This window comes from Convolutriloba macropyga, chromosome 9 (genome assembly GCF_964194025.1).
Source record: "Convolutriloba macropyga chromosome 9, txConMacr16.3, whole genome shotgun sequence".
Lineage (NCBI taxonomy): Eukaryota > Metazoa > Xenacoelomorpha > Acoela > Convolutidae > Convolutriloba > Convolutriloba macropyga.
This window is the reverse complement of record NC_134476.1, coordinates 52,105,651-52,166,598: the sequence shown is the minus strand read 5'-3', so window position 1 is coordinate 52,166,598 and position 60,948 is coordinate 52,105,651. Positions and strand designations below refer to the sequence as shown.

General features: G+C 36.6%; 1 protein-coding gene across 2 annotated transcripts; it reads right to left on the bottom strand.

The window, feature by feature from the left end:
* Window positions 1-10,943: 10,943 nt before the first annotated feature.
* On the bottom strand, window positions 10,944-36,366 carry LOC142345445 (dihydroxy-acid dehydratase-like). 2 transcript variants are annotated; one of them, XM_075397500.1, is made up of 10 exons: window positions 36,054-36,366; window positions 35,209-35,334; window positions 26,747-26,907; window positions 26,219-26,382; window positions 25,791-25,871; window positions 25,193-25,360; window positions 21,774-21,903; window positions 14,225-14,741; window positions 11,590-11,746; window positions 10,944-11,288 (listed from the first exon to the last, which is right to left on the bottom strand). In XM_075397500.1, the coding sequence occupies exons 2-10, from the start codon at window positions 35,302-35,304 to the stop codon at window positions 11,035-11,037; spliced, it is 1,728 nt and encodes a 575-aa protein (XP_075253615.1). In that variant the 5' UTR covers window positions 35,305-35,334; window positions 36,054-36,366; the 3' UTR covers window positions 10,944-11,034. The 2 variants fall into 2 exon arrangements, with proteins under 2 accessions (XP_075253615.1, XP_075253616.1); XM_075397501.1 differs by having other exon boundaries at window positions 36,076-36,366.
* Window positions 36,367-60,948: the final 24,582 nt, after the last annotated feature.

Below are 60,948 nucleotides of genomic sequence, written 5' to 3'. Positions count from 1 at the left end.
CAGCTTGCGTTGGATGTTTCGACAGGACGCGGATGGGATGACTTTCCGGATGATTCAGAAGCTTCAGGAATTTGACTTCATGTTTGTGCACAGAGCAGGCAATCAACATGGCAATGCTGACGGTTTATCAAGACGCACGTGGGAAGAACCAGACTGGGCTCCCGGGGAGAGAGAAGAATTGACTGGTAGTTGTCCTGAGCCTGTTTCCCTAGAAGTGGCTTTGGCAAGAACCCGAGAATCCTGTGGAATGATCCGAGAAGAAGTGGGAGGAGGCGCCGACTCGGAGGAAGATGCACTGGATGGTCAAGCAATAGTTTGGAGTAGAGAGACGCCTGATGTAGAGAAAATGCAGCAGGAGGACGAAGCTATTAGCAGAGTTTTCCTGTGGCTCCCCTATAATCCGGGAGGAGATCTTGAGAGTTTTGGTTCCAACTTAGTGACGCGAGAAGAAGCAGTGCAGCATGGGCCCGAAGTATTGGCATATTGGTCTAGATGGAACGAACTCACCGTGAGGAAAGGCATCCTCTACCGGCGATGGTATTGCTGGGACGGAAAACCCCCAATACTTCAAATCGTTGTTCCCGTAGTGGGCCGGAAGGAAATTCTTGATCAGTTGCACGCATCCCCAGTCAGTGGGGGGCACTTTGCTGTAGAGAAGACGTTAAGGAGAATCCGCCAACGTTTCTGGTGGCCATACATGAGACAAGATGTTGAAAAGAAGCTAGCTTGGTGTCTGCCGTGTGCAGCTAGGACTACAGCTGGGAGAAAGAGGATTGGAGGACTTGTGCCATTTAAAGTTGGGATACGATTCCACACGGTTGCAGCAGATATCTTGGGTCCAGTTACGATGGCCAACGAAACGCGAGCCAAGCACATATTAGTCATGACAGATTTGTTCACGAAGTATGTGGTCAGTGTCCCATTGAAGGGTACTGAAGCACCCGATGTAGCAAAAGAGATTGTGGAAAATTGGATTTTGCGATTTGGTGTACCCGACGTACTTCACACGGATCAGGGAAAGAACTTTGGGAGTGAGCTCATGCTGGAGGTCCGCAGGCTGTTGAAAATTGATAAAACTAGGACCTCACCATATCACCCTCAAGGCAACGGGCAAGTGGAGAGGCACAATCGGGTGATTGCCGATGTCATCTCGAAGTATTGTGCGGACAACCCGCGAACATGGGATAAACTGTTACCCTATTTAAGTTTTATTTACAACACCACAATTCACAGGACTACACAAGCAACTCCTTACAGCCTTGTGTATGGACAGGAGTGCCAGTACCCCATAGACTTATTCTATCCAAAGCCCCACGACGAAGAACTTACAAGAGACAGCTTTGCGGAGGATTTGTCACGCTTATTCAGAGAGGCTCATGCATCCGCTAGGGAATCTCTAGGAGTAAACCAGAGGAGGCAGAAGGATCAATACCACAAGAAAGTCTATGGGAAACCATATGAAAAGCAGGACAAAGTGTGGGTTTACTCAAAGCATAAAGCAAAATCTCTGAAGTTCTTCCTACCGTGGGAGGGTCCTTATGTAGTTTTAGAACGAACATCGGAGGTTAATTACAAAGTAGCGAAACCAAGTCAAATGGCAAAATGGAGGATACTACACTACAATATGCTCAAACCGTACCTGGAGGAAGGCGATGCTTGGAGCCCAAAGGGAAAGAAGAGGACTACGGCTCCCAGGTCCGAAGGGTTTCTTGAACATCCAGGCGTAGATCAAGACGAGTGGGAAGAGGAGGGATTCGATCTACGCCCAACAGAGCAGAATGCCAGGATGCGACGCCTTGTACAGATAAGGGAACGAAATGAAGGGGTTGAGGAGGACGTGCCGAATTTGGAGGAACTGTTTCACGAGCAAGTTGTAACGGAACCAGCCAGGGTACCGGAGGAAATTCCAACTGATGGGGGCAGGCTGGAAGCGCCAGTAACTGCTGACGATGCACGAGTAGAGTCACCTCTTCGTGAACCAGGGCAACTAGCCCAAGCCCAGCCATCGGGTGTTCCTGAACCTAGGGAGGTAACAGTAGTTTCTCAAGATACGGGACCTGCAAGACGACCCAGACGAGAGATCCGCCCAGTCATTCGGCTGGGTATTGACGAATAACTAATAGCAATGGGAGGAGGCACTACCACCTACTAACAACTTAACGCAACACTTTTTAGTTATCGACCCCAACTAACGACAGGCTGTTTAGGATTCATTCAACTGGACAATGCTGACTTTCAACCTCATTCTGATTTCAATTGCGGTGATGGGACCGATGGAAGCAATGAAGTTGGACGGTATCTCTTTCAATCATACGGCAGGAGCGGCTTTCACCACGGAGACGCCAGTAATCATAGCTAGTGCCATGGAGTCGACTTGGGTGTACATCCCTTTTCCTATTCTTCCGGCTATCAACAAGACCCACCTAGACGTTGCCTTTCAAGAATTTCAATTCAAGTTTGCGAAACGCTGGAACGGTTACTACAAACAACGAATCTGTGGAAACACGGAACTGACGCAGAGCTATATCAATGTCACTTACATAGCACTCAAGGGTATAGAATACGAAGTGGACGACATTGCTCGAGTGCTAGCAGAAATGAAGATACGGGCCGAAACGTTCATCAATGGTTCTTTACACATTCACAGTAGGGAGCGACGATGGGTGAAACCACTGTTGATTGGAGCCGCGGCCGCCATCGTTCTGGCTCCGGTCCTCAAGCAGGGATTCTGTCACTACTTCTCATTCTTTGGATTTTGTGGAGGAAGGCAAGCAATTGACGAGTTAGGACGGGAGGCAGAGTTTCTTGACAAAGCTGTCAGGACGATAACTTTGGAAACCGGGGAGCGGATTCATTTGCTTGGGCATTCACTTAACAAGACCCAGAACCAGTTGAAAATGGTTTCTCACGATGCGAATGCGAACTTCCAAATGATCCGGGATGCGATGAATCGGTTGTTGGAGGAAACCGACGGAGCTTTGGATGGCCAGCGGCTATGCGTCAGTTCGAAACATCACGATGTCTACCAGGAGGCTTCACGATTTTCAACGGCCATGCTAAATTACTCGCAAGCTTTGAACGCACTGCGGGAGGAACTTATTGCTTTCAAAATCGGGTTGCACAACTTTGGATACATTTTGGATGATGCGTTGTCTTCATTGACAAGGGGACTAATTCCAGCTACACTAATTCCCCCAGAAGTATTGCAGAAGGTCCTTGATGGTTTGAAACTAGACAGGATGCGGGAAGCCATACCTCGATCCGAGCTGATGACCTACTACGGATTTGAGCTAGTGGATTCTACAGTGATAACGACCACGGGGATTATCGTACTCGTAAATATCCCTCTTCATCACACTAGCGGATTGTACCATGTCTATCGAGCTGTGGCGTTGCCCCAACCTATTGACGATGGAGTTACGGCAACCCAATATTTGTTCCGAAAGTCTCACCTTTTAGTTTCGGAGAGAAGAGACCATTTCGCTGAAGTGTCGGAAGAGAAAATTAATTCGCACTGTGTAGGAACTAACCGTCTGAAGTTGTGTCTGAAACCATTCTCAATGTCCCGAACGAGTGAAGCCACTTGTCTATCCAGCTTGTTTTTTGACTTACCTGCCGCCGCCCTGAAGCTGTGCCCGCAGGAAGTTGTTGTACTACCAGAGGAGCCAACAGCGGACTACTTAGACGATTCGACTTACTTGGTTACAGCGAGGTCTTCTGCCTACAAGTTCTTCAATTTTACTCATGGGTTGAAGCAAACTGGTTACCCAGTTCCTGGATGTCGTAGCTGTTTGCTCCGGCCACCTTGCGATGGACGATTTGAGAACCCCAGTGGAACTCTAATTCTGTACCTGGACCCCAGGACATGTCAGTACAGCAGCGGAATGATGATCAATATCCAGCAACATCCTTTGCTGCGCACCCTATTTGCTACGCTAAGGAAAGTGGAATCCGAAAGAGTGGGAGCAGAGATCCCCAATGCTTTTCGTGATCAGGCTCATGGAGAAATGCTAGAGGTTCTAAGACTTAACCTGATCGAATTGCCCGAAGAGACTGTGGACGAGGAAAGTATGGAGCGGATCTCTCGTCCTTTTGCCGAAGGAATTATTAACCAACACATGCCTTTTCATTGGAGTGCATATCATAGCCGACCAGCCAATGTTGTGGTGTGGTTCTTATTAGCCATAGTCCTGTTCTTCATGGCATACCTTTTCTATCGATCTTGTATGAAGAACCCCGCCCCGCTGTATAAGAGACTTTTCCGACAACAAAGGAACCGCTTTCCGTGGTCGAGGATACCCCGAGATGACAGTACTGACTTTTCATCGAGACCTGGCACCGGTCAACCTGGCTTTTCACCACCTCTTGGAGCTCCACCCAGCTTCAACTCGATTTTCGAACTGAATGAGGCGGCTATCTCGCCGGCGTCGATGTCGGAGACCCCAAGACGTGACACAAGCACGGGAATGGGCATGAGAGTGAAGAGAGTGTCGCTACCCCAGGAGAGGTCTTTCTCACCTGGTGAACAATTGCGTGGTGGGGAGTTATGAGAAGCAACCGGTTCCTGTACTAGTGGATAATACTCAGACTTAAGCTTGTATACTTTGACCTTGATCACTCTGACTTCGACTTCTTATGTGGTAGGCCTTAATCACCCTTTCATTCTAGTGTTTAATTAGAGTATTACTTGTTACTTTCATTGTATATAGATAAAAAGAATTGAAGCGCCAGACTAGAACAACCCCCCCACCAATGCAGTAATTGATATCAATTGTTTTAGGGAGTATGCAGGGTAACTCCAATGGGTTTTTACAACCCCCCCTTTAACTTCTAGGCGGAATGGGTATAAGACTGCGCTTCATTGTAAATATTTTTTTTTATGTAGTGTTACTTGTATATACGAGATCTATATGATCTTATTTGAAAATCCCAAACTCTCGAAAACTGATCGATGGATAAAAGGGAGAAAAACTAAAATATTTTAAGTATATAAGATACGTAAGCATCGGTAAGGCTACAAGAGTAAAGGAAGAAGTAAGTATGGATTAGAGGGTTGAAATATAGGGGGAGGCGAGCAAGGATTATTCCTTTCTGCGGTTGGGGAACACAACTCGTGGTCTCAGATCATCTAGTAAGCTTATGACATCCCACGAGCTATTCAACTGACCCGAATTAAATAGGCCTTCGACCAAGCTGAGAAATTCGTAAGTCTCGTATGTGCTGAACATTAAGCTATCAATTGAGTCAGGGTCAATGACAATAGTAAACTCGTAATAATTTGTGGGACTTTCCTGAATTTGAATATTAGAAAATCCCTCCCCAACCAAAGTCTCTAACGCCGGAATGTAATAGTTGGTGTCGGTCATTTGTTTTTGTTTTGCTGTGATAAGATATAAGGTGTTGTTTACAATGAAAGCTTTGGAACAATGAGATATTTAAACAGTAGAAGTCAAAATAAGCACGCGTTGGTTGTACAAAGAAGTGATTTCTGTTCATTTTTTTGCTGTTGAAAACTAATGAGCTCTATTCAGCTTTGAGTTGATTGTTCTGCAAGCAATTACTAAAGACTAATGAGATTCAAGAAGAACGAAACTGGTGTAAGTGACCGAGGAGAGGATAAACTGTGTGGAGAATGAGAAAATCAGAAAGTAGACAATTCATTTTGGTTCTCTTTATCGTAACGCTAAGTTCAGTAACTTAGGCTTCAGAAAGTTGAAGAGTGAAATTATAACAGCCAACGCCCGTTCGTGATGGATCTAACAATGTACCCGGTGATCCCCGAATACCATCCGGATGAGTTCGAGGATGAGGAGAAATGGGTGTGGGAGTCCTTTATGTTGGGACTGAGGTTACGAATCAAAATGATCCGTGTGTCCTTCCACTATCTGATAGTGGAGTTGAGGGAAGACGGTGGATTTGTCCTTCTGGAGGAGGGGAGTGGCCCATGGCACGAGCTGAGGGGCTTCCTATCGAAGGATTGGTCGGCCAATTCCGGTGAGATTGCAGAGGAGGGCGATGGAGCTAGTTCCTTCCATCCAAGTGTTGGCTCAGAGAGTATCGATTCGCTGAGGGTGGGGTCTACCGACAGGCTTACCAGCTACTCCTCCTACTTCGAAGAGCTATCGACGGAGTCGGAGAGTGGAGGAGTTTTTGAACTAGAGTCTATTTCCAGCGAAGATGACTGCGTTTTTGTCAGCTAAAGTTTCACGATTGGTGGAAATGAGGCTGATTTGATCCTAAATTCTATAGTATATTATTATTAAAATCAAATTAAAGCGAATGGGACAGGGGGTCAAGGTAGTATGAGTATAGTGAGTAGTCTTTTTCTAAGTTTAGCAATTATTCGGGAGAATAATAGTCTAGAAGGGAGGAGTGTAAAATTTGTGAAAACCTACTTTTTCTCGCAAAATGTCGCAATAAAAATGGATACAACTTGAAATTCAAAAATCGGTCCTAAACAAGTTGTTAGCATCTATAATGGCTTGCATTTGAACACCATTTGGTGAATCGAATGTTGGTGGGACAAATTAAGGTGGATTTGAAAGTTGAGTAGGTAAAATAGTGATTTTCTGGGGGTGACCGAATTTATAAAAGTTAGTTATGATTCGGAATTTACCTCAACATGCTCAAACTTGATAGGGAGTTAGTGCATACCTTGAGGCAAGTTCCGCTGTTGTCAATTCCAGGGAATTTGTTTTAGAGATACCATGGGGGGAACTTTAGACTTCCAAATAAGGCTTAGATTCTTGAGTTCATAGTTTGACCGGTTGATTAATTGGTAGCGTCATGAGTCTGATACGGCTTTTGTGTTAGTTTGAATAGCTTAAGTAGAAGTCAGCAATGTATAAAGAAGGCGTTCAGGTCATTCAATTGTTCTTTTAAAGTCATAACGAACTCTACGTAAGTGAGGACCATTTGTTGTCCATAGCAGCGGTTTGAACAAAGTTGTTGTTCACGCGTTGTAATACGTCGTGATTCGAGTAGTTGCCAAGAGGGAGTAAACCAACATGGTTGTTGTTGTGGCAGCAGAGCTATAGAAGGCTCCAAATAACTCTGACATCGTAGAGGAGTTCAACTTAAGTAATAAAAAAGAGAGAGAGAAGAGCTGTTGTGAAGTGAAGTTGGTCTTTCTTGATAGAAGAAAGACTTTTGTAAAGAATATCGAGAGCCAAGAACGAGAGATTCGTGAGGCTGATATCAGAGCAGATAACTTTACTTACTCAGTTTGATTTAGAGAGTTTGGGATCTTGTGATAAATTCCATTATCTTAATTTGAATTAATTTCTGTTGCTTAAAACCCAAATTGATTTATTCTTGATTCTGTTGATTTATACTATCAAATTATATCAATTTATCTTTGAGCAACCGAGTTGATTCTGAGCCGGAGACAGAACAAGCCGGGGACACCGTGAGTAAACTTTGTAGAAAACCTTTCCACCAAAATAAACCTTTCAAGTTAGGATTTCGGGTGGTAGTGTCTCCCCGCCTATTAACCTAGTCTAAATACGAAATTCTACACCACTTATTATTAAAAATCGCTGCTGATTACTTGATGTTTTTTTTCCTTGGACGTTTTGTTTAGACTTATTCAACAATTCTATTCAATTGTGATACTATTGAGATCATTGGTTCAGGAAAAAAGCCAGTTCTCCTTTTCTCTGTTTTTGTTTGGTTTTCTTTGTTTAGTTTGGCGTCTGTATGGTCATATGCCACGTTGATTCTCAAAGGTTCTTGTAATGCTGAAAATGTTGACATTTAAGTCATCAATTTAGTCACTTCTAATAATTAATCAGGATTTGTTCTGTTTTCTTTTTTGATTTCGTCGTCTTGCTTGCTTTCTGTTATGGCCATCTGATCACGCTTCACAGTGCGATTTTTTGGTGAATTCTACAGCTCAGCAGCTCTGTCTGTTAGCGTCAGCTCATCTGTTTCTGCGTTCTCTATGGGCCTGCATTACTAATTAAAATGACATCTGAATTCATTTATACATTCGAATTCGGATGGAAATTGGATGGAAATTGGAGGTCAGTGGTATGTAACGTCAATATACAACAGCAACGGGCCGTCTCAAGAGTCGTTAAGCTCGTTAAAAAACTATAAGTGTTCCCTAATGAATTGTTTGTTGTTTATCTGTGTGAACCAGATTTGATAACCAAGCTGATTTAAATTTTTTATTCGAGTGTGTAACTGAAGTCAAGTAGAGGTTACCCACGATGACTAATTGTTACTAAAAAGGTTACTTGAAAAAATTTAGTATATTGAACTGAAAATAGGATAGATTTTAGATTCAAAATCTCATTTTTCTTGTTTGGCAAAGTTATGTTTAACAAAATTTTTAAAGCAATTGATAATCAAATTTTTATTAACAAAAATATTGCTCAGTTCCATTTTTCCTTGTTCTAGTTGAATAAAAAATAATAATATCTCTGGTTGTTATATCAATGGTGTACATGTCTGGTAGACAAGTGAGCCAAGAATGTGGATCAGCAGGATTGGAACAATATATGTCAATTTACAATACGAAACATCCTTCTCATTAAAGCAGGTACCAAAATCTTGGGGAAATCGGAGCGCAGTTACTTCAATTTTGGTGCAAATACCATTTTCAATATCCTCTTGTCGATTGTGCTCGATTTTGAAGAACAGATTAGCAGTCTTAGGTGGGGGAAGATTCAAATCTAACGACACGCGCATAGACGCTTCAGCGGACCCATGACTTAAGAAACTATATTCAAACCCTCGTGAGATGAAATTAACTTGATGAGTTAAGAATGACGATGATGGCGATAAGTTTAATGAAAATATGCTTCCAATACGCAACTTTGTGATGTGTAAATTTTTTGAGTCGATTGCCGGGTCGAGTTTGAATGGTTAACTTTTAAGCCTTGCAAGATTTTTTTTACAAAAACTTGCAAGTTCTTACATGTTAACCATACAAGGCTCTTGGAAATTAATCGTGCAACTTACAAGGTTGCAATGAGTAAAACATTGGAGTTAAAACGTATGTTCATACATCAGCTCTTAGAACAAATGCTCTTACAAGATAACCATTCTGGTTATAAGGGTTAATTCTGCCAAAAGTGTATAAAGTTTTATGAACACTCTTAAAAAATCAATCGGGCTCCATATATTTTCGATACAGCAGAATATTGGCCTTGAAATGTAATTCATGAATTGAATTTCAAAAGGACCTCTTGAGTTGATAACATTGAAAACAACCGTTTTGTCAGCTTAGGTCACATTTTATTATGTTATAGACACTGAGCATTTAATTCCCATGCACTTTATACTGCAAATGATAGATTGTTAAATTGGATTATCCAAATATAGATGAGCTTGACCGGAACGAACTCACAAGAATTGCAAGCTAACCATTCGACTTGCAAACTCTTACAAGGTAAAAGTCTTTTTGCAAGAAAATTGCGATTTCCTAAAAGTTAATCATCCGGTCTCGACTCAAGCTATTTGCTCTAAGGATCTTCCCCATTTCTTAGAACATCTTTTTGCACGGATTAAAATAAAATGAGGTATTAAATTTTTTTAATGGACAATGCAAATTATCACAAAATTGAGAATCCTTGATTAACGCATATTAAAATTGCTTTTCATTCCAATTTGTTCGTTTTTGGCGGTTTTCATCTTACAACAAATTTTGCCTGGAGCTTCAGCTTCAAAAGACAAAGTTTTTGTTCTATTACAATATGTTGATCCCCGAAATTTTTCGTATTACCCTATTTTCTTTTCGAAAATTGAATTCATTTACTGATTTTCATCTTCTAGTTGTTTAGCTGGGAACTTTCGGTATAATTGGTTTTAAAACACAAAAAACCCGCGGTACGATTAACTTCAAACCAGAGAAAGTCCTTAGAAAATGACTCATGTACTTGATTTTTCATGATCAAATCAAAACTGGGTGAGTGTCATTTTATGAACAGAAACCCCCTCAATTTTAAAAGGTCTTAAACTTCTAACTTAAAAAATAAGCAAAAACTTCACACCTGTTCCCGTAGTTTTATCACTGAGCTATAGGAGAAAGTCAATCAATTTGACCAAGAGGTCCGGTTGAAACTATTCAAAAGCTTTCATATGATTTGACATTATAAGCAAAGAAATCAATTTTTTGTAAGATACAAAACGACTAATTCTTTGCTTCAAATCGATTATACCGAATCTAACAACCGAACATACTGAGGAAGTCTTACGTTCTAAAACTGAACATACCGAACATTTTATACGTTTGAAACCAAGCACGCTGATTTTAAAGATACCGAATATACTGACGATTTATTTTGTTTCCAAAAGAACAGCAAACATTTCTCAAGTTTAAATACCGAACATACTAAATCTAACAAACAAAACAAACCGATGCTTTTTATATGTCCTCAGGCCAAACATCTCAACGATTTCTTACGTTTTAAGCCGAGCATACCGAACAAACCGACGATTTCTTTCGTGGATAACCGAAATTGCCGAAAATTTTTCACGTTGTTTTTGTTCGGTCTTCTGGACTGGGGAAACACTCGGCCCTGATTGTGTTGTGTGATTACAAAGTTTCTCATGAAGGCATTGGTTTTAATTCTGAAAATGAAGTCGAATAGAACAACTTCAGCTGGCTATTGATTTGATTTCTGTTGTGAAACCGACGCCAATTAGTAGAGGGTGCACTCAACTGTTTAAAACTTTAAAAGACAGCGATTTGCATTAAAGATTGGTATATGATTGGTATTAACAATCGAACTTCAAAAAAGTCACTTTTGAAAGGCAAGTTGAAAATCAAATTTGACCGCAATATTTGCCATTATCTCTCAGTTTGAGAGCAATTAGAACCATAACCAAATGGACGGAGAGTGACCAAAAGAACATGAAGCAATCCAGTGAACCATTTTTTGTCAAGCAGTTTGAAGGTAATAGTTTTTAAGAGCAGGTGCGCACCTAATGGTCAGTCAAACCAGAAATATTCTTTTGAATGACTAGAAATTTATTAATTCCAATAAAAGCTATAATTCTACCCAATTTGTAAAGCTTAAAGTTTGTTTAATCTGTCACTTCGTAGCAACTATAATCCGTGATGCATCCTTTCGAAGCACTTTGAACAACTCGAGCAAACTTTCTGAGAGACCCGTGCTTACACTTCAGAGGAGGCATTACCCAATTTGCCCTTCTGGCCTCCATCTCCTCTTCAGATAGATCAACGTGAAGGAGTAGTGTGTTCACATCTATTGTGATCACATCTCCTGATTGTACAAGAGCGATTGGACCACCACTGAAGGCCTCAGGGCTCACGTGACCTGAACAAAAAAGGATTGTTTAGAAATCAGTTTTGTATAATTTTAAGTTATTGTGGCTCATATGCATTCTGTAAAGGAATTTACATTTAGAAAAATTAAATGCTAAAAATGAAAATTTTCCTTTGATATCAAAAGAAAAGTGTCAATTTATTAAAATTTTGACTAAGCCGAGAAAACCTCAAAACGAAGTTAAATTGGTCCGATGAAAATACTGCACGAAACCGGACTGAAACGCGGCTCTAAATAATTGCAACAATTTTGTTTGAATTAAAATAACGAGTTAATAAGTTAATTACATAACCTATTATGAATCCGTGTGATGCCCCGCTGAACCTCCCATCTGTGACTAATGCACAATGCTGGCTAAGATTGGCTCCTACTAAAGCACCAGTGGGGTATAACATCTCTGGCATGCCGTTCTTGGGACCCTCGTATCGAATCACAACCACCATTCCTTTCTAAAAAAACAAAAAGGGCACTGATTGATGCTCGAAACACTTATCCATGTCAATTTCTTAGACGAATGAGACCTCTGACCGGAACAGCTTCGAGCGAACACCCATTATCAGCTCGAAATATATAGTCTGGGAAAAAAAATATTCGAGTTCACGATGGTCTGCACAATGATTCGAAGATGCTCCAATCAATGGTTATTTTTAGTCTGGTATGATCTAAGCAGAGGCTATTTTGGTCTAACTTGGTCTGATCAGAAGCGGATTTGAGCGCACAATAGTCTGATCAGAGACCATTTTGATGGAATGGAGATCTAATCAGAGGTGATTTCAAACATATAGACATCTGACCAGAAGTTTTTTCACGCACGAAGGATAGATCAAGGCATTCTATGAGCGCACAAACTTTTTGATCTCATCCAATGACCTTTATGTTGATGTGTAGCGATATAATTAGACTCAGCAGTGAACGAAAACAGAAAACTAAGCACCCGAACTTTCAAGTGAATTTAGTTAAAGTTCATTGACAGACTTTTCACACATTTGCATAAGATTTATCATTTCGTTTGAAAACCACATTTGCTGAAAGCAGTGACAAAGCGATCAATGTAGACAAAATGTAAAGAAATCGAAACAAAATTCTCTAAATCCTTGACGCTAATTGTGGTGACAGTAGAAATGCGTAATATGGCGCTTGATCCCCCCCCCCCACAAATCGCGCAAATCGCGTCCCTAATTTTCGCACACGGATTTGCACCATTCATTTGTATTACATCAAAAGCCGACATCAAAAGTGTGGAAAAGAGGGATGAATTCAAGGATTATAGTCAATAAATTTGCCACCATTTTACGAACACTTGAAATGCGAAAACTACCGACCTAAATGTCAGCGTTTGAGCGTGTCACCGTTTTTCGCACTCGCTTATATTCCTGATCTCAATACGTATATGTGGAAAACAACAACCATGCTGAGTATATATATATATATATATATATAATCAGTACGATGTGATTTTAGTTTTGTACTGACCTGCAAAATAGAGCAAACCTAGATATTTAGCAATCATTTCTAAAATGTATGGAAAATCTAAAATTTCGTATGCAAAATCCATGGGCTCATTATCAACCCTAATTCGCAAATTTGTCTTGGGTTCTCACTGCGAAGTTCATGACACTCACCTTGCCTTATTCCAACCAAAATGGACTATTAAAAAAAATTGATTGTGAATAAGTGTCTATTAATGCATTGATTTTATAAGACATTCCAAATTATTATTTGTAAGATTCTGAAAATTAAGTTTGTGAACCATTTCTAAAATTTATCCGGATTTTGCAAATGTTAATTTTCAAATTCTTAAACACAATTTGTAACATCTTGTTAAAATAATAGACAATATTCAATAAGAGACAATTATCATAATCATTTTTATAATTTTTTAAATAAAAATTCTGTTATGATTTGGCTACGGCGGGGCTTTAGTTTGTAATGAAGTAGTAGTAAGTTCATGCTACGCATATGCAACTCCGCAATCTCCTTTTCAGGTCGGTAATTAACAAACTATAAAAACGCGATAATAGTCACGCAATAGTGTAACAAAATTTTTAAAAAGTTCGGTAAAGGTTAGACTTTAACGCGTTTACGATAAATATTTTCCCAGACAGGATTAAACCTCGATCAACTTTTAGACGTAAAAACATTGAACAAAACATGATAAACTTAAAAGACTTTGATTTAAAAAAAGATTTTGGAGGTAGATTCTAAGGGCTGCTCAACCATATATTAAAAACGCACTTGACCACCTGAGCAATTTTGTTTTTCCGATCAACACACACACATACACACACACACACACACACACACACACCTCATCGTGGTTGGTTTTCCCTATCTGATCGCTTTGAGCGATTAACGATTGAAAATTTCGACTGCGCGAAATTCTCATTGCAGTTTTAGTCTGCGATATATATACTTAATAATAATAATAATAGTTTTGGTGCCTGCGTAATCGCAGCGGAACAGCATTAGGCTACTGCGGCATGTTCTCAGCTGCCCTTTCTTATCATTCCCCACATTTCAGACTGTTCTTTTTATGAGCAGCATTGCTCTTTTTTGGTGACTATGGGCACTTTTTTTGCGTCTGAAACTTTGACGTGGTACCATCAATGCAGCCAACATTGGTCAGGCTATGGTCAACCTGAAGCTATGGTTAAGTAAGAGCTCATCCTTACACAGACAGCTTCACGGAGGCAGGGGAATGAACTCTCAATCATTGGCGGGTGAATCACACACCTTACCTCTCGTCTATCACTTGGAAACTCATTCAGTTGTACAAAAATTGGTTACTTCCAGCATAGCTGAAGGCCATATTAATGCATCTCAACTTAAAAGTTTTCAACTTAAATTTTCAGTTCAAACCGATATCATTCAATTGATTCAATCAATTTTCCTTAGCTATCATAAGTGCGTTGAACAGATATACATACCTGCACTTTGTTGTGTTTGAAGCTCTCCAACATTTCCTGTTCGCTGTCAAACACAATCGCGGGTCCTTTGAAAAAATGGCCCTCCTTGCCCGAAATCTTTGCCACTGATCCCTCGGGAGCCAAATTTCCATGTAGCAACTTCAAGTTTGACGTTGTCTTTTTAGGCATTTTGCAACTGAATATCACATCTTGTCTCAAACTCTCCAAACTTGGAACATGAGCCAAGTTTTCTATCAACGTTTTCCCAGTCACAGTTAAGCAATCTCCGTGAAGGAATCCATTATCCAAAAGGTGCTTCAGGAAAATACACGTGCCTCCAACTTCGTGCAAGTCCTGCATGAAATATTTCCCACTCGGCTTCAGATTCCCAATGTATGGAACTCTGTCACTGATTGGCTGGAAGTCCTTGATCTCCAATTGGATGTTTCCAGTGTGTGCGATAGCCAATATGTGCAGAACAGCGTTAGTTGATCCTCCAATCGCACATACTGCAGTTATGGCATTTTCCAAAGATTTCCTAAGCAAATTGGGAAATGTTGGGACTTGAAATGGATACATGACCAAAATTATCTAGCTGTAAAATTTCATCTCCAATTTTAGGTTATATAGAACTGATATTCCTCGGTCACAGCGTTATTTTCGACAGATAGGTCAATTTTGTGAATAACTCGATCGGCGATTGTTAACACGGAACAACCGCCTTGGAAGTTTTGTAAATTACGAAATCTCATTCCACTTTTTAAATCACAGTTCCATAGTTACTCAAAATAATTGATTTACCGCGCCAATAGCTGTGTTTTTCATGAAACTGAATGTTTTTCTATGATGTCTGATACCTCCATCGCTCGGTATTATGAGGCGTGTAAAGCAAACTTATTTTTCGGTATACTTCGCTTCATTTTGAAGCAGTTAGAAATGATTTCTTCTTTGAAAATAATTGTTTTCGTGACGTTTGAGTTATTCTGTGGTACAAAAGAAAGTAAAACAAACACATCAACATTTATGTCGGGATATTAACTTGAGTTGTCTCACTTTATTTAGTCTTTTTTTTTCAAAAAAAGAAGGTGACACTAGTCAAAATCGCATGTAATTTTGTTCAATTTCCATTCACCAGTTGCTGTATTACAGGAAGCTCATAAAACTTACTGATCAAAACAATAATTAAAAATTTGTGGTACTAATAATAAGTTGAATTCTAAGCGCCTTTATTGCAAAATTGCTGTTAAAAATTTCAAATGTTTCATACGAAGCTCTGTTGTTTTGCATATCAAAAATTCAATACGTGGCCAATCCTCAAAAAATTGAGTGTACATACTCGATTTTGTGGATCTTCTTTGAGACCCAGGTTTCAAGATAAGAGTTAGTTCAAATTTGCTTCAAAATTAGATGTTCTCTCATTCTTAACTAAGCGTGCTTTTGAGGCTAGCTTGAAAATTTGAAACAATACTTTGTCACTCATTTACACGCCATGATTCCCTTGTTTCCACACTTTAACTTACTCTTTCCAAATGCCTAAGATATTGTCATCATAGCGAAAAGAAAAAACCCATTTGGTGAATAATTTCAAAAAATTCCCTGTTGATACTCATTGCGGATTTTGAGGACAAATAGAAGTTTTGCGATTACACATATGATTAGTCATAAGAACAATTAAGTCTTTGAATCTCAAGTAATAATAAATAAATTTTGCGCAATAAAGATTTAAAGTAATTACACGTTCAAAGTTGTGCAGATGTGTTACGGTACTGGGTACGTGGATACTCATGAAAAATTCCAAGCCCTTTCCTTGATATAATAAACTTATTTTCACGTTTAACGTAACTAAATATTAGATAACCCATCGTGCTAGAGAACAGTTTCGAAAAAAAAACGTTACAACTTTCTGGCATCTGTAAGATTGTTTCATATACTATATTGTTATTTCACAATCTTAGTTAAAATATCAAAGATTTGTGGTCATTATCTTTTCATGAAGTGCATCAATGTGCAATAAAATTCCAAGTCTCCAGAATTTGATTTTTCTCGTGCATGCAAATATTACGTGAGAGAAATAAAGTTGTTGTAGAACAAAAAAAAAGTATTTGATAAATTGTGGCAACAAGAACAAAAACTCTGGCAACGAACAATGCATTTATGGAGAGACGTGGCTATTTATCTAAATGAAATATATCTTAACAAACATGGTCAACCGTGAATGCGACCGTGATTTCTTCCATGAAATTTGCGGTCAATAAAAAAACATATTTGAATGATTGATTTTGAGCCAGCAGCATCCCAAAAGTAAGATAAAAATGGTTTCCCATTACGAAGAAAACGTCAGAATGAAGTGAACTCTTTTCAAAAATAGAACAAAGTGGCTTGTGTGAGCATATTCGTGGTTCGTGTTCTATCTCAATCAAAAGAACTGGCGGCTTCTTCCGAGTTTTTAAAAAAGCCCTGTTTATACTGTTTGAACTTTCTGACTAAAATTATTAAAGAAGATGTTGCATGTCTTACTTTTAAATCCATCAACACGACAACTGTTTCCTTACAAACTTTCATATGCTACAAACGTTTCAAATAAAGACTCCGGCAGTTTCTTAGGCTTCAAATAATATATCTCATTTCTGACTAGTTTTGGTGAACATTTTGATGCAACTCAATTTTTTTAAACAGAAGTTCTGCTTGTCATCACTTGCGAAACATTTCACCTGATCTCCATTAGCCGAAGAAAAAAAAATTGGTTCTAGGAATGTTGGCGAATATGGGTAGCATGGCTGCGCGGACAGAAATTTAAGACGACTTCGAAATTTGGTCTAAATATTATTCACTTTCAAATTAACTATCTATTATTAACTGTTTGTTTTTAATGAACCAAAAAATGCAAATTTCGGGTTTCCTGTTTCTTCAAGTTAATGTTTTCTTAAACAATTAAATAATCATTTTATAATAACTCAGCCTTACATGAAAAATATTTGACCATATTTTGAGCCAAAACGTCGAGATAAAATTTGAAATTTTATTAGATCCAAAGCTAGAAAGTTTTAATCATCTAGAAAAACCATCTTTCTAAGTGAAATCAGTTTTCACTGAGATTTTTTAAATTCCAAATCGTTTTTAACTGGTTTTTAACTCATTTGTTAACTCATTTTTTATGGTTTTTAACTCATTTGTCTTTAACACGACTCCAATAGATGTTACAGCACTCAGTTTGTTTGAACTTGTAACTTGTTTTTTACAAAAACTGAATCAAACTGGAAAACAAAGACTCGAAGGCTTCTATTTTTCACAAAGCTAATCATCAATTACCTAATAATATTTTCGATTGTCTAACTCCCAAAAAACTGAATCAGTGGAACGGTTTAACTTGTCATTGATTAGATATCAAGAGGCGAGAGAGAGAGAGAGAGAGAGAGAGAGAGAGAGAGAGAGAGAGAGACTTGTTGAAGATGCTGTCTTACTTCCTCGTTTCGCATTTAAAAATTTTAACGTTTACATTTTTTGCGGATCAACATTCTTGAATTCTTTCCGTTTTTATTTTTGTAGAACTTCAAAAAATGGTCGAAGGTTATTTCGAACATAGTGAACAACGATAGTGTAAAAGAACTGCCCCTTTGATTTTTCATTCTCCTAATTAATGCATCTCATTTGAGTTTCGAATCTTGGGAATCCAAGGATATGCTAATTCCTTAAATAATATATCAATATAAATTATGCTTGTCGTTTATTCATTTTTTGAACCATGTTTGGCAAAATCACATTGAAATGACAAATTAGTCACACAGAAACTATTTTTGAAAATTTTTCGATAGCTCCAGATTTTTGCAAATTGTTTTTGCTGCGTCTTGATTTTTTTGATTTTGCTTTTCTTCTTTTTTAAACCTCCATTGCCTGCAATCTACGGTATATTAAAATAATCGTCGGCCAAAAAAATCTGGCAAAAGATAGTTTGAAATGTAATTTATGACATCCAAACTTATAAAATACGTTGTTATTTTTAAAGATCGTACTCCTTTTTATTGAACAACACACTTTTGGATTAGATAATAAAAATATAATTCGACCATAGAGATGCAAGGTATATTGTTAGAAGTAACAGATTAAATGATTTTTTCAATTTTTCCGTCAACAAAAATTTTTCTTAGGTATGAAAGTGAAATAAAAATGAGTGTTCATATGCAAAAGTGTTATTTAAATTGTAAACTGTATGTTTGTTTTTCGAGCTCTAATACACTGTGACTGTTATTCTATGGATGTTTCATTGGATTACTGAATTCCCATTTTTTTTGTTTTTAAAGTTTGACCTTTTATCATTGTGTTGAAAAGTTCAAATAGACTTTAATAGATCAGAACTCGGCTGTGCGAGCTACTAGAAGACTTTCCTCTATTTTTCTGCAATTTTTAAACACAACGTGATAATTTAACTGAAAGCGAATTAAATTATTGCCTCGTATATGATACCCGTTTTGGAAAAAAAATTGGAAAAAGTCAATTTCTTGAGAATTAAGTTCAAATAAAAGCAGCTTTATCAACGATAATATACCCGAATATTTCCAAAACTCTTCAAACGAAAAACATGCAATTCTCCTTAATGCGAGGAGTTTAATTTTACTAATTATCAGAATTCCAGATTGTTCTTCAAGTTTTCACTGAAGTATTTCAAACAACTTAAGATAAGTGTTTGCCGAGCTAAAATTGTTCCTAATGTGTATCTTTTGTTTTTGAACACTAACTCACAGTTTTTGGGATGATTTTACCTTGATTATCCAATAAAAACTCGGTTGCTGTTTTTACACTTAATTTTGAGTTTACCCGAATTCCAAAACGTTCTGAAAATAACAGTTTGGGAGTCTTGTATTAAATAAGGGCATTCTTATGAAATTTTTCAATTCTTCAAAAAGACTATAAAGTAATCTCTCATAAACTGCTTCAATATTTCTGTTTTTTAACACAAATTTTTCAGGTTTGTTGAATTTAAAAAAAAAATTAATCGGAATTTTTTTTTCAGAAATTTTTTACGACAAAAGTAGACAAAGCTGACAATATTAAATAAATTCCATTATTTTTGATTTTCTATGAAATTTTAAAAATTGTTTGAAATTGCATTAATTCTGATAGTTTTTTGATGTTTTACTGAATGCTTTTCTCTTACGTTCATATTTTTTTGCTACCTGCCTCAAAAGAATTTCAAAAATTAGTAATTTTTTTCTGGACCAGAAATGGGGGAGTTGATTCAGGCACATTTCACGTTCATTTCATTGTTTTATACTATATGTGTAGATTTCAATCACGCTGCTGTTTTTTATTCAAGCAAGGTGAATTCTGTTCATTTCTGGGGCTATTTCAAGCCTTTTTTCAAGTTTAGCGATACTAGCTTTTTGGTGCATGCACACTCAAGGACAAAATTATTTGCCCGGATTTGTCAGACGAACTAATTGATTCTTTCCGTTTTTATTTTTGTAGAACTTCAAAAAATGGTCAAAGGTTATTTCGAACATAGTGAACAACGATGGTGTAAAAGAACTGCCCCTTTGATTTTTCATTCTCCTAATTAATGCATCTCATTTGAGTTTTGAATCTTGGGAATCCAAGGATATGCTAATTCCTTAAATAATATATCAATATAAATTATGCTTGTCGTTTATTCATTTTTTGAACCATGTTTGGCAAAATCACATTGAAATGAGAAATTAGTCACACAGAAACTATTTTTGAAAATTTTTCGATAGCTCCAGATTTTTGCAAATTGTTTTTGCTGCGTCTTGATTTTTTTGACTTTGCTTTTCTTCTTTTTTAAACCTCCATTGCCTGCAATCTACGGTATATTAAAATAATCGTCGGCCAAAAAAATCTGGCAAAAGATAGTTTGAAATGTAATTTATGACATCCAAACTTATAAAATACGTTGTTATTTTTAAAGATCGTACTCCTTTTTATTGAACATCACACTTTTGGATTAGATAATAAAAATATAATTCGACCATAGAGATGCAAGGTATTTTGTTAGAGGTAACAGATTAAATGATTTTTTCAATTTTTCCGTCAACCAAAATTTTTCTTAGGAATGAAAGTGAAATAAAAATGAGTGTTCATATGCAAAAGTGTTATTTAAATTGTACACTGTATGTTTGTTTTTCGAGCTCTAATACACTGTGACTGTTATTCTATGGATGTTTTATTGGATTACTGAATTCCCATTTTTTTTGTTTTTAAAGTTTGACCTTTTATCATTGTGTTGAAAAGTTCAAATAGACTTTAATAGATCAGAACTCGGCTGTGCGAGCTACTAGAAGACTTTCCTCTATTTTTCTGCAATTTTTAAACACAACGTGATAATTTAACTGAAAGGGAATTAAATTATTGCCTCGTATATGATACCCGTTTTGGAAAAAAAATTGGAAAAAGTCAATTTCTTGAGAATTAAGTTCAAATAAAAGCAGCTTTATCAACGATAATATACCCGAATATTTCCAAAACTCTTCAAGTGAAAAACATGCAATTCTCCTTAATGCGAGGAGTTTAATTTTACTAATTATCAGAATTCCAGATTGTTCTTCAAGTTTTCACTGAAGTATTTCAAACAACTTAAGATAAGTGTTTGCCGAGCTAAAATTGTTCCTAATGTGTATCTTTTGTTTTTGAACACTAACTCACAGTTTTTGGGATGATTTTACCTTGATTCTCTAATAAAAACTCGGTTGCTGTTTTTACACTTAATTTTGAGTTTACCCGAATTCCAAAACGTTTCGAAAATAACAGTTTGGGAGTCTTGTATTAAATAAGGGCATTCTTATGTAATTTTTCAATTCTTCAAAAAGACTATAAAGTAATCTTTCATAAACTGCTTCAATATTTCTGTTTTTTAACACAAATTTTTCAGGTTTGTTGAATTTAAAAAAAAAATTAATCGGAATTTTTTTTTCAGAAATTTTTTACGACAAAAGTAGACAAAGCTGACAATATTAAATAAATTCCATTATTTTTGATTTTCTATGAAATTTTAAAAATTGTTTGAAATTGCATTAATTCTGATAGTTTTTTGATGTTTTACTGAATGCTTTTCTCTTACGTTCATATTTTTTTGCTACCTGCCTCAAAAGAATTTCAAAATTTAAATTTTTTTCTGGACCAGAAATGGGGGAGTTGATTCAGGCACATTTCACGTTCATTTCATTGTTTTATACTATATGTGTAGATTTCAATCACGCTGCTGTTTTTTATTCAAGCAAGGTGAATTCTGTTCATTTCTGGGGCTATTTCAAGCCTTTTTTCAAGTTTAGCGATACTAGCTTTTTGGTGCATGCACACTCAAGGACAAAATTATTTGCCCGGATTTGTCAGACGAACTAATTGATTCGAGTAAAAAATGAGCACTGTGAGATATGCGATGAAACCGAATCTCGTCTATGATTGTTCTTGCACCCTTAAATTGGCTTGTATCGTCGACTACATCACCTATTTTTATGTTCGGTATAAACAATGAAATCCTTTACTTTCAGTGTAAAGGAAAAAGATATCAACTGTTTACTGTTCACGTTACGATAAAAATTGTTCAGTTGAAACTGGTAACCTAGTGATGATATCGAGTGGCTTTATGTTCCTCACTAATAGTCTCTTCATAGCTGGACCAATTTTATAACACTCTTTTTGTTTGTCCTCGTGCAGTGCTGGAGTTGATGAACTGTTGGGCAGAGACATTCCTGAAGCACAACACAAGCATGAATCTGATTTTTTGCCCAAGTTAAAATTGTGAACATAAAAGTTGTTAATTGTGTTAGAGATGCATTTCCAGCATCAACTGACCGGTCCGACACTATTTAAAATTATATGCGATGAGACACCATTCTGACACAAACAGATCCGAAATATTTAATCCAGATATGATTTAGGTTAATCCTGTATAATCAGTAACCAGTTTTCTTAATTGTTCCGACCCCTCTTGAGGGGGGGGGGGGGAGGAACTATATACTCAAATGGGTTTTTTTTGTTCAGTCAATTTTGGCCGATCGATATATTCATCGTAGAGAGTTGAGACTGGTATCATTGGAAAGTTTGTCCAGCGTAGAATATAGAATAAAAAAGATTTTTTTGATATTCGTTTTTGATAGGGAGATATCGAGGTTTAAACTTTCGAGAAAATAGAGTGAAATCCGTTGATTTCATTCACCTTTTTTCGGAATTTTTGACAAAAACTTCGCCAATTTTGATAAAATTTAATAAAATTTTTCAAGAAAATGTTGTTGATTTTACGTTTAAAGACAAAATATATTGCCGGCTATTTTCATTGAAATTTTTTGTCACAACTTCCGGCTAAAAATTTCACAAAATTCAGACTTATTCATCAAAAACAGCTTGAAATGAGTTTCTTTAGTCCACTCTGATTAAATTTGCAGGAAGTGCACACCCAAAAACCACTAACACAATCTTTGAAGACTGAAAAGGGGTCTAATTCCACATCAATTTCCGTTGAGAGTGCTCTGTAAACAAAATTTTGCCGTTTTTTGCTAAATTTATTCGTTGATTATCAAAAACGCAGCATTTATTTTGGATTTTTTAACTAACAAAAAATCTATATCATTGATATTCCAAAAATTAAATATTATTAATGGACAATCAACATTAGCAGGACTAGTTCTGTACCAATCTTGGACCATTACAATCCAAAAATAATTCGGATCGTCGTCAGTCGGTTTTTTATAAAAAAAATTCAATCTCTTTTATATTAATTAAACAATAGAACATTTCAAATCAAAGCTCTCTACTGATAGGTCCTATTGGCTTCCTAATTAGCTCAAAATTAATTTGTCTAGCTGATTGCTTGAAAGCTTATGGTCGCTTTGACTTTTAAAAGATTTGATTTTTTAATAAAAAATGTCTTATTGAACTTTATCTCCATTTTTCTCTTAATTTGGTTAACTTGTAGCTTGGTGTCAGCAATCAAACAGTGCTCGTTCTTTCCGCTGAATTCAAATTTAGACTTTATTGCAGTTTTACGCCTTAAGTTATGGTGTTCTGGCTTTGATACTACCAGATTTCACAATTTTTTTTTTAATTTTTAGGTATTTGCCCAATTTTCATGTTTTCTAGTTTTGTCAATTTATCAAGTTATTGTCAGTTCATATATCACATTGTTCGCGTTCAAAATAACGCACAATTGATGATATTCAAAATCCTTAAAGATATAGATTGTGGTTCTTTACCGCTTCGACAGTACTTTCTCGAAGAATTTAATTGAATTTTTTAATTTTGTCTTTAACTGTCGTTTTTACTTTGCCTTTTTAGTCGTATTCAATTTCCTGTACAATGAACCGGTTTGATTGGCTTTTCCTGGAAGAGTAGATGAGCTGATGTTCTGATATTAGAAGATAGATAATGGCTGTCATGACTTTAAAAACAATTGTTTTCCAAAATGAAAAACATTTAAACTTCGCAATTTTGTTCCTTTTATTGTCTGTTTGTTACCTGGTCTCGTTAATTTAAGGTTAAAGATGACATTATTTTTGTCGAGGGAAGGTGTCAAAAGGGATTGGTGTCACAAAATCAAAAGCTTTTAAAGAATTCGTTCTGACTTTACTGGCTTCCACACGGGTTTTTTCACAAAAAAAAGCAAATGAATTTTTGTTTTTTGTCATATTTGACGTTCTTTTTGTAGACGTAAGACAAATTCTTGATAATTGAACGTAAGACATATTCTTGATAAATGGACTTAGCTATTCATTTTCTTCATTTTGTAATTAATGGCTTTTATGTCTTTGGAAATAAATTTTTTTCGAAAAAAAAACAAGTATTACATAATTTTGCATTTATTTATTTTTTCTAATTGTTGCTTATTATCATTAATGAGCGGCCGCATAATACATTATCGGCGTTCGACGAAGGTGCAATCGAACATATTTTTGGGGCCAAAGTATGGCTTTACGGCTTCCAAAGCATTTTCTGGCAAGTTTTAATTGATTTTTAGTTTGTTGTCTATTTGTTGCTCTTTTTTTAACCGCATAAAAAATTGAATACCAAGAGTTCTCAATTCCCTTCTATAGAAGCATTGGTATTTGTAAACCTATGGGATATTTTAGGTGATTCCTAATGATTTTCATTACTTTGAAATTAATTGTGTTTTTTTTTTTAAAAATTCAGTGAATTTTCTAACTTTGAAGTTTCTGTTCTTTTTTTGTCTAATTGTTACCAAGCTTTATTATGAACTGGTGAATAATCGTTTTTTTCTGGTGAATTACAAGTTATTTTGTTTATTTTCAGTATTATCTGACGCTATTTTGACTTTGTCATTAAGTTTTGTTTTTTAAAACGGACATAAATTTTTTGATGTAATTAATGTTTGTTGTTGTTGTTGTTTGATTTTGCCGTTCGTCTTCGCTCCTTTCTTAATATCGGCATATCTCATCAATCTAATGCATCATATTTTACTCCACTGAGTTATTTGCTTTGGAGGCTATCTTTTCGTTCATAAACCAGTTTTTTTTTGAAAAATACTTGATTTTTTTGCGTTTTTCCATCTGTTCAATTGATACAATTATGCCAAAATTGTGGTTGAGCGGGGTCGGAACTTTATGTGCGATCGCACATTACCTAGCCTCCTTGTTTCCTATCTAAAATAAAGTTGTGTTCCTTCCGAAACAGCTTTCACTTAATGCTCCCCCATAGGATGCAGGACAGCCCTCAATGAAATGAAGTACACTATAGCAAGCACATTACCGAGCCGCCTTGTTCACAAATGCACTTAAAGCGACGATTTAAAATTGCGAAGAAAATGTTTTCGGTTATTATTATTCTTATGAAACGAGTATTTTTGATAGATTTGGTTCACATTCGTGCCGTTCTAGATCGCTGTTATTTTCATAAATACTGAAACTTCGCACCATTTAAAATCTTTTAACAGGCCATGCTAGTAAAAACGGAAAAAATTCACTATTCCTTTAATGGCTTACTTTGCCAGTATTCCCACGGAGTAATTGTATCAATAAAAATGGGTACCCATTGCTTCAATGGCTATGGCCATAGTGTTTGCAGTGTATAGACCAGGACAGGATCCAGAACAGTCCGAGGAGTGTTTGGTGATCTCTATTCTCTCCTCATTTGTGATAACTCCTGATATCATCTTCCCATACAACTCGGAGGCCTGCCCAATGTCATGCATCTTTCCTTCATCCAAACATTAGAATTAAAGTTCACACCGAACAATGAAAGTTTAGCAGGGTTAGGTTTTATAACTAGAAGGAACTGCATTGGTTCTCCCAATCAATTATTGATTGGCACAGAAGCGTATCAAAAATTGCACGCGAAAATTGCCCTTTTGTTCTAACAGAAACAGTTATCATAAGTATTCAGAGTTGAGAATAAACCTAGAACAGCAGAGCCCGGGTCGAGGTGTCACAGCTAAAAATCGCGAAAAGATGTAAGATTTGCGGTGAATTTGAATAAAAAATGTAAGATTTTCGCTCAATGCGGTGAAAAAACCGCTATTCACCGCTAATCTTACGTTATTTTTTGACAAAACCTTGACCCAGGAGATTCGGTGGAAACTGAGTGTACCTGGATTATTTCACATGTTTGAGAGTAAATAAAAAGCTACCTTTGTATTCCTTGACATACATAGATCCTCCGTAGACAACAATGCTGGGTCTGTTGATTCTTATCTGAGCCATTATCACACCTAAATTCAGACAAAAATTACGCTCCTACATCTCTAACAACTAACATACGCATTGTGGATCAACATGTAGAAAAACAGAAAAAAAATGGATCCGAGATGCAAGAATGGCTATTATTTAGATCCATCAGGCTGTTTTCTTCCAATTTAGCATACTCCATTTGAAATAAATTTGTTGAAATTTATCGTCAAATAGCAATTTATGAGACGTGTGTTGGGTCATTTGGCATGACTCACTCTCTCACTGAAGAAAAAAGAGGCATTACTAAAATTTAGAAATAGTTTTATAAGAAGAAACATTCTGTATCGAATTCAATTCCAGCATAAATCAGTGCGGAACTTTGCAGTACCTGGCATGTTTTTGTCACAGTTTGGGATGGAAACATTGGCATCGTAGTGAAGACACTCAGTGACAGTCTCTACAGAGTCACAGATGATTTCACGTGACAGGAGAGAGTACCTCATCCCATCTGTGCCCATTGAGATTGCATCACTTATGCTGATCGCATTGAACCTATCAACACCAAAACCACCAGATGAGGAAGTGAGACAATAACGTACTAGACCATTATTAGTTAACGTCTATAAATTAAAAGTCAACGACTATTGAATGATTATGACAAACACGTTAGGATACATCCCAGACTGGAGTCCAGACCAAAATTTGTTATGTCCAGACCTTCCCAGCGAAAAGTGCCCAGGTTCAGACTTATTTCATCCGCTCAAAATTTTTGAGCGTTGTTTGTTCAGTTAAAAAGGGTTCTGTACTTTAGTGCATTCATTCATGTTTCCAAACAGTGTGATTTTGAACGCCCCGGTGGGTGTTCTTTTCTCCAATCCGACATTAGAAAAGTCGGTAAAAAAGTATTTATGATTACCTTAGCCCGTTCATTCCATTATTCTGGACACCCTCTTTCACCCATAGCGCCAACCTGTCTAGGTGGTTGTTACATGGGTTTCCTTCAATCCAACAGCTGCTGATACCCACAAATGGCTTCTTCTGGTCACTCTCGCTCAGTCCAATCCCGTAAAAGAAAGACTGAAAATGTTACCCAGGTTTAGACTTCGGCTAAATGAAAATATTTCAAAGTGTAGTATGAGGGGGGGGGGGGGTGTGCTAATATTGACTAAAAATAGACGCTCCAGCAGCCAATAAAGTCTTCCCATGGTTCGGCCGTGGGGTTTTAATAAACCATTATGTTCAGCAAGCATGGTAGTTTTTTACCACCTAAACGTCGAGCATGGTTTTTTGGGATCTTTTCCGTTTGTGCCTCCCCCCCCCCCCCCAGCTTAGTGGGTGCATATTATTTGCAACCCCCAGACGCACGTGCAATATTTTTACATAATGATTTACTATGTAATGACACGTGCTCTGTCACTGGGGGGAGCATAACGTACTGGGGGGGGGGGGGGGCACAAACGGAAAAGATCCGTTTTTTTGTAATCCGTTACAGAAAATTTTAACCTTATTGGTACCAACATCAAACTTGCCTTACAGCCAGAAGTGTAACTCGGAAAACAGTCGAAGTATAATGCAGAAAAACATTTGAAAAATTGTGTTCTTAAGTTGAATCGGTTATTTGACAAAGTAAGGCCTATTATGCAGAGGCTCTGACGCAGCAAAGTTTCACAATAAATAACTCAGCAATGTATTTTTTCCTTCGTTCTCTTTACAGGATACCTATTAATTAGTTCTTCAGAGTGCAAAAACATGCTCGTTACCAAAAAAAAAACAAACAAAACTAACTCAAATTACTTAACCGGAAGAAATCTGACAACAAATTGAAAAATTGAAGAGCCATGTTCTCCAAGAATCATTTATCAGATCAACTGAGGAAAACAACAAAATCTAATCATTATTAATATAGCGTCAAAAAAAATCGTTTGTGAACAAAAATCCTGTTTACCAAGACATTTTTTTACACCTCATTTTCTCAAGACAGCTGTAAAAAGAGGAAAAACCACTCTTTTCCGCTCAAGTCTTCAATATTGTCCAATAAAAAAACAATACAGATTTTAGCACGTGCTCCTTTTCTTGTTTCACATGCAATCCGAAATTCTAGGTTTAAAAGTAACGTCTCCAATGCTCATCGGTTTTTAAATCGAGAAGCACAAATGTGAAATTAATGTTACCGCTCAACGGAAAAAAATTTGTTCAACAAAATCCCGAAGAAGTCAAAAATGTAGCCGTTTTGGAGTAGCTTGTAACAAGCTAGTCTTCTTAGATGAGAGCTGCTCTAAAGCCAAATTACTTCCATAGAAATCAGGATTGCACCTGGTAACAATTTGTCCAGAAATCCATTTAAGAAATCCATTTAGTCTGGAATCCGCATATGTTCTCAAAAATTACATACAAATGTGCAGAGTAGCCAGTTTGTGAACTTAAATCCTAAGTTAAGGATCAATTTCAGTAATTATCAGACAGTAATTATCAGCTTCAGTCTCTCAAAAATGATTTCAAAACGCCAGAAACAAATATGTTAAAATGATCTCGTAAAATAACTCCCAATACAAAAATCATATCATACATATACTAGGATGATCGCTCCTATTAACAAATACTAGCAGGCCCGTAAAAGCATCACAAGAAAACCATTTAAAAGAATAGAAGGTTAAAAATACATGATTTTCTTTATAACACCTTGGGCTGGAACACATGCCCCTCGTTCAAAAGCAATGGGTACTGCGTTTCGCTACCGACGTGTTTGGTTTGTGAATATTAACCTAAGTGTCAACAATTTTTTTGTCCAACGCCGTTTTCGGCTTTGCCATTTTGAATAATAAAGGAGCGCTCAGACTTTTACAGATAACGAGATTCTACATAGTGGCATAGCGTAACTCATGTTCTACGTTAGACTGCATGTTTAGGGAGCGTTTATAACATGCGATCACCCGGAGCTTAAACATTCGAAAATGAAAAGAGAAAAGGAAACGAAAAGGGAAAGATAAAGGAAAAAGAGAAAACAAAGGCAGAAAAAAACAGGAAAGAGATTTAAAAAAGTGAAGAGAGCAGATTAAAAAAACAGAACCGAAGAGAAAGAACAGAAACGAAAGACAAAAAAGACAAATGAAAGAGGGAAAAAAAGAAAAAGAAACGGGAAAAAATCAAGACAGAACAGAAAGAGAGAAAAGAAAGAGTAAAGAAAGAGAGAAAAGAAATCGAGAAACGAAAGACAGAAATGAAAGAAAAAAGAAGAGAAAAGCAAAAGAAATAAACTCCTGCAAAAAGGAGGGCGAGAAGAAAGTAAAAAACGAGAAAAAGAGAAACGAAAGAGGAAGAAAGCGAGAGAGAAAGGAAAGAAATAAGAAATATATAGAGAAAAACAAGAGATGAAAGAATAGAAAGACAAAAAAGAAAGAGAAAATCAAGATATAAAAATGTAGACAAAAAAAGAGAAAAAAAGCGAAATGAAAGCGAAACGAAAGATATAAAAGACAAAAGAAATACAGAAAGGAAAGAGTAAAAGTGCAAGTGAGAAAAAGAGAGAAGAAAGACAGAAAACAAAAAAGCGAGAGAAGGGAAAAACAGAAAGGAAACGGAAAGGACAAAAAACTTAAAAAAAACGAAGGAGAGGAACAAAAGAGAAGCGAAAGACAGAAGAACGAGAAACAAAGGCAAAAAAACAAAAAAGAGAAAAAAAGATAAAAGTAAGAAGCAAAAGACAGAAAAGGTAGAAAACGCGAAAAATAAGTAAGATAAATAAGAAAAACAGAAATTAAGAGAAAAGCAATTGATAAAATGATAATGAAAGACATAAAGGAAAAAGAAAAGCAAGATATCAAAAATAGACAGAATTGAAAGAGAAAAGAAAGCGAAAGGAAAGAGAGAAACGAGAGATAAAAAAGACCAAAGACATACAGAAAAGAAAGAGAAAAATAGCAATAGAGAAAAAGAGACAGAAAAGTCAGAGAAACGAAAGAGAAAATAGAAAAGAAAAATAAAATAGAAAAGCAAATCAAAAAAGACGAGAAAAGAGAGAAAGAGAGAAAAGCAAGAGAAAAAAAGCAAAGAAAAAAAGACAGAAAACAGAAACGAAAGATAGAGAAACAAGAGAAAAGAAAGAAAAAAGGGCAAAAAAGGAAGAGAAAAGAAAAAAAAAGTAAAAAAGGCACAAAAAAAGCAGAAAATAAAAGAAAAAAAGAAAAGAGACAAGAAAGACCATAACAACAGAGAGAAAAAGAATGAAAAGTAAAACAGAAAAAAAAGAAAAACAGAGAATAAAGGCAGAAAATAACCAAAAACGGGAGAAAGGAAAAAGAGAAAAGAAAGAGAAAAGAACAAAAAACCAAAAAACTACAGAAAACAAAAGAAAAGAGAGATACAAAAGAGGAAAGAAAGAGAGAAGAACGAGAAACAATGGCAAGAAAAAAGCAGAAACAAAAAAGAGAAAACAAATTAATAAAAGGAGAACATGAAGAAATATAAAAGAAAGGCAAAAAAACGAGCAGAGAAAAAGAAAAGAAACGAAAGAGAAGAGTAAGAAAAGCGAAAAGAGAAGAAAGAAAAGAGTGAAAAAAAGAGAAGACAGAAACAAAAGACAGAAAAAAGAGAAAACGCGAAAGAAAAGCAGGAGAAACAAAAAAGACACAGACAACCAAGAGATAAAAAGATATACAAAAAGAAAAAAGAAAGGAAAGCAAAAAGAAAGAGAGAAGCGCAAGAGAAAAGAGCCTGAAAAATAAGACATAAGAGACAAAAAAACAGAGAAAAGGTGAGAAAGAAGACAGAAAAAAAGGCAGAGAAACAAAACAGAAAAAGCAAAAGAGGGGAAAAGTGAGAGAAAAGCAATTCAGAAAAGAACAGAAAAAAAGAAACGCAAGAGAGAAAAAAGGAAAGAAATGATAGAAAGAAAGGAAAGGCAGAAGAGAAAGATAGAAAGAGAGAAAAAGAAAATACAATAGAAAAAGGAAAGGCACAAAAGAACAGAAAAAAAAAGAAAAATGAGAAAAGAAGGACTGAAAGGAAAGACAAAAAACAAAGAGAAAAACAAGAAGACAAAAAAGGCAAAAAAGAAAAAAACACAGAACAACGCGGGAAAAGAAATTGAAATGAGCAAGGAAAGACAGAAACGACAGACAGGAAAGAAAAAAGCAAGAGGCAAAAAAAGGAAAGACAAAAACGAAAGAGAAAAGAAAGCGAAAAGAAAGAAAAATGCAAAAAAGAAAATGAGCAGAAATGAAAGACAAAAGGAACGAGAAAAAAGCAAGAGAGAAAAGGAGAAAAAAAATAGAAAGGGCAGAGATGCGAAAGAAAATACAAAGATAAGGAGAGAAAAGAACGCGAGAAAAAGAAATCAGAAAAGAAAAAGAAGTTAGAGGAAAAAGAAAGAAATGTAAGAGAAAAGAAGAGAAAAAAACAGAAAAAAATGAGAGAAAAAAGCGATACAGAGAAAAAAAGAGAAACGAAAGATAGAGAAAGAAAAAAGAAAAATGAAAGAAAAAAGCAGAAGAAAGGCAGAAAAGAAAGAGAAAATGAGAAAAAAAACGAAAACGAAATTGAAGAAAGAGAGAACGGTTAAAAAGAAAGGCAAAAGAAAAGAAACAAAAAAAATAGACGGTAAAAAGGCAAAAAACAGAAACAAAAGAGAAGAAAGACAGAAAAAGAGGAGAAAAAAAGAGAAAAGAAAGGAAGCGAAATTAAAGAGATAAAGATTTAGACAGAAAAAAGGCTAGGAATGGAAGGAGAGAAAAAGAAATAAAAAAAACAGAAAAGACAGTGAAACGAAAAAGTACAAAGGAGATAAGAAGAGAAGCAAGAAAAACATATCAAAGGACAAAAAAGAGGAAAGAGAAAAGCAATAGAGAAAGGGAGAGAAAAAATACAGAAAAGAAAGAAAAAGAAAATACAGAGAAGAGAAAAAAACAAAAGATAAAGAAAAGGCAGCAAGGTGGAAAAAAAGAAAAACAAGAGAAAGGAAAAAAAGAAAGAAAAGCAAAAAGAACAGAAAACTAAAGAAAACACCAAAGTGGGAAGAATTAGAAAAAATGGCAAAAAAGAGCAGAAAAAAAAACGAATAGGAAATGAAAAAAAAAAACAAAAAACAAAAGTAACAAAAAAGGAAGAAGCAATGAAGAGAAAAAAACAGAAAAGAAAGAGAGAAAAAAGAAAAAATGAAGATAATCGTATGACAGTAAAGAGAGAAAAGGAAGAGATAAAAAGATAAACAGAAAGGAAAGAGAAACGACAGTGGAATGAAAGATAGAAACAAAACAGAGAAAAGAACGAGAAAAAGCGGCAGAAATAAGGAGGTAAAACAGAGAAAAAAATGAGAATGGAAAAAAGAAAGACAAAAAAGAGAGAAAAGAAAGACAGAGAGAGAAAAGACAGAGAACCGAGCGAAAGAAAAGACAAAGACAAAGAGAAGAACAAAACAGAGAAAAGAGAGTGGGAAAATGAGCAAAAAAAGACAGAGAAGAAAAAACGAGAATTGAAAAAGAGAAAAGAGAAAGAAACCAAAAAAATGAGAGCGAGAAAAAAGAACAAATAGATAAAGAAAAGGCAGAAAGAGAGAAAAAAGAGAACAAAGACAGAAAAGCAAAAGAAAAAGGGAGAAGAGCAAAAGAGCAAAAAAACGACAAAAAAGAAAGGCAAAAACAGAAAAAATGAAAGAATGACAGAAGCGAAAGACTCAAAAGAAAAATAAAAAAGCTAGAGAGAAAAGAAAGACAGAGAAAAAACCAATAGAGAGAACTACAGAAAAGAAAGAAAAAAGCAAAAAACTAGAGAAAACAAAAGTAAAGAGAGATACAAAAGAGGAACAACGGAGAGAAGAATGAGAAACAATGGCAAGAAAAAAGCAGAAACAAAAAAAAGAGAAAACAAATTAATAAAAGGAGAAAATGAAGAAATATAAAAGAAAGGCAGAAAAACGAACAGAAAAAAAGAAAAAAACGAAAAAGAAAAGTAAGAAAAGCGAAAAGAGAAGAAAAGAAAGGGTGAAAAAAGAGAAGACAACAAAAAAGACAGAAAATGCGAAAAACGAAAAGAGAAGAAAAGAAAGAGTGAAAAAAAGAGAAGACAGAAACAAAAGACAGAAAGAAGAGAAAACGCGAAAAAAGCAGGAGAAACAAAAAAGACACAGACAAGCAAGAGATAAAAAGATATTCAAAATGAAAAAAGAAAGGAAAGCAAAAAGAAGCTGAAAAGAGAAAAGAGCCTGAAAAATAAGACATAACCGACAAAAAAACAGAGAAAATGTGAGAAAGAAGACAGAAAAAAGGCACAGAAACTAAACAGAAAAAACAAAAGAGGAGAAAAGGGAGAAAAGCAATTCAAAAAAGAATAGAAAAGAGAGAAACGCAAGGGAGAAAAAAGGAGAGAAATGATAGAAAGAAAGGAAAGGCAGAAAAGAGAGATAAAAAGAGAGAAAAGGAAAAAACAAGGCAGGAAAGAAAAAAACGGCATACAGGAAAGAAAAAAAGCAAAAGGCAAAAAAGGAAGGACAAAAACGAAAGAAATGAAAGCGAAAAGAAAGAAAAACGCAAAGAAAATGAGCAGAAATGAAAGACAAAAGGAACGAGAAAAAAGCAAGAGTGAAAAGGAGACAAAAAAATGGAAAAGGCAGAGAAGCGAAAGAAAATACAAAACAGAAAAGAACAGAAGAAGAAAAGAAAGACACAAAAGAAAAATAAAAAAGCAAGAGAGAAAAGAAAGACAGAGAAAAAACCAACAGAGAGGAGAACCACAGAAAAGAAAGAAAAAACAGGAAAGAATAAAAAGAAAAAAGAATCGAGAAACAGGTAGAAGCTGAAGAGGAACGAAAGAGAAAAAAGAATGAGAAGAAAGATAGATAAAAAGAACAGAAAAGAAAGAGAAGAAAAAAGAAAGATAGAAGAGGAAAAAACAAAAGAGAGAAAAGACAGAAAAGGAAAAAAGAAAAGCAAAGAAAGAGGTAAAGATGAGCGAAAGAGAAAAGAAATATTGAAAGAAAAACGAAAATGAAAGAGAAGAAGGAAATACCGAAAAAGACAAAAGAATGAGAAAAGAAACCGCCACAAACTTTGTTGAGAATTTAAAAACGCTACACAAAAGCTTGACCAAGCTGTATTTCTATGTAGGTAATTTAAATTTCTGTATCATTTTTTCTATCTTTTAAAAGGACAATTTTTTTCTTCGATTTCATTTGGTTGATTGAAATTTACTTAAAGAATCTTTATTTTCAATATCTGTGATGCATCGGAACAAGTTATTCAAGGACTATTTTTGTGTGATAAATTTTTTGGTGATGAAAATTTTTTTATAAACAGATTTTCAGTCAATGGACTTTTTTTTGCATCCGCAGTTTTTCTGTCGTTGACCTTTTTGGCACAGGCAGCATTTCGGTCAATGAGATATTTTTGCATCCGCGGCTAATCAGTCATTGGTTTTATGACGTACATAAGTTTACGGTCGGAGACTGTTGTGGCAATGGCAAGTTTTCGGTCACTGATAGATAGATAGAAGATAGAAAGATAGATAGAGAAGATAGATAGTGGCAGGACAGGCATGGAGCACAAAAAAAGTGAAAAGAGGTGAGAATTGGAGGAAGGAGAAACGGTTGCAGCGTTAGTGTACAAAAATCCCGACAAAATACGCGACTCGCCTGCTCCTTAGCTCAGCTCCTCAACCCTTAGACCCCCGTTCAAACCCGACTGTTCCTAGTCGTTTTCTCAGACAACCATGTTTAAGGGCCGTTAAAACATGTGAAGATTAGGAGTTTTAACATGGTGCCTTTTATGTTGACACTGAAATAATATAAAGATTCAATTAACACTCAATTTACAAACAGTAAGCATTATAAAGAGACCCGCATAAATTGCAATATTGAATCAGGGTACTGTCCCTCCAATCATGTTACTAATACCGCTATCATTTGGGAACCCAATGACCACGGTAGAGCTTTCGACATAGGCCAATCACGACACAGACATAAGCTCGAATGATTAAGTTCTAAAACCCAAAACCCATGTTTATCGAAACTCTCACAAATAATTAAACTAACACTGGTCCTCAACACAATACCCACATGTACACCAGTTGTTGTAATGACTACCTCTATGACGAATTGGCTGTGTGCTGATTCGAATTATTTACTAAAAATTCTACATGAATGTAATGAGGAAAACCCATACTAGGCTACATCCTGTGTTGTGCTCAACCGCCCATTAATGAAAAAGCCGACTATTGAAGTGATTTTCATTTTGAACAATTCAATTCAAAAACTTAATAAATTTTTTCAGCTAGTTAGCGTTGTTCACTGTTTTATTATCTTTTGGGTGGAAAAGTTATTTTACCTCGGATTTTTTTGTTGTGTACTGGTAGATGAAAACTTGTGCGAAAATACTTGAATTTGCAGTTTACCTGACTCATGCTCTGCTTCGGATCATCAGTCAATTTGGTACTGTATTGTCTGCACGAATTTGTCGGAAAATCTTCAATATCATCCGAAGAAGTCATGCTTGCTCAAAATGTTTGTTATGTTAACGGCTTCAAAACCAGTGGATTTCAAAACGAGCTCTCTTCCCGGGTCGACGCTATGAACTGGTTAGATATGCAAGATTTGAGTTGAGTGCGGTTAATGCTGTTTCAGCGTTAAATGGGATGAAAAATGTCGCATCACAGCCAAAATGCCAACATTTGTCGCAATTCACCAGTGAATTAATTGCAATATTGAAACATAATGGAATTGCAGTGAATGCGGTGAAAACTTTTCCCCTCTCGCAGGCCAAAAAATGCGCGGTTAACGTTGGTTTGTATGATTGTTTAAGCTGTGACAGTTTTACCGCTCATAACGACATGCAGATCTTAGCTTAAACATAGGTGATTAAAGCAATATGGCGCGCATTTTTTTCCAGCGCATTTCTTACAAAGTTTCAGCGTAGTTTCAGCGCATCCGTCTCCAAAATTTCCGTGTATTTCGTTGCGCTGGAAGGCGTTTGAACTTTGTAAGAAGTGCGCTGAGCTTTCAAAAATTTCAGCGCAAAAACCTTACTTATTAATGCGCTGAAGTCTGCTGAAAATCGCTGAGTTTTCAAAAATTTCAGCGCTAAAACCTTTTAATCATGTGCTGACTTGCGCTGACTTTGTAAGAATTGTACTGAAACTTCAACGCAATTTCTTACAATAATTTTAGCGCAATTCAGCGCATCTTTTACCTGTATTTTCGAACGATTCTCGACCCGGGATGAAACAATGGTCGATTTAACCCTTGCTAGTTTGAAACTCCACTGGGCGTCAAATGGTCCGCAGCTGTTTAATCAATTTGATTTTTGTAAAGAGAATAACAGCGATAGCTTTGGAAGGTGTGGCCTTGAATCGAAATTGGTGTGGCTACCGACTTGCAATGCTCACAGCTGCGGAATTTGTGTATTTATGACTGTCACGATAAGAGCTGCAATTAAAGTTTTATCAATTGATCAATTGAGTTCACTACACCTCTTTCTAAGAAGCAAAGATCAGTTTGTTCAAAATGAACTGGAACGAAAGAATTCTCCGAATACCTGAATTTTGTATCTGCCATGGTACATAAGAACTAAATGGAATAAAGATAATAAAATCAGATTTATGAATATTCAAATGCGCTAAATAAATATGAAGTGACAAAAGAGTTGCTTCATTTTCCACTGTAATTTTGAGACGAGCGGCTTCATGTTGTACGCGAGACTTTATTAGGCAGAGTTGAAAAGAATCATAATTTATTGCGTCCAGTAAAGTTAAAATAAGCAACTTTGCAAAAATAACTGAAAAGAGTTCAAAGGTCACTATTCAAATTCAAAATGTAGATAAAAACAGACAAGTTCGTTTTTAGGGGAAAATGTTCGTACTTAAATGAGCATAATATGCTCATTTGCCCGTTTTTGAACGATCATTTCTAACGTTCCGTAAAAATGTCCCGGTGACTTTTCCAAAAATTGCAAAACTTGCAACTGAGCATCCATAAGGTCATTTGAATGCAATCTTTTTTCCTTCTGATGTCCGTTTTGATCTGTTTTATATGCACGCTTTACATTTGAACTTCGACCTTCGAACTCCGTAGTGATTTCTGAAACCTTTCTTATTGTCCCGGACTTGAGTCTCGGAGCTTCTCAGCGCTAAACCAGTACATTTCAAGAGTAAAAACGTAATTCACTTCTGAAACATTCCATCTCCAGAATATTTTAAATTTCATTATGTGCAGTTTTTCTTCATTCTGATTATATTAAGGTTTTAGGGTTCGGCCAGGCTAAACTTATCCTGTATAATCTGAAAATTACTCTATCCCAAATTGATGTCTCAGAAGAATAACGTCATAATTTTATAGCTTATATCTGGTAGTATACTTATACTTAAGTTAGTTTGTAGGCAATTAACACAAAGCCCATTTAGCTTAGTGGTTACGACTTGCTACGCAAATTAAATGTTTCAAGTACACACGCCGAAGTTCGAATCGCATATAAAGCAAAACTTGTTGGCTTGAGATAAGCTGAACAAATCTACCCAAAAATCAGACCAGCCGTTTGAAATTGTGACATGAACACAGTACTGGCCATCCTAAGAAACGAAATATCTTTAGAATGATTCAACGCTGATTTGCTCTGCCACCAAACTCCGAACACACTCAGTGGTGTGGATAAACTAAATGCGCAATTTGGTCAATCAATTTATTTATTGCAGGGTGGAGTTGAGGGCTGCATAGTTAGACAGCCAATAAAGCGTAGAATATATAATTTATTTTTTTTTCAGATTTTGTTTTTCTCCAAGAGGTCGGTGTTTCAAGTTTTAGCTCAAACTTTTTGCTCAAAATTTGTTTTGTTTTTTTTTGCTTAAAATAAAAAAAATTCGCTCAAAGAGCAGATGATCAATAATAAATTGAAGAATGTGCCAAAAAAGATGATTTAGCTAGAAAAAATATGTGACTGATTTTTTTCTTTTATTTGTTTTCATTCTTGAGACTTGATGTTCATGTGATTTTTTTACTGAGTTTTGTTTAAAAAATTGTGTTCTGCCTTCTATTGTTCTTGGTGGCTGCGCCTCCCCTTGGTCGGTAGCGAAAAGCTTCCCAACCGCCGGTATGTAGTCATCAGTCCTTTGAGGGTTCTCAACTGTAGACTGATCAGATCAGATCTTTTGACTCCCGTGAGACGGGGCCCCTGGATCGTCCGGATCACTAGGTAGAGGAAAATCTTGCGGTTGAGAGCCTCTAGCCTCTATCCTTCCAACTTCTCTGCCTTTGCAGTAGGACAAGTCATGTTTCAAGTAGCCGTGATTCACTAAGCTCTTCTTGACATTAAAATTTCGAACGTATTTCGGGCATTTAAACGATTGACTGTCATTGTCCACAGTTATATCTGACCTTGATTGTGCCACTGATCCTTCAGTACTTGCTACTTCCATATCAATTCTTTGCAGATTTTTAACTAGGTTAACTGGTCTTTCGTCTACTGACTTTATAGAGGTATCAACCTTGTCAGATTGTTTTATCGACTTTGTTATCTTTATCCATTCTTCTATGTTCTCGACTTTTAGCCTCTCCAAGTTGTTTTTGATTCTTATTAGCCAATTTTTTTGGTATGTATTTTGGCTCGTGCAGACGCAATGTAGACCAGGGACTTTCAAGTTACTGAGGCTCATCCAAAGATTAGCTCTTCGGACCGCCAACTTGGTCTCTATGTCCTTTAGATGGACAGTTTTGCTCAATTCCATTTTTGGCATCACTCATTTGTCATTCAATTTCAAGAACATTCTACGTGTTTTATTTAGCACGGCAATCAATTTTTCTATATCAGTTTTTCTCGTGATGCTGGTTTCAAGGCCGTATAACAGGATTAACTTTGTAAAATGTATCGATTAGTCGACACTTTGTTTTCAGTCTAAGTGCACCACTGACTAATGCTGCCCTGAGCTTTACAATTGCCAACCTTGCCTTCTTGCAGTTGCTTGCAACTGCTTTACTGATATCAGAGCCAGTGGTTTTTACACAGCCGACGTAATTACCCTAGTGATGAGCGGATTCAAATCTTGCAAGAATCTTGCAAGATGATTCAAAACTTGCAAGATTCTTGCAAGAATCTTGCAAGATATCAATCAAGGCCAAAAAATAAATCTGGGTACAAGTGTTTTAGGAAACATCTTTGAAGCAAGTTTATGTTTACTAAACAAATTACGAAGCCTAATTCAATGAAAAAAAAATAGCCAGGATTCAAAATCTTGCAAGAATCTTGCAATAATCTTGCAAGATTTTGGATTCCGGAAAAAATATTTATGTGTTTTTGGTAGCTAAAACTAACTGAAAACCAAATATCATGACTTATATCAGAATTCTTGATCAGCAAAACTGAAAATAAATGACTTTTTTCGTCAACGCCTTTTGAATGTGAAATCTTGCAAGAATCTTGCAAGATTCTTGCAAGATTTTGAATTCACATACAACTTTCCGACAAATAAATAGAAATTACTCGAGGCAATCAAATCCGTCTTTTTAAAGTTCAATTTATCTAATAAAAACAGAAATATTTCAATATTTCTCTTATCTTTCATTAAAACAAATTATTTTTAGAGAAACAAACAGTTGGGACTTTTTCTTACTGATCCTGTCCGTAATTTAGCATGTTCTTGTTGTAGTAAAAAAAATTCCAATTAATTTGAAGTCTAATTATCTTCCTAAGGAGATTTAAATTAACCCATGATGCCTTCAGTTGATAGCTGTTAGTGTTAATGTCCTTGAAGTGTTTTCATTAAGAAAAATCGATGTGTTTTTGAAAATTCATCTTTTGTTCTTCTTTCATTCGATTTATTGTTCAATCTTGATGTCAGAAAATCAACCTTGGCTTTCTGGTAAATCAAACATTAACTTCGTTTTTGATCTTATGCTAGGTAATGCTTCTTTTTGGGACAAAGAGAAAGCAATATTCGGAGTTTTTTATTTCTGATATTTTGCAATGTACCGCAACAAACTAATTGTAAAAATGATATATTAGTTCGTTCAACCAATCTTAAAGTCATCTCATAGAAAGAAAAAAACTGTTTCAAAAAATGGCATTTCAGTTCTGTGGTGCTTTTAATAATTCTTGTTCCAAATCTTTTTTTGTCAAATCACACAAAAGACACCAGCCTCAAGGGCGAGGTGGGAATTTTCTCCCAGTTCACAGTAGTGGTCTTGGGTGTTCATAACTACTAAGTGGACTTGAATTACGTTCAGAATTGTCCACGTTGCACCGTTTTTAGCCGTTCTGCTCAATTGTTTGAGAAGTTGGTGTCTCCCATTAGCCCAGAATTCGCGGGTACGCTTCATGTGTTTGACAATTTCTCCAAAACTACTGTACCAAATTGAACGGCCATTGTCTTTTTTGATGAACACTGAATGACTTTGTTTGCAGTGTTTAGTTGGTTTCCCAACTCGGCTTTAAAAAGAAGTTACTAATGTTTAAACTTGAAAAAGTTGAAGTAAACCTTAATTTTTTTTGGGCTCGCTTATTGTTTCTGACAATTTTTCTTGATCTACTCTGCCAATTTGGCCAAACATAGTGTCATTGTGTTGAATGTAGGTTTTTCCGGTGTTTGCTGTCTTCATTTGGTATCTAAATTGGCCTGCTCAGGACGTTAGTAAGCTGTAAATCTTAAAAATTAAAAAAAATATATTTTAATTGGATTTCAGTTCTGATGTAGTTTTTCTTCTTAATTGGTTATTGTTGCTAACAAATTGTGTTTTTTTGGCTTTGTTTCGGTTTCTTACGTTTTTCGAAAGTTAGTTTTTGGGAAATCATCAATTTTTCATTCTTTGCGAAATCATGAAATTCTTGTTAGAGGTCTTTTTTTTATCAAAACACATAAAACAACCTGGCCTTTAGGGCGAGGTGGGAATTTTTTCCCACTCCTTAGTAGAGATCTTGGGTGTTCAGTAACTACAAAATGGACTGGAATTGCGTTCAGAAGTGTCCGAGTGGCACAGTTTTTAGTCGTTTTGCATAATTTTGCGAGAATTTGGGGGTCTCCTATTAGCCCAGAATTCGCGGTTCGCTTCATGTGTTTTATGATTTCTTTGAAACTACTGTACCAAATAGTACGGGCATTGTTGCGTTTTACTGATCCTAAACTTCCATTGCTTTCAGTGTTCATTGGTTTATCAAGTTGCCCTAATCAAAAAGATATTAATGTTTAACTTTGGAAAAATGAAAAAAAATTTACATATTTGAGGGCACGCTTTTTGTTTCTGACAATTTTTCCTGAACTACTTTGCCAAATTGGCCAATCATAGTCGCATTTTTTTTACTGTAAGCTTATCAAATGTCTGCGGTCTTGAATTTGTGTCTAAATTGGCCTGCACAGAAAGCTATTAAGCTGTAAACCTTAAAAATTTTTTTAAAAAATATTTTTTAATTGTTTTTCAGTTCTGATATAGTTCTTCATCTAATTTGGTTATTGTTGCTTGCAAATTGTGTTGTTTTGGCTTTGTTTCAGTCCCTGAAGTTTTCCAAATTTTAGCTTTCGGGAAATCATCAATTTTTCATTCTTTGCGAAATTAAGAAGTTCTAGTTAGAGGTCTTTTGTCTTTTTTTTTTAACAAAACACACAAAATAACCTGGCCTCTAGAATTTTTTCTCACTTCGCAGTGGGTGTCTTGGATGTTCAGTAACTACTCAGTGGACTTTTATTATGTTTTGAAGTGTCCGATTGGTACCGTTTTTAGTCGTTTTGCATAATTTTGAGAGAATTTGGGGTCTATAAGACGGAGGTACGCTTCATGTGTTTGACGATTTCTCAAAAAGTACTGTACTAAATGGGACGGCCATTTGCGCATTTTGTTGTTCCTGGACTCTCCTTGTATACAGTGTTGAAAGATTCCTTACGTCGGCTTAATCAGAAAACTGGAGGAAAGAACTTGTTTTTATCACATTGAGAAAGGAACTTAATGTTTTGTACTTTTTCGAATTTCTCAATGAATTTTTGGTCAAAACGAATGATTATTGGCTTGATCTGTTGCTATTAAGACGTTCTTCTCTGGAATGGCTAGTGATAGTCTCGAAAAATATTCTTTAGAACTGTTATTCAATGATGAATGCGGAAAAATGAATCCGTACTCAAATTTTGGGCTGAGTGGTGTTTTGCTTAATTGAACAACTGTATCGTCGTGCATTGACAATATTGTACCTATAACGGCTCATTTTGTCTGTACGAGACACCTTTTGCTTTTGATGAGTAGTAATTACACTGATACGCCCTGGTCTAGAAGTTATTCAAGGACAAATTTAAGAAAAGTAGGATTTTTGGGTCATCTTGGTGTCCACCCAAGTTTCTGTACCCCACAATACCCGAGTAACCATACATATATGGGTTCATTAGTTTCCTCAGATAGTGGGGAGTGTTTCCATTTAGATTTTTTAGATGGTTTTATCGAATTGAGAAGGTCAACTTTAGCCCTGTATGCGCCGAACCTCGATTTTGGCCAATCTCTTCTCAATTTTCATGTCTGAGTGCTGTTTTGCGCAATTGAACCAGTTTTTCGGCTTGCGTTTTGTGTTTTCTAGACACTATTTAAGTTGTTGAAGCTAATTGTATCAAATAATCGGGTTAATTTAACAATTTTTCTTTTTTCACGATTTCATCAAATTTCTGTGGATGTTGTTTTATGTCAAAACACACAAAACATCATAACCTTCATGGTGAGGTAGGAAATTTTTTCCCACCTCACGATGAAGGTTTGCCGTGAGCTAGAACGTGGAAGTGGACCAGAATTACACCCACAAATACGCCGGCAACTCTGTTTCACGTTGTTTTACGTCAGTTCCGGAGATTTTGGGCTTCGGTTTTAGCCCAAAAAATGGGGTACAAGACAGTATTTTGTTAATATCTCTAAAGTACTGGACCAAATTAAACGGGAGTGGTCGCGTTTTGTCGGCACTGAACCCCTCTTGCTTGCAGTATTTAGATGGTTTCTCAAATCGATCTCATCAAAAAAATATTAATGTTTAAATTTGAAAAAAGTCGAATTTTTGGGCTCTTCTGGGTGACCCAAATTTCGGTACAACATAACAGCTGATTTGCGGAATAAATGTTAGTGTTTTAGAATCCTCAGTTAGTGGGGAGTATCCCCATATATATTTTTCATAGCGTTTTACGGAATTATGATAGTCAAATTTGGCTCTGAAATCAGGTCACCTCGCTTTTTGGGTCATTTGGTAGGGTACCTTTACTTTAGAATAACTCGTTGTAGAGTGAACCGATTGCGATGATTTTTTTTTGTTAGACCCAGCTTGAGCTAAGCTTTGTTTTGATATAGGTCTCGTTCCGTTTTGTTCAGCCGTTTTTGAGAAATTGGCCAGTAAACTTGCCCTCCGTTTTAGCCCCAGAAGCGGATGACACCATCCGGCACCAGTTTTGAAGCTTTGAATTTTGTTACTTCAGGTTACAAAATTAGTGTTCTGAATAGCCCGTCTAACGTAGATTCCGAATATGTATACTTTATATAGCGTTTTTGCAGGTTTAGATGGTCAATTTTGGCTCTGCAGCCACAGTACCCTTGCTTTTTGGTCATTTGGTACGGTACATTTACTTTAAAATAACTCGTTGTAGAGTGAACCGATTTTGATGATTTTTTTTTGCTAGACCCAGCTTGAGCTAAGCTTTGTTTTGATACAGTTCTCGTTCCGTTTCGTTCAGCCGTTTTTGAGAAATTGGCCAGGATAGGTGCCCCAATTTTCACCAGGTGAAGCAGGGTACCTGTACTGGGTACCCGTTTTAAAGCTTAAAATTTTGTTACTTCAGGTGACAAAATTAGTGTTTTGAATTGCTCATCTAACGTAGATTCAGAATATGTATACTTTATATAGCGTTTTGTGATGTTTAGATGTTCAATTTTAGCTCTGAAGGTGGTGTTTCTCTCCTCCAAGGGCACTTGGTACGGTACCTTATTTTTGCTATAACTTCTTGAAAAATGCACCGATTGGGCTCAATTTTTAATATGACGCGTGTCTCAAGCTGTGCTACAAACGGTACTAAGGGCGTTTGTTTTTGTTCAGCCGTTTTTGAGAAATTGGCCTGGAAAGTTGAACCCAGATTGAGCTCCTGAGGAGAGAAACAGTACCTTGATGACCAGTTTATAAACTTCCATATTGAAGCATTTCATTAAATCAGATTGATTGTAAATTCATTGTAATTGCTGCAACATCCTTTCCTTACAACTGCGAAGTCCAGACATCAATAAACGTGAGTTATAACCTCAAATAATACTCCATAATTGGAAAATATGTCTATTTTAGCTTCAGAGGCATATTTTTTAGTTGCGTCTGGTGCAGTAGTAGCGGGTGCAGTAGTAGCGTGAAGTAGGTCGATGGTCTATGGTCTGGTTTGTGGTCTGTTAGTCTGGTCTGGTCTGGTGTAGTCGGTCTGGTGCAGTAGTAGTACTCGTAGTAGTGCTACGTAGTAGTAGTAGTAGTAGTAGTAGTCGTAGTAGTAGTCGTAGTAGTAGTCGTAGTAAGAGTCGTAGTTGTAGTAGTAGTAGTAGTAGCAGTTGCTGTTGTTATAGTTATAGTAGTGGTACTAGTAGCACTCGTAAAAGCTTTCATTAAAGAGGACTTTGAAAGCGATAGACGATATACAAAAGTACTTGATACGTTGTCAGATTACTATATGGTGTTTCAACATAAATCGCTTTTGAACCTAGTCAAGGACTTATTCAAATGAATTGAGGGTCTAAGGAGGAGTGTCACTGTCCGAGTACAGTCTGAGGGGCAAAGAATTTTTGACCTAGGTGGTATACGAAGAAAGTACTCTATACGTTGTCAAATTTCGCGCTTAAAAACTAGCTATATGGTGTTTCAACATAAATCGCTTTTGAACCTAGTCAAGGACTTATTCAAATGAATTGAGGGTCTAAGGAGGAGTGTCACTGTCCGAGTACAGTCTGAGGGGCAAAGAATTTTTGACCTAGGTGGTATACGAAAAAAGTACTCTATGCGTTGTCAAATTTCGCGCTCAAAAACTAGCTATATGGTGTTTCAACATAAATCGCTTTTGAACCTTGTCAAGGACTTATTCAAATGAATTGAGGGTCTAAGGAGGAGTGTCACTCTCTGAGTACAGTCTGAGGGGCAAAAAATTTTTGACCTAGGTGGTATACGAAAAAAGTACTCTATACGTTGTCAAATTTCGCGCTTAAAAACTAGCTATATGGTGTTTCAACATAAATCGCTTTTGAACATAGTCAAGGACTTATTCAAATGAATTGAGGGTCTAAGGAGGAGTGTCACTGTCCGAGTACAGTCTGAGGGGCAAAGAATTTTTGACCTAGGTGGTATACGAAAAAAGTTTAAGCTTGACTTGAGATAATTTTCCGACAACCTGTTTGCTATTTTGAATTTAGTGATTTATTTTATCTGGTGTTTGTCGTTTTGTTTGTTTTGGAGAACTGTGTAAGTGCGGATTTTTTACCGCACTGTATCAGTACTCCTATAGTTTAATTCAGTAACTCCGCCACTGCCGGTCCCCAGCCCGGAATGAAAAAGGAGGAGGGATGAACCAAAAATCATACTGGAAAATCTCAAAAAAGTCATGTTTTAACTTGACTTCAGAAGATTTTCCGACAGTTGATTAACTATTTCAGCTCAACCAACAGCAAAAAAGCGGCCAGGTAACCAGGACAAAAAGGTAAATGTAAATTCAAAATCTTGCAAGATTCTTCCCAGTGCGTCGGATCCCGGAAATCTTATTAAGATCCCGGTTTTTTTCCCGACAAGATCCGGGAAATACACGGGGAAGATCCGGGGATCTTACCGGGAAAATTACCGGGAATTTCAAGATGTGCCAAGATAGAACAAGATCCCGCATTTCCCGCCGGGAAATCCGGGACATTTAAGAACCCTGACAGGAAAACCGGGAAAAAATTAAATCTCGGCGGGATTGCCGGGATTCACCAGTGGGATCTTACCGGGAAACTCGGGAACTTTAAGATTCCCGCCAATTTTTCCGGGATTTCTCCGCCGGGATCTTACCGGGAAAATCGGGAAATTTAAGATTCCCGCCAGTATTTCCGGGATTTACCGGCCGGGATTTTACCGGGGAAACTGGGAAATTTAAAATTCCCGCAAGTATTTCCGGGAATGAGATGCTGGTCTTACCGGGAAAACCGGTAAAATAATGATTGTTCTGAGTGAAATCAAAAACGGTCGCCAAGTTTTTTTCTTGGAGACAGATAAGAAACGTTTTTTTTCTCCGCAAAACAGACAAAACTGCTTTTGATATTCGACGAGCGCAGTATTTGATCACACAAAATTGGAGCACAACACATACGGCACAAACAAAACAGACACACAGAAAATTGAGGCAAAAATTATGGCCTTCACATAAATTCATTTTTTAGACAAGTTATTCCAAATCTGGGCAAAAATTTTTATTAGCGCAAAATAACGATCTAGATAGCCCTTTGTTTGTAGGTGTCAAAAAAAAAGGCGGGCATTAGGGTACATCTCCTCAAAATCCAAATTCCAATGTTTGCAAACATGCAAACATTGAAATTTGGATTTTGAGCAGATGTACCCCATGGCCCGCCGTGTTTTTTTATCTCAAACAGTTACGATATTCCTAACCAAAAGCACAAGAAAAATTATTCAGGGAAACTGTTTTTGTCACCCGGTCACCTAACCAACCGACTTCGTCGCACTTAACATCTTACGACCCGAAAAACCAAAGTAAGAAGTATCGAAAACTTTTTTCTTTAAAAATTTCATTTTTTTTCTGGACTTAATTAAACGTTCAATACTGTCATAAAGCATTAGCAGACGCTAAATTGTAGGGAAAACTAGCACAACTAACACACAACTGCATAACTTATTGCCGAGCACGTTAGAATGACACTAGGTTTCCTCGGAAGAGCACCAGAACGCTTGTACGAAATCACCCCACCAACACAAGTTGAACGGAATTTTCTCCAATAATAAAACGCGCACGTAAAAAAAGCTGTCTTAATTCATCTGTCACAACAGAGGATCCTTAGCTAAACTCTACTCAGTGTCTGAGTTAAAAAAGACCATTGTTCTGAGTGAAATCAAAAACGGTCGCCAAGTTTTTTTCTTGGAGACAGATATGAAACGTTTTTTTTCTCCGCAAAACAGACAAAACTGCTTTTGATATGCGACGAGCGCAGTATTTGATCACCCAAAATTGGAGCACAACACATACGGCACAAACAAAACAGACACACACAAAATTGAGGCAAGAATTATGGCCTTCACATAAATTCATTTTTTAGACAAGTTATTCCAAATCTGGGCAAAAATTTTTATTAGCGCAAAATAACGATCTAGATAGCCCTTTGTTTGTAGGTGTCAAAAAAAGGCGGGCATTAGGGTACATCTCCTCAAAATCCAAATTCCAATGTTTGCAAACATGCAGACATTGAAATTTGGATTTTGAGCAGATGTACCCCATGGCCCGCCGTGTTTTTTTTTCATCTCAAACAGTTACGATATTCCTAACCAAAAGCACAAGAAAAATTATTCAGGGAAACTGTTTTTGTCACCGGGTCACCTAACCAACCGACTTCGTCGCACTTAACATCTTACGACCCGAAAAACCAAAGTAAGAAGTATCGAAAACTTTTTTCTTTAAAAATTTCATTTTTTTTCTGGACTTAATTAAACGTTCAATACTGTCATAAAGCATTAGCAGACGCTAAATTGTAGGGAAAACTAGCACAACTAACACACAACTGCATAACTTATTGCCGAGCACGTTAGAATGACACTAGGTTTCCTCGGAAGAGCACCAGAACGCTTGTACGAAATCCCCCCACCAACACAAGTTGAACGGAATTTTCTCCAATAATAAAACGCGCACGTAAAAAAAGCTGTCTTAATTCATCTGTCACAACAGAGGATCCTTAGCTAAACTCTACTCAGTGTCTGAGTTAAAAAAGAACATTGTTCTGAGTGAAATCAAAAACGGTCGCCAAGTTTTTTTTCTTGGAGACAGATATGAAACGTTTTTTTTCTCCGCAAAACAGACAAAACTGCTTTTGATATTCGACGAGCGCAGTATTTGATCACCCAAAATTGGAGCACAACACATACGGCACAAACAAAACAGACACACACAAAATTGAGGCAAAAATTATGGCCTTCACATAAATTCATTTTTTAGACAAGTTATTCCAAATCTGGGCAAAAATTTTTATTAGCGCAAAATAACGATCTAGATAGCCCTTTGCTTGTAGGTGTCAAAAAAAAGGCGGGCATTAGGGTACATCTCCTCAAAATCCAAATTCCAATGTTTGCAAACATGCAAACATTGAAATTTGGATTTTGAGCAGATGTACCCCATGGCCCGCCGTGTTTTTTTATCTCAAACAGTTACGACATTCCTAACCAAAAGCACAAGAAAAATTATTCAGGGAAACTGTTTTTGTCACCGGGTCACCTAACCAACCGACTTCGTCGCACTTAACATCTTACGACCCGAAAAACCAAAGTAAGAAGTATCGAAAACTTTTTTCTTTAAAAATTTCATTTTTTTTCTGGACTTAATTAAACGTTCAATACTGTCATAAAGCATTAGCAGACGCTAAATTGTAGGGAAAACTAGCACAACTAACACACAACTGCATAACTTATTGCCGAGCACGTTAGAATGACACTAGGTTTCCTCGGAAGAGCACCAGAACGCTTGTACGAAATCACCCCACCAACACAAGTTGAACGGAATTTTCTCCAATAATAAAACGCGCACGTAAAAAAAGCTGTCTTAATTCATCTGTCACAACAGAGGATCCTTAGCTAAACTCTACTCAGTGTCTGAGTTAAAAAAGAACATTGTTCTGAGTGAAATCAAAAACGGTCGTCAAGTTTTTTTTCTTGGAGACAGATATGAAACGTTTTTTTTCTCCGCAAAACAGACAAAACTGCTTTTGATATTCGACGAGCGCAGTATTTGATCACCCAAAATTGGAGCACAACACATACGGCACAAACAAAACAGACACACACAAAATTGAGGCAAAAATTATGGCCTTCACATAAATTCATTTTTTAGACAAGTTATTCCAAATCTGGGCAAAAATTTTTATTAGCGCAAAATAACGATCTAGATAGCCCTTTGTTTGTAGGTGTCAAAAAAAGGCGGGCATTAGGGTACATCTCCTCAAAATCCAAATTCCAATGTTTGCAAACATGCAAACATTGAAATTTGGATTTTGAGCAGATGTACCCCATGGCCCGCCGTGTTTTTTTATCTCAAACAGTTACGACATTCCTAACCAAAAGCACAAGAAAAATTATTCAAGGAAACTGTTTTTGTCACCGGGTCACCTAACCAACCGACTTCGTCGCACTTAACATCTTACGACCCGAAAAACCAAAGTAAGAAGTATCGAAAACTTTTTTCTTTAAAAATTTCATTTTTTTCTGGACTTAATTAAACGTTCAATACTGTCATAAAGCATTAGCAGACGCTAAATTGTAGGGAAAACTAGCACAACTAACACACAACTGCATAACTTATTGCCGAGCACGTTAGAATGACACTAGGTTTCCTCGGAAGAGCACCAGAACGCTTGTACGAAATCACCCCACCAACACAAGTTGAACGGAATTTTCTCCAATAATAAAACGCGCACGTAAAAAAAGCTGTCTTAATTCATCTGTCACAACAGAGGATCCTTAGCTAAACTCTACTCAGTGTCTGAGTTAAAAAAGAACATTGTTCTGAGTGAAATCAAAAACGGTCGCCAAGTTTTTTTTCTTGGAGACAGATATTAAACGTTTTTTTTCTCCGCAAAACAGACAAAACTGCTTTTGATATTCGACGAGCGCAGTATTTGATCACCCAAAATTGGAGCACAACACATACGGCACAAACAAAACAGACACACACAAAATTGAGGCAAAAATTATGGCCTTCACATAAATTCATTTTTTAGACAAGTTATTCCAAATCTGGGCAAAAATTTTTATTAGCGCAAAATAACGATCTAGATAGCCCTTTGTTTGTAGGTGTCAAAAAAAAGGCGGGCATTAGGGTACATCTCCTCAAAATCCAAATTCCAATGTTTGCAAACATGCAAACATTGAAATTTGGATTTTGAGCAGATGTACCCCATGGCCCGCCGTGTTTTTTTTATCTCAAACAGTTACGACATTCCTAACCAAAAGCACAAGAAAAATTATTCAGGGAAACTGTTTTTGTCACCGGGTCACCTAACCAACCGACTTCGTCGCACTTAACATCTTACGACCCGAAAAACCAAAGTAAGAAGTATCGAAAACTTTTTTCTTTAAAAATTTCATTTTTTTTCTGGACTTAATTAAACGTTCAATACTGTAATAAAGCATTAGCAGACGCTAAATTGTAGGGAAAACTAGCACAACTAACACACAACTGCATAACTTATTGCCGAGCACGTTAGAATGACACTAGGTTTCCTCGGAAGAGCACCAGAACGCTTGTACGAAATCACCCCACCAACACAAGTTGAACGGAATTTTCTCCAATAATAAAACGCGCACGTAAAAAAAGCTGTCTTAATTCATCTGTCACAACAGAGGATCCTTAGCTAAACTCTACTCAGTGTCTGAGTTAAAAAAGAACATTGTTCTGAGTGAAATCAAAAACGGTCGCCAAGTTTTTTTTCTTGGAGACAGATATGAAACGTTTTTTTTCTCCGCAAAACAGACAAAACTGCTTTTGATATTCGACGAGCGCAGTATTTGATCACCCAAAATTGGAGCACAACACATACGGCACAAACAAAACAGACACACACAAAATTGAGGCAAAAATTATGGCCTTCACATAAATTCAGAATTTTTTAGACAAGTTATTCCAAATCTGGGCAAAAATTTTTATTAGCGCAAAATAACGATCTAGATAGCCCTTTGTTTGTAGGTGTCAAAAAAAAGGCGGGCATTAGGGTACATCTCCTCAAAATCCAAATTCCAATGTTTGCAAACATGCAAACATTGAAATTTGGATTTTGAGCAGATGTACCCCATGGCCCGCCGTGTTTTTTTATCTCAAACAGTTACGACATTCCTAACCAAAAGCACAAGAAAAATTATTCAGGGAAACTGTTTTTGTCACCGGGTCACCTAACCAACCGACTTCGTCGCACTTAACATCTTACGACCCGAAAAACCAAAGTAAGAAGTATCGAAAACTTTTTTCTTTAAAAATTTCATTTTTTTTCTGGACTTAATTAAACGTTCAATACTGTCATAAAGCATTAGCAGACGCTAAATTGTAGGAAAAACTAGCACAACTAACACACAACTGCATAACTTATTGCCGAGCACGTTAGAATGACACTAGGTTTCCTCGGAGGAGCACCAGAACGCTTGTACGAAATCACCCCACCAACACAAGTTGAACGGAATTTTCTCCAATAATAAAACGCGCACGTAACAAAAGCTGTCTTAATTCATCTGTCACAACAGAGGATCCTTAGCTAAACTCTACTCAGTGTCTGAGTTAAAAAAGAACATTGTTCTGAGTGAAATCAAAAACGGTCGCCAAGTTTTTTTTCTTGGAGACAGATATGAAACGTTTTTTTTTCTCCGCAAAACAGACAAAACTGCTTTTGATATTCGACGAGCGCAGTATTTGATCACCCAAAATGGGAGCACAACACATACGGCACAAACAAAACAGACACACACAAAATTGAGGCAAAAATTACGGCCTTCACATAAATTCAGAATTTTTTAGACAAGTTATTCCAAATCTGGGCAAAAATTTTTATTAGCGCAAAATAACGATCTAGATAGCCCTTTGTTTGTAGGTGTCAAAAAAAAAGGCGGGCATTAGGGTACATCTCCTCAAAATCCAAATTCCAATGTTTGCAAACATGCAAACATTGAAATTTGGATTTTGAGCAGATGTACCCCATGGACCGCCGTGTTTTTTTATCTCAAACAGTTACGACATTCCTAACCAAAAGCACAAGAAAAATTATTCAGGGAAACTGTTTTTGTCACCGGGTCACCTAACCAACCGACTTCGTCGCACTTAACATCTTACGACCCGAAAAACCAAAGTAAGAAGTATCGAAAACTTTTTTCTTTAAAAATTTCATTTTTTTCTGGACTTAATTAAACGTTCAATACTGTCATAAAGCATTAGCAGACGCTAAATTGTAGGGAAAACTAGCACAACTAACACACAACTGCATAACTTATTGCCGAGCACGTTAGAATGACACTAGGTTTCCTCGGAAGAGCACCAGAACGCTTGTACGAAATCACCCCACCAACACAAGTTGAACGGAATTTTCTCCAATAATAAAACGCGCACGTAAAAAAAGCTGTCTTAATTCATCTGTCACAACAGAGGATCCTTAGCTAAACTCTACTCAGTGTCTGAGTTAAAAAAGAACATTGTTCTGATTGAAATCAAAAACGGTCGCCAAGTTTTTTTTCTTGGAGACAGATATGAAACGTTTTTTTTTCTCCGCAAAACAGACAAAACTGCTTTTGATATTCGACGAGCGCAGTATTTGATCACCCAAAATTGGAGCACAACACATACGGCACAAACAAAACAGACACACACAAAATTGAGGCAAAAATTATGGCCTTCACATAAATTCATTTTTTAGACAAGTTATTCCAAATCTGGGCAAAAATTTTTATTAGCGCAAAATAACGATCTAGATAGCCCTTTGTTTGTAGGTGTCAAAAAAAGGCGGGCATTAGGGTACATCTCCTCAAAATCCAAATTCCAATGTTTGCAAACATGCAAACATTGAAATTTGGATTTTGAGCAGATGTACCCCATAGCCCGCCGTGTTTTTTATCTCAAACAGTTACGACATTCCTAACCAAAAGCACAAGAAAAATTATTCAGGGAAACTGTTTTTGTCACCGGGTCACCTAACCAACCGACTTCGTCGCACTTAACATCTTACGACCCGAAAAACCAAAGTAAGAAGTATCGAAAACTTTTTTCTTTAAAAATTTCATTTTTTTCTGGACTTAATTAAACGTTCAATACTGTCATAAAGCATTAGCAGACGCTAAATTGTAGGGAAAACTAGCACAACTAACACACAACTGCATAACTTATTGCCGAGCACGTTAGAATGACACTAGGTTTCCTCGGAAGAGCACCAGAACGCTTGTACGAAATCACCCCACCAACACAAGTTGAACGGAATTTTCTCCAATAATAAAACGCGCACGTAAAAAAAGCTGTCTTAATTCATCTGTCACAACAGAGGATCCTTAGCTAAACTCTACTCAGTGTCTGAGTTAAAAAAGAACATTGTTCTGAGTGAAATCAAAAACGGTCGCCAAGTTTTTTTCTTGGAGACAGATATGAAACGTTTTTTTTCTCCGCAAAACAGACAAAACTGCTTTTGATATTCGACGAGCGCAGTATTTGATCACCCAAAATTGGAGCACAACACATACGGCACAAACAAAACAGACACAGACAAAATTGAGGCAAAAATTATGGCCTTCACATAAATTCATTTTTTAGACAAGTTATTCCAAATCTGGGCAAAAATTTTTATTAGCGCAAAATAACGATCTAGATAGCCCTTTGTTTGTAGGTGTCAAAAAAAAAAGGCGGGCATTAGGGTACATCTCCTCAAAATCCAAATTCCAATGTTTGCAAACATGCAAACATTGAAATTTGGATTTTGAGCAGATGTACCCCATGGCCCGCCGTGTTTTTTTTATCTCAAACAGTTACGATATTCCTAACCAAAAGCACAAGAAAAATTATTCAGGGAAACTGTTTTTGTCACCGGGTCACCTATCCAAACGACTTCGTCGCACTTAACATCTTACGACCCGAAAAACCAAAGTAAGAAGTATCGAAAACTTTTTTCTTTAAAAATTTCATTTTTTTTCTGGACTTAATTAAACGTTCAATACTGTCATAAAGCATTAGCAGACGCTAAATTGTAGGGAAAACTAACACAACTAACACACAACTGCATAACTTATTGCCGAGCACGTTAGAATGACACTAGGTTTCCTCGGAAGAGCACCAGAACGCTTGTACGAAATCACCCCACCAACACAAGTTGAACGGAATTTTCTCCAATAATAAAACGCGCACGTAAAAAAAGCTGTCTTAATTCATCTGTCACAACAGAGGATCCTTAGCTAAACTCTACTCAGTGTCTGAGTTAAAAAAGAACATTGTTCTGAGTGAAATCAAAAACGGTCGCCAAGTTTTTTTCTTGGAGACAGATATGAAACGTTTTTTTTCTCCGCAAAACAGACAAAACTGCTTTTGATATTCGACGAGCGCAGTATTTGATCACCCAAAATTGGAGCACAACACATACGGCACAAACAAAACAGACACAGACAAAATTGAGGCAAAAATTATGGCCTTCACATAAATTCATTTTTTAGACAAGTTATTCCAAATCTGGGCAAAAATTTTTATTAGCGCAAAATAACGATCTAGATAGCCCTTTGTTTGTAGGTGTCAAAAAAAAAGGCGGGCATTAGGGTACATCTCCTCAAAATCCAAATTCCAATGTTTGCAAACATGCAAACATTGAAATTTGGATTTTGAGCAGATGTACCCCATGGCCCGCCGTGTTTTTTTTATCTCAAACAGTTACGATATTCCTAACCAAAAGCACAAGAAAAATTATTCAGGGAAACTTTTTTTGTCACCGGGTCACCTAACCAACCGACTTCGTCGCACTTAACATCTTACGACCCGAAAAACCAAAGTAAGAAGTATCGAAAACTTTTTTCTTTAAAAATTTCATTTTTTTTTCTGGACTTAATTAAACGTTCAATACTGTCATAAAGCATTAGCAGACGCTAAATTGTAGGGAAAACCAGCACAACTAACACACAACTGCATAACTTATTGCCGAGCACGTTAGAATGACACTAGGTTTCCTCGGAAGAGCACCAGAACGCTTGTACGAAATCACCCCACCAACACAAGTTGAACGGAATTTTCTCCAATAACAAAACGCGCACGTAAAAAAAGCTGTCTTAATTCATCTGTCACAACAGAGGATCCTTAGCTAAACTCTACTCAGTGTCTGAGTTAAAAAAGAACATTGTTCTGAGTGAAATCAAAAACGGTCGCCAAGTTTTTTTCTTGGAGACAGATATGAAACGTTTTTTTTCTCCGCAAAACAGACAAAACTGCTTTTGATATTCGACGAGCGCAGTATTTGATCACCCAAAATTGGAGCACAACACATACGGCACAAACAAAACAGACACCGACAAAATTGAGGCAAAAATTTTGGCCTTCACATAAATTCATTTTTTAGACAAGTTATTCCAAATCTGGGCAAAAATTTTTATTAGCGCAAAATAACGATCTAGATAGCCCTTTGTTTGTAGGTGTCAAAAAAAAGGCGGGCATTAGGGTACATCTCCTCAAAATCCAAATTCCAATGTTTGCAAACATGCAAACATTGAAATTTGGATTTTGAGCAGATGTACCCCATGGCCCGCCGTGTTTTTTTTATCTCAAACAGTTACGATATTCCTAACCAAAAGCACAAGAAAAATTATTCAGGGAAACTGTTTTTGTCAACGGGTCACCTAACCAACCGACTTCGTCGCACTTAACATCTTACGACCCGAAAAACCAAAGTAAGAAGTATCGAAAACTTTTTTCTTTAAAAATTTCATTTTTTTCTGGACTTAATTAAACGTTCAATACTGTCATAAAGCATCAGCAGACGCTAAATTGTAGGGAAAACTAGCACAACTAACACACAACCGCATAACTTATTGCCGAGCCCGTTAGAATGACACTAGGTTTCCTCGGAAGAGCACCAGAACGCTTGTACGAAATCACCCCACCAACACAAGTTGAACGGAATTTTCTCCAATAATAAAACGCGCATGTAAAAAAAGCTGTCTTAATTCATCTGTCACAACAGAGGATCCTTAGCTAAACTCTACTCAGTGTCTGAGTTAAAAAAGAACATTGTTCTGAGTGAAATCAAAAACGGTCGCCAAGTTTTTTTCTTGGAGACAGATATGAAACGTTTTTTTTCTCGGCAAAACAGACAAAACTGCTTTTGATATTCGACGAGCGCAGTATTTGATCACCCAAAATTGGAGCACAACACATACGGCACAAACAAAACAGACACACACAAAATTGAGGCAAAAATTATGGCCTTCACATAAATTCATTTTTTAGACAAGTTATTCCAAATCTGGGCAAAAATTTTTTTTAGCGCAAAATAACGATCTAGATAGCCCTGTGTTTGTAGGTGTCAAAAAAAAAGGCGGGCATTAGGGTACATCTCCTCAAAATCCAAATTCCAATGTTTGCAAACATGCAAACATTGAAATTTGGATTTTGAGCAGATGTACCCCATGGCCCGCCGTGTTTTTTTTATCTCAAACAGTTACAATATTCCTAACCAAAAGCACAAGAAAAATTATTCAGGGAAACTGTTTTTGTCACCGGGTCACCTAACCAACCGACTTCGTCGCACTTAACATCTTACGACCCGAAAAACCAAAGTAAGAAGTATCGAAAACTTTTTTCTTTAAAAATTTCATTTTTTTTTCTGGACTTAATTAAACGTTCAATACTGTCATAAAGCATTAGCAGACGCTAAATTGTAGGGAAAACTAGCACAACTAACACACAACTGCATAACTTATTGCCGAGCACGTTAGAATGACACTAGGTTTCCTCGGAAGAGCACCAGAACGCTTGTACGAAATCACCCCACCAACACAAGTTGAACGGAATTTTCTCCAATAATAAAACGCACACGTAAAAAAAGCTGTCTTAATTCATCTGTCACAGCAGAGGATCCTTAGCTAAAATCTACTCAGTGTCTGAGTTAAAAAAGAACATTGTTCTGAGTGAAATCAAAAACGGTCGCCAAGTTTTTTTCTTGGAGACAGATAAGAAACGTTTTTTTTCTCCGCAAAACAGACAAAACTGCTTTTGATATTCGACGAGCGCAGTATTTGATCACCCAAAATTGGAGCACAACACATACGGCACAAACAAAACAGACACACACAAAATTGAGGCAAAAATTATGGCCTTCACATAAATTCATTTTTTAGACAAGTTATTCCAAATCTGGGCAAAAATTTTTATTAGCGCAAAATAACGATCTAGATAGCCCTTTGTTTGCAGGTGTCAAAAAAAAGGCGGGCATTAGGGTACATCTCCTCAAAATCCAAATTCCAATGTTTGCAAACATGCAAACATTGAAATTTGGATTTTGAGCAGATGTACCCCATGGCCCGCCGTGTTTTTTTTATCTCAAACAGTTACGATATTCCTAACCAAAAGTACAGGGAAATTTATTCAGGAAAACTGTTTTTGTCACCGGGTCACCTAACCAACCGACTTCGTCGCACTTAGCATCTTACAACCCGAAAAACCAAAGTAAGAAGTATCGAAAACTTTTTTCATTAAAAATTTCATTTTTTTCTGGACTTAATTAAACGTTCAATACTGTCAAAAAGCATTAGCAGACGCTAAATTGTAGGAAAGACTAGCACAACTAACACACAACTGCATAACTTATTGCCGAGCACGTTAGAATGACACTAGGTTTCCTCGGAAGAGCACCAGAACGCTTGTACGAAATCACCTCACCAACACAAGTTGAACGGAATTTTCTCCAATAATAAAACGCACACGTAAAAAAAGCTGTCTTAATTCATCTGTCACAGCAGAGGATCCTTAGCTAAACTCTACTCAGTGTCTGAGTTAAAAAAGAACATTGTTCTGAGTGAAATCAAAAACGGTCGCCAAGTTTTTTTCTTGGAGACAGATAAGAAACGTTTTTTTTTCTCCGCAAAACAGACAAAACTGCTTTTGATATTCGACGAGCGCAGTATTTGATCACCCAAAATTGGAGCACAACACATACGGCACAAACAAAACAGACACACACAAAATTGAGGCAAAAATTATGGCCTTCACATAAATTCAATTTTTAGACAAGTTATTCCAAATCTGGGCAAAAATTTTTATTAGCGCAAAATAACGATCTAGATAGCCCTTTGTTTGCAGGTGTCAAAAAAAAGGCGGGCATTAGGGTACATCTCCTCAAAATCCAAATTCCAATGTTTGCAAACATGCAAACATTGAAATTTGGATTTTGAGCATATGTACCCCATGGCCCGCCGTGTTTTTTTATCTCAAACAGTTACGATATTCCTAACCAAAAGTACAGGGAAATTTATTCAGGAAAACTGTTTTTGTCACCGGGTCACCTAACCAACCGACTTCGTCGCACTTAGCATCTTACGACCCGAAAAACCAAAGTAAGAAGTATCGAAAACTTTTTTCATTAAAAATTTCATTTTTTTCTGGACTTAATTAAACGTTCAATACTGTCAAAAAGCATTAGCAGACGCTAAATTGTAGGGAAAACTAGCACAACTAACACACAACTGCATAACTTATTGCAGAGCACGTTAGAATGACACTAGGTTTCCTCGGAAGAGCACCAGAACGCTTGTACGAAATCACCCCACCAACACAAGTTGAACGGAATTTTCTCCAATAATAAAACGCACACGTAAAAAAAGCTGTCTTAATTCATCTGTCACAGCAGAGGATCCTTAGCTAAACTCTACTCAGTGTCTGAGTTAAAAAAGAACATTGTTCTGAGTGAAATCAAAAACGGTCGCCAAGTTTTTTTCTTGGAGACAGATAAGAAACGTTTTTTTTCTCCGCAAAACAGACAAAACTGCTTTTGATATTCGACGAGCGCAGTATTTGATCACCCAAAATTGGAGCACAACACATACGGCACAAACAAAACAGACACACACAAAATTGAGGCAAAAATTATGGCCTTCACATAAATTCATTTTTTAGACAAGTTATTCCAAATCTGGGCAAAATTTTTTATTAGCGCAAAATAACGATCTAGATAGCCCTCTGTTTGTAGGTGTCAAAAAAAAAGGCGGGCATTAGGGTACATCTCCTCAAAATCCAAATTCCAATGTTTGCAAACATGCAAACATTAAAATTTGGATTTTGAGCAGATGTACCCCATGGCCCGCCGTGTTTTTTTTATCTCAAACAGTTACGATATTCCTAACCAAAAGTACAGGGAAATTTATTCAGGAAAACTGTTTTTGTCACCGGGTCACCTAACCAACCGACTTCGTCGCACTTAACATCTTACGACCCGAAAAACCAAAGTAAGAAGTATCGAAAACTTTTTTCATTAAAAATTTCATTTTTTTTCTGGACTTAATTAAACGTTCAATACTGTCATAAAGCATTAGCAGACGCTAAATTGTAGGGAAAACTAGCACAACTAACACACAACTGCATAACTTATTGCCGAGCACGTTAGAATGACACTAGGTTTCCTCGGAAGAGCACCAGAACGCTTGTACGAAATCACCCCACCAACACAAGTTGAACGGAATTTTCTCCAATAATAAAACGCACACTTAAAAAAAGCTGTCTTAATTCATCTGTCACAGCAGAGGATCCTTAGCTAAACTCTACTCAGTGTCTGAGTTAAAAAAGAACATTGTTCTGAGTGAAATCAAAAACGGTCGCCAAGTTTTTTTCTTGGAGACAGATAAGAAACGTTTTTTTTTCTCCGCAAAACAGACAAAACTGCTTTTGATATTCGACGAGCGCAGTATTTGATCACCCAAAATTGGAGCACAACACATACGGCACAAACAAAACACACACACACAAAATTGAGGCAAAAATTATGGCCTTCACATAAATTCATTTTTTAGACAAGTTATTCCAAATCTGAGCAAAAATTTTTATTAGCGCAAAATAACGATCTAGATAGCCCTTTGTTTGTAGGTGTCAAAAAAAGGCGGGCATTAGGGTACATCTCCTCAAAATCCAAATTCCAATGTTTGCAAACATGCAAACATTGAAATTTGGATTTTGAGCAGATGTAGCCCATGGTCCGCCGTGTTTTTTTTATCTCAAACAGTTACGATATTCCTAACCAAAAGTACAGGGAAATTTATTCAGGAAAACTGTTTTTGTCACCGGGTCACCTAACCAACCGACTTCGTCGCACTTAACATCTTACGACCCGAAAAACCAAAGTAAGAAGTATCGAAAACTTTTTTCATTAAAAATTTCATTTTTTTTCTGGACTTAATTAAACGTTCAATACTGTCATAAAGCATTAGCAGACGCTAAATTGTAGGGAAAACTAGCACAACTAACACACAACTGCATAACTTATTGCCGAGCACGTTAGAATGACACTAGGTTTCCTCGGAAGAGCACCAGAACGCTTGTACGAAATCACCCCACCAACACAAGTTGAACGGAATTTTCTCCAATAATAAAACGCACACTTAAAAAAAGCTGTCTTAATTCATCTGTCACAGCAGAGGATCCTTAGCTAAACTCTACTCAGTGTCTGAGTTAAAAAAGAACATTGTTCTGAGTGAAATCAAGAACGGTCGCCAAGTTTTTTTCTTGGAGACAGATAAGAAACGTTTTTTTTCTCCGCAAAACAGACAAAACTGCTTTTGATATTCGAAGAGCGCAGTATTTGATCACCCAAAATTGGAGCAAAACACATACGGCACAAACAAAACAGACACACACAAAATTGAGGCAAAAATTATGACCTTCACATAAATTCACTTTTTAGACAAGTTATTCCAAATCTGGGCAAAAATTTTTATTAGCGCAAAATACCGATCTAGATAGCCCTTTGTTTGTAGGTGTCAAAAAAAAGGCGGGCATTAGGGTACATCTCCTCAAAATCCAAATTCCAATGTTTGCAAACATGCAAACATTGAAATTTGGATTTTGAGCAGATGTACCCCATGGCCCGCCGTGTTTTTTTTTATCTCAAACAGTTACGATATTCCTAACCAAAAGTACAGGGAAATTTATTCAGGAAAACTGTTTTTGTCACCGGGTCACCTAACCAACCGACGTCGTCGCACTTAACATCTTACGACCCGAAAAACCAAAGTAAGAAGTATCGAAAACTTTTTTCATTAAAAATTTCATTTTTTTCTGGACTTAATTAAACGTTCAATACTGTCATAAAGCATTAGCAGACGCTAAATTGTAGGGAAAACTAGCACAACTAACACACAACTGCATAACTTATTGCCGAGCACGTTAGAATGACACTAGGTTTCCTCGGAAGAGCACCAGAACGCTTGTACGAAATCACCCCACCAACACAAG

What these genes read in the sequence shown, in the direction of transcription:
- LOC142345445 (XM_075397500.1), bottom strand. Translation starts at nt 35,304, where the DNA reads ATGACTTCTTCGGATGATATTGAAGATTTTCCGACAAATTCGTGCAGA. An exon ending in CTGTGACAAAAACATGCCAG is followed by an intron (nt 25,872 to 26,218) that starts GTACTGCAAAGT and finishes GTCTGAATTTAG; the next exon opens with GTGTGATAATGGCTCAGATA. An exon ending in CCACTCGATATCATCACTAG is followed by an intron (nt 14,742 to 21,773) that starts GTTACCAGTTTC and finishes CAATTTGCTTAG; the next exon opens with GAAATCTTTGGAAAATGCCA.